Source organism: Papaver somniferum, chromosome 1 (assembly GCF_003573695.1).
Source record: "Papaver somniferum cultivar HN1 chromosome 1, ASM357369v1, whole genome shotgun sequence".
Lineage (NCBI taxonomy): Eukaryota > Viridiplantae > Streptophyta > Magnoliopsida > Ranunculales > Papaveraceae > Papaver > Papaver somniferum.
The window spans coordinates 102408521-102480609 of NC_039358.1; the positions used below are offsets into that span (position 1 = coordinate 102408521).

General features: G+C 37.3%; 5 protein-coding genes across 10 annotated transcripts in view; 2 read left to right on the plus strand and 3 right to left on the minus strand.

Moving 5' to 3' along the window:
- Nucleotides 1-1493: 1493 nt before the first annotated feature.
- Nucleotides 1494-7012, minus strand: LOC113295523 (katanin p60 ATPase-containing subunit A-like 2). 2 transcript variants are annotated; one of them, XM_026543853.1, is made up of 11 exons: nt 6717-7012; nt 6312-6488; nt 6158-6216; nt 5431-5496; nt 5198-5305; nt 3791-3857; nt 3420-3504; nt 3108-3268; nt 2829-2930; nt 2256-2478; nt 1494-1864 (listed from the first exon to the last, which is right to left on the minus strand). In XM_026543853.1, the coding sequence occupies exons 1-11, from the start codon at nt 6753-6755 to the stop codon at nt 1731-1733; spliced, it is 1221 nt and encodes a 406-aa protein (XP_026399638.1). In that variant the 5' UTR covers nt 6756-7012; the 3' UTR covers nt 1494-1730. The 2 variants fall into 2 exon arrangements, with proteins under 2 accessions (XP_026399638.1, XP_026399642.1); XM_026543857.1 differs by having other exon boundaries at nt 6312-6461; nt 6717-7005.
- A 14906-nt stretch (nt 7013-21918) lies between these two features.
- On the minus strand, nt 21919-35336 carry LOC113295534 (nuclear intron maturase 1, mitochondrial-like). Of its 5 annotated transcripts, none has more exons than XM_026543866.1 (5): nt 32945-35336; nt 31958-32056; nt 31751-31875; nt 29280-29476; nt 21919-22230 (listed from the first exon to the last, which is right to left on the minus strand). In XM_026543866.1, the coding sequence occupies exon 1, from the start codon at nt 35257-35259 to the stop codon at nt 33142-33144; it is 2118 nt and encodes a 705-aa protein (XP_026399651.1). In that variant the 5' UTR covers nt 35260-35336; the 3' UTR covers nt 21919-22230; nt 29280-29476; nt 31751-31875; nt 31958-32056; nt 32945-33141. The 5 variants fall into 5 exon arrangements, with proteins under 5 accessions (XP_026399651.1, XP_026399659.1, XP_026399666.1 ...); XM_026543874.1 differs by lacking the exon at nt 21919-22230 and adding an exon at nt 26619-26684; XM_026543881.1 differs by lacking the exon at nt 21919-22230 and having other exon boundaries at nt 29075-29476; nt 31751-31839.
- Nucleotides 35337-52193: 16857 nt separating this feature from the next.
- Nucleotides 52194-56401, plus strand: LOC113295557 (la-related protein 6A-like). Its single transcript, XM_026543889.1, has 11 exons — nt 52194-52552; nt 52819-52900; nt 54037-54131; nt 54278-54352; nt 54439-54518; nt 54605-54686; nt 54892-54939; nt 55060-55128; nt 55212-55343; nt 55703-55802; nt 55920-56401. Exons 1-11 carry the CDS (start codon nt 52295-52297, stop codon nt 56045-56047), a joined length of 1149 nt encoding a protein of 382 aa, XP_026399674.1. The 5' UTR covers nt 52194-52294; the 3' UTR covers nt 56048-56401.
- A 10102-nt stretch (nt 56402-66503) lies between these two features.
- Nucleotides 66504-66833, plus strand: LOC113348235 (ribosomal protein S14, mitochondrial-like). Its single transcript, XM_026591947.1, has one exon. The coding sequence runs from the start codon at nt 66504-66506 to the stop codon at nt 66831-66833; it is 330 nt and encodes a 109-aa protein (XP_026447732.1).
- Nucleotides 66834-67229: 396 nt separating this feature from the next.
- The window catches only part of LOC113295563 (C2 domain-containing protein At1g53590-like), a 6621-nt gene continuing 1761 nt past the window's right edge, over nt 67230-72089 (minus strand). Inside the window, exons 4-12 of the mRNA XM_026543896.1 lie at nt 72001-72089; nt 71766-71897; nt 71282-71434; nt 71155-71196; nt 70744-70792; nt 70031-70123; nt 69767-69950; nt 69267-69390; nt 67230-69190 (exon numbers count right to left, since the gene is read on the minus strand). The exon at nt 72001-72089 is cut by the window's right edge and continues 7 nt beyond it. Coding sequence (XP_026399681.1) covers nt 68117-69190; nt 69267-69390; nt 69767-69950; nt 70031-70123; nt 70744-70792; nt 71155-71196; nt 71282-71434; nt 71766-71897; nt 72001-72089 — 1940 coding nt within the window. The 3' untranslated portion in view covers nt 67230-68116. The remainder of the gene's footprint in view (nt 69191-69266; nt 69391-69766; nt 69951-70030; nt 70124-70743; nt 70793-71154; nt 71197-71281; nt 71435-71765; nt 71898-72000) is intronic.

The following is a 72089-nucleotide window of genomic DNA, read 5'->3' on the forward strand; positions in this document are numbered from 1 at the left end:
AACTTTAAACTCTAGCGACAGATACAACAAAATAAGGAAAACAACACTGTATTTTCCAATACACCTAGCTCTCTCCCTTTCCCTTTGATCTTCCAAATTTTCATCTTCTTGCTAGTTTTCTTCAATGACTTCCGTATGTTGCCTTCGCCTATCATTTCTTCGATTAGATTGGCTCTGTCGGGAAGAACTCCTACTGGATCTTGACCTTGAGCGTGTAGCACTTCTTGACCTTTATTCTTGTAATCTAAGATTCTCTTCTCGTAAATCATCATTTTGACGGATTAAATTCGCACGCTCCTCTTCTTCTCTCTTTCTTTCAATTATTAATTTTTGCCTAAGCTCTGCAATCGTCATATTTCCTTCACTCGTTGTAATTGGTTCTTCGTTCCCAATTCTCTGTCATTCGTCTGTAGAATTCGTCATCGCAATATGGACACTCACTCTATCATAATCTATATCGTTATTATGTCCTTGTTCATGCTGAGATCCAATTGGAATTTCTGTTCTTTGATGTTCTTCCATTCTTTCCTCTTGTTGCTCAAGATTTGTAATTCGTCTTCGTTCAGCAAGTCTGTTGCTTCTTCTAGTTGTCATTCCTTGTTCAACAACAGTCCTTACCATTTCTAAATTTTTAGATCTCACTTTTTTCCTTAAAATCTATGATATACTATCAGGAATTAGCATCCAGAATTGTTTCTAGCGCCAGAAATGTAGTTGTAAGAAATCTTACAACTACACTCCACCATAACTGATTCAATCTCTAGGTGATCATTATGAACTCTTATTTTATTAACTAAAGATTAAGAATGTTTACAAGAATGATTCGAGTATTACAACAATTCTACTTGAAACCTAAGCTCACTTTCTCTCTCTTCCTATTTCTTTTCCAAGACTTGTCCTAGAATCCTCCCAGAAACAATGACTCTCTCATTTATATAGGATTTTACATAGTGAATGACAGCTAAGAATCCCATTATTTTCGGGATCACTATGCGACATATTCGCTCATATACAATCGCTCATCTTCGCATAGCATACTTCTTCGCATGATTCTTCACACTTTTCTCGTGACTTTGCTGACATCATCTGGTGCGTCATCTCAACTTTGTTGTGTGCGACGCCCTTCGCTTAGGTTGTATTCTTTACTTCGCGTAATTATTAACGTGTGCAATATTTAACTCCTACAGTCCTACAAGTACTGCCTGGATTGTTGAACGGTGTTGTTTAACTATCAGAGATCCCCAGCTTTTACTATTGGGATACTCCCCCGCAATATTGGGATAGAAATGAATATTTCTACTCTGCCGTGTTAATTAACCCTACTCTATTTTCGTGGTTCAAACGAAGGTGCTTTGAAGTAGTATCTTAGCTTTCCTCTTCCTGATCTCATATGGAACTCAGTTGTTGAACCTTCTGATTGATGCGTGGTTCTTGTTAACCTCTTCTCCGACAAAATACAATGAAACTTTGCAAAATAATCAAAACTGGAGAAATAGTGATAAAAGATACGGCTCATTTCCTTTTCCTATATTGTGAAAACTATAGCTGACAATCTTACAAAAACCTCACTGACAACCAACCGTAGTCTTATGTACTTGAAGATAAACAATTACACACAACACCTAAGTTTGCACATTTGGTTCTCAAATTCAGACATAAATAGTGATGTATACACCCAATGAACATCTGAAGCCACGCCCAAAATTAAAATAAAAAATGCATTATGGCCTTCACTGGAGGATTTGGCTGCCATAGTCGGTGTTAAATTTGTCATATCGTGGAGCATGAAGGTGGGCCGATGGCCTTGTGTTTATCAATGCTGTCTCGATATCTTCGGGCCTGATTGGACCAATCACTGGCAACTCTGCACACAACCGGCAACAGTGACTCGGTAATTATTTTTTCTCCAAAGAAAAACATTTTGACAAAATACCAAATGATCATATGTAAAAAAGAAAATCCAGCTGTCATTGTGTGAAGGCGAGGTTAGCTCTCGCCCTTTGGTGATAATGATGTCAGTTACTTAGAATCATCCTCAACCCTGTGGTTCGGGAGAAAACATCGCTTCCCCCTAGAATTATGGCTGATGGCTCTGTATTAGCAGGGGAGGGAAGTGGCAAGGTTGAAAAGAAAGACAATTAAATTTTGGCTATATACTTATCAAACAACACCTAATTCCAATGACAGCTTCAAAATTACTTTATTCAGCATTCCTACTGTTAAAGGATGTAAAACAAAAGGTAGTTGGTACTCACCCTCCTCAGGTACCACCTCTTCCTTGTTCTCTAGCTCCTTCATTACCCGCCTCAGGGGTTGCATAGCTGCTTCTTTGCATACTAAGCGGATATCTGAACCGGAATAGCCTTCAGTCTTTTCAATCAACAGGTCATACGGAAGATCTTCTGCTTCACACACTGCTGGCAACAGCTCCTCGAACATAGCTTTTCTCGCCTCTGGTTCCGGAAGAGGTACGAGGATCTAGTTTAATGCAAGGTAAAGGAAGAATCTCGTGCCCCCTTATTTATCAGTATACTTTTATTTATTTGGCCAAAGAATACAAAACAATGAGATACCCGACCACATACCATGACACAGTACTAAAACCAGATTAGGTGCAATTGGTCATATTAGTATCTAGGTTGGTTGCTCTTGCAATGAATAAAACATAACTCCTTAGTGTGAGCTGTTGTTTAGTTTCAGATACCTAGCATCAACTTTGTGACGAAGTACATCATATTATGGTTTAAAAGCCACATAAAACCCGTGAACACACAGGTTGAGATACCATATAGAATACTGAATGTGCATATACACAACCAAAAGGATACACGTTTTTCCAAACGTCGAAGCATAGCTGCATCCAGCTCCCAAGGAAGATTTGTTGCCGCCAAAACAAAAACAAGTTCATCCGTCTTGGTCAAACCATCCATCTGCAGTCTAATTGAAGTGCTCAAATGAGAAAACAATATGTATCCCATTGGGTTCAACTTCCAAAAGCATTTTAACGAATAGAGTAGGAATCACTATTGAGATGAGAAGCAATGTGGTTGAAGTTTCTCAAATAGTCAAATGGCTGAACGTATAGCTCTAATGAAACTCAAATTCACCTGAACAAGTAACTCAGTTTTCAGGCGTCGACTTGCTTCGTGCTCACTGCGTCCCTCACCTCGCTGACTAATGATTGCATCAATTTCATCAAGAAATATGGTTGATGGAGCGTGGTGCCTTGCAAGTTCAAATAATACTTTTACTAATTTTTCCGAGTCACCTGCAATTTCACATAGATCAAAGGAATCAAACAAGAAATCCAGTTTCCAATATGAGAGCTTGTGCTAGAATATATTAGAGAATGTGAAAAGTGACATATGAGATATGAGAAAACATAATATTAAGAGAATAAGTAAACAAATGGGCCATACCACGCCATTTGCTGACAATGGATGAAGCTGAGATGTTAAAAAAAGTAGTCCCGCATTCAGTTGCAACAGCCTTGGCAAGCATAGTCTGTGGTACACAAGTAGATTGCTATCAGAAGTGGAAATAAGATTTAAATACAGCATACATTGTGTACATAAAACTTGAATCCTTTACCCTGCAACAAAGAAAAAAGCCTCTGTTGTTGAACTTAGGTAATGTTACATGATGTACAAATATCCAAAAGGAACATATAGCTCAAAATTTCCCTTTTGTAGTATTTACTCACCTTACAGAGATAGAAAATAAAATAGACAAAAAAATTTTTTAATTTTTTAACAGAATTTGGTAAAGAACATAAAGGTTTCTAGCTAACCTTCCCAGTTCCTGGAGGGCCAAAGAGCAGAATACCTTTCCACGGTGATAGAAGACCAGTGAAATACCTAAAATATGAGGAGAAGAGTTTACAAATGCAATTTAAAAATTTCAGTTATCTTAACTTCATCTGGACAGACTGTCTCCATAACCAAAAAATTAAGAAAATACAATTGAGAGGTACATAACTGAACTTCATAGAAGTTTGATGATAAAAGGATAAAAAGGGTAAAATGGGACGAGGAGAGGTTGTTTCCTCATACTTGCCATTTTAGCTTCTTCAAATATGGAACATATCTAGAGAAAAGTTACGGAGGAGTATCACTAGTAAACAAATTTTGAGTTTTAATTTTAAGGAAATCTAGCTCTCACTGCGTATTTCTATTGTTAGTACAGTCTACAGCGTAGTTCTCTACTAAATTCCATGAATCTCTCACGAAAAATTCAAAGTCCTTGGATAAAAAATGTTTATTCACGAGTATAATGAGACAGTTCACATAAATTCCATGATCCTGCAAAAGATTCAACCAACGTCCAACACCCAAGGGTGGTGTCATTGCAACAATAATATAATTTACCCACCCAGTGGAAATATACAACATTAATCTACGAGATGACTCAGGAGAAAGACCACAAGAACCCGTCATTACAAGGGTTGCTGTTTTCTGATCCCATCATCACAAGCCAATTCAAAACCATCAGATGGAGAAAAGATGTTGTCTTTTGTAATATATTTACTATCTTTTCACAACCACATGGAGGTCAGTCTAGAGATTGATTTACGCAACGATGTTAGCTATGCTCCTCGAGTTTGGAACACCTTACAGAATTCTAGTCATTCATCAAACTCACGATTTGAAGTGTCATCAAATGATGAACAAAAGTTATCAGTAATACTGACGCTCATAAATGCTTAAAAAATTAGTTTAGTAGAGTTAAAAGTATCAGCATTATCTAACATCTGGTGTAGCCGGTCTCAAAATAGAGGTTCTCCGCTATATCCATGCCGAGGAGGAACAAGCTAGTTGCCAAAGTTATCAAAGTCTTTCTATAGACCCTCTGTATTTCTAAAATACCCTTCCACCAACTGCTAATCCAATGTAAATTGATATTTTTCCATGTTTGCTATATATATGTCAATATAAGAGGTGCAGGTAGAATTTAGAACATCAGCACATCAAAGACAATTAGTGAAATCAAGGACTATCTATTTTGTGTCACTCTTTTGTTAGATGGGAATAGAAGAGAACACAAAAATGTACTCACACAGGACACCAGATATCAGCAATGCAATTTGCAATCAACCACATAATAAAGATTATACCTTTCTGGCTGCAGCTAACTAGTTAAGTCTTTACAAGATTAGGAGAACTTTATTTCTATATAGCATGATGCAGTAGATACTTACTTGGGATATTTAATTGGCATTACAACTGCTTCCTTAAGAAGACGTTTTGCATTCTCTAACCCCTTGATGCTTTCCCATTTCACATCTGGGTTTCCACGGATAATATCCCTGAAGAAAATGCAGAGAAAGTAAAGCACAAATAACACACTACCTTTACAGGTTTAGATTGAAATTGCAGTACATTAGGCCCTTGATAAGTAAGGATGAAAAAAGTAATGTAAGATTAACTTTACCTACTTAAACTCTCAGCCAAGTTTCGCATTTCTACAGACTCAAACGGCGGAAACAGTGATTTCTTCCTGCATAAACCATTTTGTTATAAGTTTTCAGATGGTGAACATATATTATCAGTCTAAATTACAGAATTCCGTATTCTTCTATACTGTAGAGCACCAAAAAGTAAATGCCACCGTAGAGTTCATAAATGAAGGAAATGTGTATGCAGCAAAGATGTTTCTGTTATATCCACAGAAATCACTGCAAACATGGTCCTAAATCCTAGCCATACAGGTGATGAAAAACCTTGAAACATAAGAGTGGCTGCATCTCCTCTCTAGTTGAAGCGAGACTTACCACATGCATTAAAAGCTACCAAATAAGAACAACTACACTAAGAATTGACACTCTTAAGGAACAGATGGGGGTATACATCAACTTTTGTGGCAGTTATCTTGGTTAATCAAGTGATTTACAATTTTACACAATTTATGATATCTTTCACTTGAGTAGGTGAAGTAGCCTGTATTCATACTATATGTCAGAGTAATTTTCGTTTTTGTTGAGAAGGAAATATGAACGCCTTTGCTGTAAGTATCGGATAAAACTATATAGATCTAAGTCTAACCCAGGTTCACTTGAACAATAAATCATAGTCAACCAATTGTAAAAGTTGATTCATTTTCCAGCACAAACCAAAATTAGCAGAGAATTAGTTATCTAGATAAGAGAGCATTTTCATACGGTTTATCACTGATTCCCCCATTAGCAATTCCATTAGTATTTGAAAGGTTCCTCTGCCCCTAAAACATAAAAAACAACAAAGTGTATCAAAACCACTTCATCTCTTGGATGGGATAACAAAAATCGTGACTTGGATTTGTGAAAAGCCACACACCTGAAGCCTATATTGCTCGTAGATAGCCAGGTCAGATGTATTCTGTGCATGTCCATTCCCATTCATTGAAGAATTTTCATAACCATTTGGTGCATTAGTAATTTGATTATGTTCATCATCTTTCTTGACAGGTTCCTTTTTTCTTCCAAACTTTGCATCATAAGACAGTTTAAAATCCTTCAGAATCAAGACATAATTCCCTTTAGAATACAGATTCATAGCAACTGAAATCTTGCTGACATAATATTCCCACAGAACTACATTAGCTAAGTCATGTTTCATGGAACATTAGAGCTAATTTTCACGAATTTAACATCAAGAAATCTGGAAGTATATATAAAAAAAGAAAATAGCACCGCGAGATCAAATTGAATTCTACTTTGAGAGAATTCACAGTAGTAGTACCTGAAATGACCATCGAGTAATAGAAGGTTCATCTGCCATTGCTAGAGAGAGAGAGAGAGAAAGAGAGATCTGAAAGTTTCTTTCTTTCTTTCTCTCTATCTCTCTGGTGTTGTAGAGACAGATAGGAAAGAAGAAGAAGAAGAAGAGTTATTGAAACTAAATAATTGAGAGAGATCTTAAAAATTTGTGGTTGACGGGGGAATCTCCATCACACTAAGAACATGTGCATTTGATCGACCAAATTACAATATTTTATTTATTTAATTCTTCTACAAACTCCAACAGTTCCGCTACTTCAAGGAAAAACATAAAAATCATTTCAACTAGAAAGTACACGAAGCAACTCTCTAGTACTGTATACACAACAACTGTGAGCATTTACACTCGCTTTACACCAGTTAAGTAGGTCGCGACATGTTATGATGGTGTCTTTTGCTCTTTCCATTGTCACCCCACCCTCAATTCATAGGGCTGTAAATGGATACCTGTCACACCTTCAAATGCCCCAGAAAAATTTTCCGCGAAGGCGTAACTCGTCAGCACAGTGGTTCTGTGAATAAAGCTTCACCCACCTGCACTTTAGCCTTATAAGTTTGCACCAATGTAAACAACCAACTCAACAGTTCTTCAGCGGAAGTCTTTTACCTTTTTTCTCTTCACTTATCTTCTCAAATGCACCCCATAATGCATTCAAACATCGCCATACTTTGTCAACAACAATCAGCCAAACAAGAACGCTTAGAACGTGATACAATCACTTCATCTAATTGCATCAAAGGGAAGAAATACAAAACTTGCCCACTTAGGGACTTACACAGACTTGTTCACCTTGAACCAGGCCTTAGCCTTACAAAAACTCTCCTATTTTGAGTCTCACACTACCTGAATATCCGCTATCTATTCCATTCGTACTGCAACTTTAGGATATTATCCGTCATATCGGATATCGGTATTGGTATCGGATATTTATAATGGATACTTACCTATTAACGAAACGGATAAGGTTTTGTTGATATCCGACTGATAATTATATGATATCCGATAGTAAAGATATATCTGTAATTTCACTAGTAAAGACTTTAGGAGTTACGGAGTTAGGTTTTCTAGCTTAAGAACAGACACCCCTCTCTAAATCAGACTGTAAACTCGTTTGTTACGAAGAGTATAGTTATGGCATTGAAGAATCAGATTACTCAAAGACAATTTCGGAGCTAGATTCTTGAATTCTCATATTTTATTAGATCATCACTTTTCGATTCTAAATCTCAAACTGATTTTTCTCAAGGAATAAATCTAAATCTGACTGCTTATTACTCATTTCTTACTGAATACTCAAAGGAATTCTTCAAGCTGTGTAGCATCTTTAGATGCATCTTCGAGGGCCTCGACGACATCTACTACTCTACTAAGGATTTATGGTCGCTAAGAACATATGCCGAGGATAATATATGTTATCCTTTACTAAGATAGTTCTTGTGACATTGTTATTGCCTTTACATGAGAGGCCAATATGGTCCAAGATGATCTTGCAATAATGTGTACGGGTCGTTAGAATTTTCCAATACAACAAGGTAGGCGAAGCTAGAGGTATAAAATGTGATGAAAAAGCACAGTTCAATTCACGAAGTCACATGCTTAATGTGTCGTGTGTTGTGTTGTGTTGTGATGTGTCAGAGATTCAGTCGTGTTGTGACGTGTTAAAAGGCGTGTAATGTTGTCCTGTGTTGTGTTGTGATAGAAAAATAATTATCATGTGTCGTGATGTGCTAGCACACCTATTACTTAGTAGTGAACCCAGACATTCAACTCTTGTTAGAGAAGGTTTTTCTTGGACATGGTTTAAAGTTTGTTTTGACTCGGGTTAAGTTTCTATTCAACTTGCGCTAAGTGGTCAACTTAACTCGTGAACTAATCAATTAAGAATAGTTTTCGGATACCTATCTTGAGGAATCATAAAGTCTGAGAAAAAGAGAACTTTGTATAACAGAAAAGCAAAATCAGGGACCATAACTATTGATGTGATTGTAGAAGTGGTAATTAGAGCATAGCTCGGTTGAACCCACCAAGCGTTGGTATGTCAATTTTGGTTGTGATATTTTAGTGAATCAAAACTCATTTAAAAAGTCGCTTGATTATATGTTAGAGTCAACTTCGTATAGGTTAGCTAGAAAGTTACTAGGATATGAGACTTACAAGTATTACGTGGAGACTTGAAGAATGTGAAGAATTAAAGAGCTACATCGACGGCATCATCCTTTCTCTTAAGGTTAGTAATATTTGAGTTGAATTGTTTTATTCCTAACGTATTTTTCAAGTCGTGCATATTAAAAATATAACTGTGAAGTTGTGGATGATTATACTCTAGCTAGACATAGTATTAAGGAATTACAATACGAAGTATAACGTCTATCTTTTGAACTTCGTATATAAGACATCGACATAATCGTATGAATGCTATTGTGATTATGTATAGGTATGGGTGAAGATTTCGTCATAGGAAACAATGTTTTACATTCGTTTAAAGGAAGTACAATTCATAAACTTGTTTTATGAATCGAAAGGGAAATCGCTAGGCTTATTGGTATTGTTATTCATTGCAAATCTTTGGATTACCAATATGTGTGTTTAGTATAACCGCTCATAACTTGTTTATGTATCTTGGTAAAACTATTCACAATGCCTGACTTTTGTATTGGTATAACTTTTATTAGTGAAACCGATCTTAAGTAATCACCTGAGATGGTATGATTGATATTTTGTAATTGGTATGACCAACTCTAGACATTAGGGAACCGATCCTAGTAAGAGGTACAATTGATCACAAGTATGTGGAATCTATCCATGTAAGAGGTACAACAAGTCTTAGTAATTGGTAATCGATCCTATGACTGGTGCAACCGATCACAAGTAAAATACCATAATTATGTGGTAACCGATCCTAGTACCTAGTCAATCAATTTTTGGAAATCTAGTGTGACCGATCCTAGTACCCACATGGAGGTAGAACCGAAGCTTTGTGTTTTGGTAGAACCGTGAAACCCATCAATGGTGATTTGGTAAGATAATCAATCACATCTTTCTTGGAAGTCAGATGAACCAATTCTAAACTCGTTTGGAAGTGTGGAAAACCGGTTCCAAGATTGTAAATATGAAAACGGATTTACAAAGTAAAGATGTCGATATACTTTGCACATGTGCAGTAACTCTCATCTTTTATTGTTCAAAGATATCCCTTAATAACTAAAGAAGAATCCCGGATCGAAATAAATTGAGAATCTTTTAATTAAGGTATTTAGTTTTTATATTCTTTTAATTTCCAGCAATTAAATGCATATCTTTAGAAAATAGAAATTGGTAATGTGCATTTACTAATTGGAGATTTTCTACTGAGATTTCGGTTCAATATTTGGACAATGCATTTCCAGGAATTATGAAAACCGATTTTGGCTTTATTGCATATCTTTGAGAATATTCGGTTTTGGAAATTCCTTGGTGTCCAAACTTATTTGCTGTATGAATATTGAAGTTTGCATTTCGAGCAAACTAATCCTCAGAGCCAGCAAAACTACCTAGTTGTGTTGTTACTGGTGGACCCGTCTATTCGGAGAGGAAAGTACCCTAATTAGGCGAAATCTCTTACGACTGCTCGTTTTAAAGACTTCTTTGGGATTAAGAAGCTCTACGAGTACCATTGGTGGGAAACTATATAATTGCAGTTTATTATTAGTTTTCGATTGATTTGATTGACTAACGGTTGTTGAACTTTGATTTCACCTAGTTTGTTTATGCTTGAGAATCTTCTCTTCTGATATAAGATTCACTCAAACTAGATCAAAGTTTCGACGGGGATCTTTAGACTGTTTGTAGATCTAAAGACATCTTGTGATAATCCATCGTTAACAGACTCCGTTCTGTGTGTGATTGATCACAAGAGATTCAAGTTGTTTGTGTGCAGGTGTTTATTGAAAATCTAAGAATATTTTAAGACAAAGAATATTTCTTATTTGAGTTCATAATCTTTGGTGTGCACAAAACTTGATCGGTTGGGGATCCAACTATAATCGGTTTATCTTTGTGATAACCTTGATTGATTAGTTGAGTAGATTGGTATGAATACAATTCTTTGTGATTAAGAGTATTGATTGCATAGTCTAAAAAATTACTTTGGAAGTTGTTGAATAGATTGATCTAAGAACCTGACAAAGGAGTTTATTGGGATAAACGGAAGAGACTTTTGTCAAACTCATATCACGTTGTTTGAAAAGAGTTGTTACCGAACAAATTTGTTGTTCCTTTACTGTTTGGAATACGAACCAAAGGAATTGTTCCAAGTGCGTGACTTATTACAAGTTGGAGGCGCATGGATACTGAGGGAACTAGGTGAACTATAGGTTTAGTTGTTTGGTCTCAACTATACGAATTTGGTTTAGATTTTGTATAACGGCTTAATTCTGAGAGTATTCAATTATGGACAAGGTCCCGGGGTTTTTCTGCATTTGCGGTTTCCTCGTTAACAAAATCTTGTTGTGTATTTTAATTTTCTATTTCCGCAATTATAATTGTTTTTTTATAATTAGAAGTAAAATACACAAATGTTAATTCATAATTACTTGATAGCAATCCTATAGTGTTTGGTTAACTCTGAACCTATTATCAAGTAATCATACTTCGTTGTTGTATTGTCTCGATCTTGCATCCATAGTCAATCACACAAGTTATCTTGTTGTCGTATTGTCTCGATCTCGTATCCATAGACGATTACACAAAGTGTGAACCGATTAGTTGTATTGTATCGACTCAGTCCATAGACAATCACTTTCGGAGAAAGGACTTATAGGTGGAAAAGTTTTATATTGAGGTATATTTGGGTATCCTCGTCTTTCCAGTGGTGCATAGTAATTCGTTACTCTGGCTTATTAAGATCCCTGATTTAGACCTAAATTTGATTTAAACTAGCAAATAAATAAAAGATGATAATAATATTAAGAGAAACTCGGACTCAAAATTCCACCATAAATCATATTTGAGTGATGCATGTATCGATTCTTAACAATCTTAACCCTTTTATTGACTCTATTTCTTTGACAAAAGTAGATTTCTAAAATACCAATTGTATTAGAAGCATGGTGCATCAAAAAATTATTAGTTTAAGTATACACCATCAAACAAAATCACAACTAATTAGTGAAAATCATAAATCAATTAAAATAAGTGCAAAAAGTCATAAAGAATCAATAATAGTTACCAAACAATTGTGAAATATTGGAAATAGTGATGGTATTTAGCTCCTCATAGTAAACACTCTCTCAAATTATAAAAACTCAGCTCAAAAGTGCTTACAAAGAATAAAAGATAATAAAAAGATAAATCGGCGAAACTGCAACTTATTTTTCTTCAAACCTCCCTCTCTTCTTCAAGTGGCTTTCCCCCAACTCCTATTTATACCCAGCATAAAAAGACGAGGGTACCAAAATACATCACAATCTTTTAATTTATCCACCTATAAGTCCTTTACCGAATGTGATTGTCTATGGACAGAGTCGAGAAAATACAACTAATTCGGTTCACACTTCGTGTGGTCGTCTATGGATACGAGATCAATACAATACAACAACAAGATCACTTGTGTGATTGACTATGGATACAAGATCGAGACGATACGACAACAAAGTGTGTACTTGATAATAGGTTCGGTAATAACCGAAACTCTATAGGATCAATATCAAGTATTACATAGTTAACGTACTTGTATATTTACTTATTTATAATAACAATTATAATGCAGAAAACAAAGTAAAAGACACCGCAAGATTTTGTTAACGAGGAAACCGCAAATGCAGAAAAACCCCGGGACCCAGGACAGTTTGAATATTCTCAGAATTAAGCCGTTATACAAAATCTAATACCAACTTCGTATAGTTGAAACCAAGCAGACTACCCCTCGCTACTTAGTTCCCTTAGTATCCCTGCACCTTCGACTTCTAGAGTCACACACGTGAATAACAAGTCCTTTGGATCGTATTCCAAACAACAAAGGAAGAATCTGTTTGGTAACCACTCTAATCAATCTTGCTAAATATATTTGATGAGTCGTTGACAAATGCTCTTATGTTTAATCTAATAAACTCCTTTGTCTGGTTAGATCAATCTAAATATTGATTACCGAAATAATCAATGGATACGGATGTCTTCCTTAAGCATCCAAATGAGCAACAAGTCGTATATACTTTAATCGAAGAACGGTGAAATTAGATGGAGATAATCCTAATGATTATAATACAGAGATACCAAATGTTTCATGCCAAGAAGCGTTAAACATGCTCGACGAGTTGTAAATGTTTTGGCTTCAACAAGAATGTGTTCACAGTGATGAGGTCTTACGCGTCCGCGGATCAAAGATGCGATAAGAATCCAAAAATTTACATCCTTTTCTCAAACAACTATAGATAAGCATTTTGCTTCATCTTAAATTTTGATGTAAAAAGATCTATAACGTTTCCAATAGTGACGATTATATTAATATATGGAGGTAAATTTCTTATGACGGGACTAGAAAAAACTATTAATATTAAAATGTGGAGGTTATTACTATTTACAACTGGCTCAAGTTGGTACTTTGATTTTTTATTAATATATAGAGTTTATTAATATATGGAGTATCAATATATGGAGTTCTTACTGCTTTTGTAACTTCTGTAGATAATCTCATGGATCTTGTTCTCGTCTCTTTCTTATGAGTCGGATAAGCAAGGAGAGTATCACATAAGTAAACAAGGCATGTTAATACCCACATCCAGTCATTGCATTTTTAGACTTAAACTTCGTGATTACACCAAGTCAAAATATGGCTTACTTAATTTTTCTTTTGTAAGTCCAAAATGTATTAATAAATAGCAAAATTACAAAGCAAAATAAGCAGCATGAAAAGAGGTCAGAAAAACCCCAAAAACTTGCTACTTATTTGAAACGAAAATAAGATACATTTGGATATTCAACTGAATTTAAAAAATCCGGTCTCCCTGTATAATGTCTTCCTTCCTCATTAGGCTTTGATAATCATATGGCTTACTTCATGGTGTAAGGAAAACTGCAATAATTATTTATAGGAGCATAGCTCAACTTTTTGAGAAATTAAGAGTTTTATATGAGATATTTTTCACTAGTTTTGTCTTATTCCTACAGAAGGTAAAATAAAGAGTTTGTTTAGAAAATTCTACCCTGTTTAGGTTGTAGTTCTCACCCAAGGTAATGATGAGAACCAAACAAAAGAATATTGCAAAGAGAAATTCCCCCCACTAGGTGGTGAGTTGCGAGGTTTCTCAAGAATAGAGAAGTTCGTTAAGAAATTCTAATTCAATTGGAGTTTTTCTATACGGACCGAAGGATCAAGAACAAGATCTGAATATTTACCTGAGGAATTTGAATGTCTCTTGTTCGCAACTTGTTCCTTAACACTTTGATAGATCTCTGAAGGTCAAGTATAATATTCTCAATCTCCTTTGAAAGATTTGTCTTTTTCAATGTATGAGCTCCCTACCTCTTCCAAGATTGAGGATTGTGAGAACAAGGATTTTTCAGTTTTTGAATCTCAAAACACATTGATCATAAGAAGAATAATCTCACTCTTTACATAACATTGAGACAAAGGTTTCATGTCTTTACAGATGGACTAGTATTCCTCTCGACAAGAGATGAAGGAGTTAGCCCAGTAAATGTGTTTATAAGAGGCGTACTTATCGAGAATTTTTTTGACAGGGGTAGAAACCGATTGGGGCATGGGGGACGAATAGGAATTCGACATTTGTTCCCCTATTCCTTGTCGTTTTTAGCTAATTAAGGTCTTCAGCTTTTAAACCCGATTTACCCTTCCACAAATTTTTTTTATTAACTGTTGGTGACTTCTCCTATATTAATGGTAGTTATGGACGGAATATTGCCACCGAAGGAAAAAAAAATACTTATCTTCTAACAGTGCAGCATGATCGTTGAATTATGTAAATATAGAAGGCATGAACATAGAAACATTCAAAACATATATGATCGAAGAAAGTTAATAGAAAAAGAAAATTATGACCATTTTCGAATAGTTTATGAGGTAAAATCGATTTTGAAGATCTATCATACGAATTGTTAAAACATCGGAAATAGCAACTTTAGTCCTCTTCCGATTCTTTTCTCTTGCCTCATCCTATGACTACAGTTTAACTAGGTCTCCCATTAGGGATTTAAAAGATTTAATGTTTATTAAATTAAAATGATCAATGATTTTTTATCCCACTAAGGAACTTCCCCCTCTATACAGATAGTAAAACCTCGAAATTAATTGGACTGATTCGGTTCTTACATCGTCCAATCAACCAAGGAACAAACAGAACAAGGTTGTAAATCGCTATTTCAAATTAAACATTAGTGTTTTTATTCCTTTGATCATATCAGTACTTTAATCTCTGTATTAGTCTTAGATCTACATCGAGGTATTGACGGTGATTCTCAAATATCGCATTATCAGGCTTCTTCTCACCTATATTACTTGGATGAATAATTGATCACTCCATAACCTTATTTGAAGCTTCTAATAATTACAAAATTAATATTGCTGATTACCTCAAGGAGGCTACGTCTCACTTATATTACTTGGATGAATGATTGATCACTCCATAACCTTATTTGAAGCTTCTAATAATTACAAAATTAATCTTGTTGATTACCCCAAGTTTTGGAATAATCATTCTCCTCCATCATTAGGTTAGACCTTAATTAAGGTTAGTTAATATTTATAGATACTAATAAGATTTGATCAGATTTGGGGAAAGGTTTAAAATGTCAAAATGTTAATTTGTTAAAAACGGTAAGGAAAAGAGGGACAAGTGTCAAATTTTGATTCATCCCCCATGCCCCCATCATTATTTGCCCCATCAAAAATTTTCTCGTACTTATCGTTCTTATTAGATTTCTCGACACATATTGATTTTTCTTTTATGAACTTTGAGATCATGAATAAGTTTGTCAGTCCTTAATTGTTCCTTCTTCATTTTATCAAGCTCATGTTTCATGCTATCAACTTTTTCATTTGGCAACTTGTATGGACGAACCTAACACAATTCCGACTAGACCAACTTAGTGATGTTTGACAATATGTATATAAAGTTTATGTCTTCATCTCTTCTCAATCAGAAAGTCTAGACAATGGAGTTTGTGAACCTTTTTTTTTGTGGGGGGAGGGGGTCAATTGGAGTCTGTGAACCTTATTGTTAATAAACGTACTTGGACGATCTCAAAAATAAATATCTGATATCAATCTATTCGTATCAAATATATTTAGATCTGAATCTGCCAAGTATGAACCTTGTTACCTATCTTTCAAGATATGAATTCCACAAGAAACAAGTCTCGTAATTGATCTTAATTATATGGATGTATCTACTAGGATTGAATACGCACTATTTGTGTAAATCATATTATAAATATAAACAATATAATGCGGAAAAGGAAGAACACAAGACACATGAAGTTATGTTAACGAGGAACCGCAATTGCAGAAAACCGCAACTGCAGAAAAATCCTCGGAGCTCGTCTAGATTTGAACACCAAACAGTATTAAGCCGCTACAGACACTAGCCACTACCACAATTTGGACTGGCATGTAGTTGAGACCGAATCGACCCTCCACGCGATTCAAATACACATGCACTCCTTACGTCTCGTGAACCTCACAAGGCTTTACACAATTGATTTTCTTAGCTGACGTCCTTTACATCCTAAGATTTTCTTCAACCTAAGTGAAGACTTTTGATACCAATCTGCCTCTAATAGGTAAGCATATTTGATTTCCCTTTAGATCAAAGATCAGGGCTTCGAAGTCTATTTTCAATAGACAAAACTAGCAAACCTCACAAATCTGTAACACTTACACTCAGTTAGCTGAGAAGCCTGGATTCTTAATCACTTCTCAAGAACAATCGTGAACTAATAAATTAAGAATAGTTTTTAGATATCCATCTTGAGGAATCACAAAGTCTGAGACGAGGAGAACTTTGTGATTTCTAGTTATCTTGCCTGAAAGAGATTACAGGAACCTCGATAACAGAAAAGCAAGATTGGGATACACGAACTATCAAGGTAAAGATAGTCCGACCTGACTTCACGAATCGCCAAGTGCAGTCTTCAAGTCACAGACCTAATTATATTTCCAAGAGGAAACCTAGGTCAATAGAGGACGACTCTAGCAATCAACTAGGACACAAACTGTCAGGGATTGAACTTCCCAGTTGAATGAGTGCCTCTATTTTTAAATGTTCAAGACTGGGAGTTTCTTAGAATTCAAGATAAGCTAACTTAATATTCAAGCAAACCCTTTCTTTGTTTACATGAAACTCTAATTAGAGTTTCAAGTAAGCATGTGAAAAGTTTGTCCTGAAATCACATAGAAGAATATACATAGTGGTCTAAGTATGTGAACCGTGTATAATGATAGTTCTTGGCAAATATTCCTATCGAATTAATAAGAAATATCATTTTCATTTAAACACTTAATATTTTAATCATTATCCACATACAGAAGGTGTTTTAATGATCATAGATATCTTGAGGTGTTTATGAGATTCATAAAAATGCTAAACATGTTTTAAAATATAAGTCTTTGAGCATCTGCTAATATTCACTAGGACCGTTGGTGAAACGGTTCGTAAAACTGTTAGGCAGTTCATGAATTACGGTTCATGAACCATTCGGCGACCGGTGAACTCAGATGTCCATGGTTCGTGAACTGAGTCCGCCATCCATTGCCTTTTCACCAATTTCTGATCACCACAGTTCGTGAACCAGGTAGGTGAAATATCCCTGGATTACTCTTACCCGAGCACGCTATTCAACCCATGTTGTGCAGCTGTCTTCTTTGTCCTATTATGTTGCCTAATTGAATCGGATTGACATCCTCTACCTCATCACCTTCTTCTTTCTCGTCACTATCTTCAGTGACTATGGTGAACAATTTCTCCATTTTAGGAAAATTACGAGCAAGGTGAGGACCCTTACATAAGAAACCCACATTGGCTTAGTTCTTCGAGGAGAAACTATCACGCTGATAGCTCTTCTTCTTTGCCTCATAACCTTTCATATTTCCATTATCTTGAACTTCTTGCTTTTTTTTCCTTGTTTTTCCTAGCATAAGTTGAGGTGTTAACCGATCTATAGTCAGCAAGGATGTCTATTATTGCAATGACGGAAGTAGATCTTTGGCACCCTGTCTTCTTACTTTGGCATGCGCCCACTCTTGCAGAACAAATGTGAAGTTAAATAAGTTACGGATGTCTAGAGAAATTCCCATGGTGTGCCGGTATACCAAAACTTATGCAAACTCTCTGGCTAACCAAGTTGCATTGCTTAGTAAGAATTGACCCTTCATTTCCTAATCATGACAACCCATGTCATGATTCCTGGACGACAAGCAGTAAAGTCGTCATCAGTTTGAGTCCTCCGCCATAGATTTGCATCACTTTGTAGGTACATGCTACCAAGAATGACTTCCTGTTTTTTCGGTGTGTCCCATATGAATTTCTCTGATGCCTTCGCATCCCTTGTGCCAGAAAATGCCTTAGGTTCTTTGACTTTTATCTTGGTAAAATCCCTGCCACTATCAGTAGCATCATTCGTACTTGGTGTACCCACCATTCTCCTTAGCACATCCAATTCCTCATTTAGTTCCTTTAATGAGTCTATGAAGATGGTTTTAACAGCATTAATTTGGCCTTCCAGATCAATATGCTTTTTAGTCACAGTTTGGATGGATTAGTGCATCTCAGCGTTACAATTATTCAAGGCATGAATATGATTCATCAGAGTGGCATTATAATTAATATCATTGGGATGGCGTACCTCTTCGCCAACTTTATCTTCCAAATCTGATAATCGATTCATTAAGGTTTCAATCTGACTTCTGAAAGTAGACATTGTGAACCAGTAGTTTCAGCGGCCAAAACTTGAGCAAAACAGAGAAAATCTTCACGAAAAACAGAGAAATATGTGGTCGGGTATCAGAGTTGTGTTTGGTATTTCGTTTGGGTGTATTTGTTGGATAGTACATAGATGTTTCTTTTTCACTTAAGATATCCTTCAGTGAGAAAGTAAACAGTGCATTGAATTCAGGAAAATTGCATTAGAAATGAGTTCTAAGGGTGAAAACAGAGCAATATGTGCTCTGATACCCGAATCGTCACACTTGCAAATGCACTTTGAAATTTTTGTCTTGAGTATGACTTGGCAGCACAATGGTTCAATGAAAACTATTCACATACTCGTACTTTAGCCTTTTAAGTTTGCACCAATTGAAATAACAACACTCCTACCAGGTAGGCAACAGAAGACTTACTTGAATTTCTTTTTACCTTATATTGTACCCCATACTACAATTAAGGGTTTTGCCATGACTGCGCTTCACAGAAAGAGGTGTACTTACGAATAAGAAAATACATAGACTAGCTTTAAGCCAACAAAATATTTTTCATTAACTTAGGGTAAGATTACAAAAATCCCGTCCAACCAAAGAAGTTACAAGCTTATTGCCTAGCACAACTTAAACTCACTTTACTGCGATATTGGTGCCTCTATTGTTCGAAGACTTACAGTCGCAGGGGTTCTACAGTCTGTTTATAGCGCCAAGAATATGGCCAAATCGTGTGCAACTGTTTGCACAGCCTATGGACAACCATGTGTTCATTGGCAGTTATCCTAACCGCCAAAGTGGTTTTTAACAACTAACTTTTATGTTTTCTTGCCAATTGATATCGCACCTATCCTTGGTGGTTAGGCATTGTCAAACAAGGTTACAAACCCCTTTTATAACTGTTCTAATCCAACTCTTTGCTATGGCATGCATGTGATGCGCATACAACTCGTAATCGTCAACTTAAGCCAATGTACCGCCATCATTGCGTTATAATTATCCTGGCCATGCAGTTAACTCATTTAAACACTATCATATGAGTGAAGTCACGGCATTCATGTCTTAATCTTATACTTGGCTCAGTTTTGTATGGTGTGTGCCTCACTTGCGGTCTTTTTGTCGATTAATAGACAATAATGTCATGTTTGGAAACGTTACTGTTGCACATGCACTGTCCAAGCATTTTCCCAATGCTTGGACTACTGCCTAAGTCATCCCATGACTTGTATGGCAACTATAATTCATTCCTTGAGTTGGGTTAATTCTGGATTATGGATATGCAAAACTATAGCGTAATGTTGTATGTGATTGGGGTCTTCGAACAATAGAGCCACCAATATCGCAATAGAGTGAGTTTAAGCTTAGATAGCAATGATCTTATAAAAGGATTTTGTAATCCTCTCTTAAGTTAATGAAAAGGATTTCATTGTCTTAAAATCTTGTCTATATACTCTTGTTATTCGTAAGTGCTCCGCTTTTTGTGAAGCGCAATCATGGCACCCACCCTTGTTTCTAGTGTGGGCTACAATCAAAGGTAAAGAGAAAATCAAGTAAGTCTTTTGTTGCCTACCTGGTATGAGTTTTGTTGTTTGCATTAGTGCAAATTTATAAGGCCGCCTGAAGTACGAGAAGGTTAATAGTTTTCATTGAACCATTGTGCTTTCGGGTTATACTCGAGATAAAAATTGAAAGATTTGTTTATGGGGGGTGACAATTTGGGTATTAGAGCATAGATTACTCTGTTTTGCTTCGTTTTCATGAAGATTTTCTCTGTTTTTGCTCAAGTTTTGGTCACTGAAACTATTGGTTCACAATGGCTACTATTAAGACTCGGATTGAAACCGATTATCATATTTGGAAGATAAAGTTGGCGAAAAGGTACGCTATCCTAATGATACTAATCATAATGCCATTTTGATGAATCGTATCAAGGCCTTTGATAATTATGATGTTGAGATGCATCAATTTGTCCAAACTGCGAATAGAAATCATAAAGATTTGGAAGGCCAAATTAATGTTGTTAATACCATGTTCAGAGACTCATTCTAGGAACTAACTGAGGAGTTGAGTGTCTTAAGGAGAACGGTGCGTACACTAAGTACAAATGATGCTACTGCTAGTGCTAGTGGTGGTGGTTGTGAGGATTTGACCAAGATAAAAGTCCCAGAACCTAAGATATTTCCGGCACAAGGGATGCGGATGCATTGGAGAACTTCATTTCGGACACGGAGTTTACTTCAAAGCTGCCAGAACACCGGAAGAACAGAAAGTCACTCTTGTTAGAATGTACCTAGAAAGTGATACAAATCTATAGTGGAGGACTCGAACTGATGACAACTTAACTGTTGGTTGTCCAAGAATCATGACATGGTCTGTCATGAAAGAAGAATTGAATGGTCACTCCCTACCAAGCAATGCAGCTTTTTTAGCCAGAGAGAGTTTGTGTAAGCTTAGCATACAGGTACACCACAGAAATACATGAAAGAATTTGCGTCTCTAATGTTAGACATTCATAACATGTCCGAGAAGGACAAGTTATTTAACTTTACATATGGTTTGCAGCGTGGGCGCGGGCCAAAGTAAAAAGGTATGGTGCTAAAAATTTATCTTCGGCAATTGCAATAGTAGACAACCTTGCTGACTACAGATCTGTTAATACCTCAACAAATGATAAGCAAGAAAAGGAAAAGAAAAGGCAGAAGTTTAAGGATTATGGAAATAGGAAAGCTTATGAGGCAAAGGAGAAGAGCTATCAGCGTAATGGTTGATTGGCCTCGGACTCATTTTGCTCGTAAGAAGGAAAAAATTGTCTGCAATAGTCACTGAAGGTAGTGACGAGAAAGAAGAAGGTGATGAGGTAGAACATGTAAATCACGTTCAATTACGCAACATAATAGGACAAAGAAAGCAGTTGCACAACATGGTCTTAATAACGTTGGCTTAGTATATGTAAAAAAATGGCATTCACAACCACCATTTCTGGGGTATGGCTGATACAGGCGTGTCACCTACTGTAATGATTATGGTAGAGTATTTGGATTTAAAAATATATTAAGTCGGACATTGTATGAAAACAATGGACGATATAGCTAAACCAATTTAAAAGGATGGTTGTGGTGAACGTTGAAGTTGGAGAGTGGCATGGCCGTATCAGTATAATAGTAACGTATCTCAATGACTTTGAGATGATTTTTTTTTTCTTTTTTTGAGAAAAGTAGAAAAAGCAATACAGACTGGAGAGGGAAGCAACTCTCCATGACCATATAACCGGATCATGAATAAGTCTTCCTCAATTTGCCAAGAGGGCCAAAATCACAGTGTTTTTTGGATTGTAAATCCTCACACAAAATATTACTGAAACTATAAAATAAGCTCAAAAGATTGTCCAGAGCTATGTTGCTCCTCCAATTAGTAGTTCTTCCAAAACCTTGCATTGTTTTTCTGATCTTGGGATTGTTCCCCAGTAAGTTGAGCTCTTTGTAGTTGAGAAAAGAAGCTCATTCAAGTGCTTGAGTTGCCGCTAAGCATTGCTAAGAGCTCTGATAGTGTTGCTTCTTGTACCAGTTGTTCTCCCTGTTTGATCATAAATTATTGAGTCAATACCAAGGTAGTCAATATCGGTTGTACAGACCGATATTACATGTTTTTATCGGATATCGGAAAATACCTATACGATATCAAAAATATCGGCGATACAAAGACGAAATGATATTATCGGTTGTACAGGCCGGTACAGACCGATATATCGGTTTTACTTGTACACCGATAATATCGGTTTCATGAATAAATTTTTCATCAACATGCATCTAATCTTTACAGACAAGTACAATGTCAATTGGAGAAGGTAAAAAGCCTTAATATATTTATAATATAAAATCAATGACTATATGGTAAGATATAAGATGGAAACCATATTTCGATTGCAAGGCAGAGAAATATAAAAAAATATGAAGGATAATTAAAAAGATTTACCGGCATATGGGACAACAATCACAACGTTGGCTAATAAACCACCTTGTATTTAGGAAAATCGAGATATGTGTATGATTCTTATTATTTTTTACTATGGTTTTATAATTATTTGAAATTCTATATTAAATGATGTATCGCCTGTAAAAACAGATATTATCACTTGTATAGGTGTATAGGACCCGACCGATACGATACCGATACGCGATATTAACTATCTTGGTAAATACTCGTGAGGGTTATTTTGTCGTAGTGGGTATTATAAGCAAACATAAACCAGTTTGGATTCAACAGTTGTTGGTTTTGGGAATTCCTGAGGCTATAGTTTTGAGGGATGCTATAGGGTTGCTAGAGTTAGCCTCAAGATGGTTCAGAATTTGGGAACCAGTTTGAGAGGGATTAAGAGTAATTTCTTGGAATATCCAGTCACATCTGGCTTTGCAGACAAACCAAGATATAGTATAGTAGATTTCAGGTCAGCCACCAAGGGTTTCCAGTTCGGTGTGTGGAGAATCATAATGCACGCCAACTAGAGCATGTCTAGTAAGAATTAGATATGGTATCAAGGTTTAGACTGCAGCTAGTCCAAACGAATCTAGTGAAAGGGCAATGCAAAAACACATGTTCTGCAGACTCAATAACATTGTTACACATAATGCAAGTAGGATCAATATGGGACGTGAACTTAGAAAGGTGACCACTAAATGGGAGAAAGTTGGAGTATAACTTCCAAGCAAAGTGTCGGATTCTGGGTATCGTTTTATCCAGATTTTAGTTGCAGTTTTATCAATAGGTTGAGAATCTTCGTTATCTAACACCTGATACATGGATTTAGGAGTGAAAATACCTTGTCCAGAGTGGTTCCATCTCAAGGTATCAGTCCGACTAGTGTTAGGCGAGATTCTAAGAACACTCCTAATTTGGATGGGATTTAAGAAGGTATTAAGAAGAGGAATGTTCCAGAATTCTCCAATCAGGAGATAAAAAACTCCATTAGTATCAGCATCCAGTTAGTTTGGATTAAGAGGCTCAAGTTCATCCTCAAACCATATATCTTTCCAAATGCTAATACTTTTATCATCCCCACTTCCCAAGTACAATGATTTTTGAGAATCATGGAACCCTTATGAACGCCTTTCCAATCCCAAGAGGCATTAGAGTTATAGGAGGAGTGAAACGGATTAGTGAAAAGTAAGAATGATTTTTTAGGGACCATGTTTTTTTGAGGGGACCATGGTTTTATTAGGCCACCTTCCCTATAGTTATAAGGGATGTCCTAAAGCTTTGAAATGACTAACCTACCCTTAACCTAATTTAATTTAAAACCAACCTAATAACCACCTATATATATATAACCACCACCTCATCACACCACCACCGCCGATTTCCACCACCACCACCTCTGATTATCACCACCACCAACCACCGATTACCACCACCACCTCCTCCCACCACCACCGCCCACCACCTCCGATTATCACCACCACCAACCACCGATTACCACCACCACCTCCGATTACCACCACCACCAACCACCACCACCTCTATATATATAGCTTAATTTAAAACATTAACAAAGATATTCACACAAACCCATTACTTGTCACTCGTTTTTGGTTGAATAAATGAGAAGTAATCATCAAAATGAGTTGAAAATGGAAGTTGCAGAGAGGTTTAATGGAGGGTTTTTTCAGAGAAAAGTTCGGTTACGTCGCAAAAAACAAGACTCAGCCGAACTTTTAGTTCGGTTACGTCGCAAAACGTTCGGTTTCGTCGAAAAAAGTTCGGTTATCACGAATTAATTTTTTCTTACCGAACTTAGAGTTCGGTTGATTCGCAAAAATACTTTTAACCGAACTCCTTGTATTAGAACAACACAAGTCCATAAGTTCAGTTCCTTCGCAAAATAATATCACCGAACTTTAGTTTACGAAAATAATGAGAAGTCCAAAAGTTCGGTTCGTTCGCAAAAATGTTAAGTTTTCTTTGTAACCGAACTCTACCTTTGAAACTTCGTAACCGAACTCTACCTAATTCGCCGAGAAATAAATTTCATAGTAACCGAACGTTTGCCTAATTGCATATATGCATATATAAGCCCAGTTCGGTTGATTCGCAAAATATGTTGAAGTTTGCGAACCAATCGAACTTCTAACACTAGGTTACTTTTAACCTGCAGTTCGGTTGGGAACTTGGTTGCGTTGAAGTTTGCGAACTAACCGAACATACCTCTGTAAATCTTATTACTAAAGTTCGGCTACCTGCGTGTTTGAAGAAAGAAACCGAACTCTGTGTTCGGTTATATGTTCTTGACATTTATTAACCGAACTCCGTGTTCGGTTACCTGTTCTTCACACTTGGTAACCGAACTACCTGAACCTAGCATGGATTTTTTTATAAAAATTTACAGTTTTATGAATATTTGGACCAATTCCAACACCATTATCTAAGTTTGAAGCATACTTGGGTACCCAAATACTCTTCCTTCGGTTGTGGTTGGTAAAATCCATCATTTTCATCTTGAGATTGAGTTTGTGGAAGAATACATTCACCATCTAAGAAATAACTCATATCTAGATTATTGTGACGATTAACAAATACTCTAGGAGAGGATGGAGATGAAGAATCAGATGAGCTATCATCACTTGAATACTCAAGCTTAGTGAATTGGAAAAAAAATTGTTTCCCATGTTTTTCATCTTCATCTTCTCTAACTTTACTCTCTCAAATAATTCTACTTCTTTAGCTTAATCATTTCACTAATGATTTCACTAATCATTACCCAAAATTAATCAGGAGGGTAGTTTAGGTATTAATATAAATATCTAGATAAGGGGTGACCTAGATTTACTTCTAAATGTCTTACTAAAAATAGAACCATGGTCCCAAAAAAAACCCTGGTCCCCAAAAAATCGTTCAAAAGTAAATACCTAAGTTTCGTACTTCTAGCCCGTAGGAGTTTGGCTGCGAAAAGAGTCTCCAACCACTTTTGGTTATAAGAGACATGTTCATTTTATCCAAATTATTTATGTTGTTGCCGCTATATTCCTTGTCCTTGCATAGACCATTACAATCCTTAATGTAAACATCTTTCCAGCCAGGCACTGCCCGCCAAAAATCCCATATAACGCCGGCAACTTTCTTGAAAATAGCTTTTGGAAGAATGAAAATGGACATAACTTATATCGGGATGGATTCAAGAGTGGTTTTCACTAGTATGTTTCTGCCAGCATATGAGAGATTTCTTTTCCAGCCTTTAAGTCTCCCATCCATTTTGTCTAAAACACTATCAAAGCAAGCAATTTTTGATTTGTGGGTAAAAAATCGTGCTTCTATGTACTTATCACTAGAAATAACCCGTGCCATAACGGCACGGCATGAGACGGAATAATAGTTGATCATAAAGATTTAATTAAATACTACAAACTACAATAAGTCTTATTTTGATCTATGAGAACTTGTTTAGATATTTGTCATCCAGATAATTATAAATTCGTTACATTTATAATTGATTAAAATAATAATTTTTGATAAAAACCGCAGGTACATTGTTATAATTTGCCTAAAATACCTTTATTCGATCCTCAGAGATTACACTTACAATCTTTAGTCGATCCCTAAAGATTGGTGGTCTGTGATACTGTTGTGTTGTATTCAGAATATTATGATGAAACTTCTCAGAATATGGTGTTGAAACTTCATCGGTATTTGCAACCATTTCCGGATGAAATATAACACCACTATGCACGTTTTTCATATTCGATATTTCCAACACCAAATCAGGAGTTGAGAAGCTAGAAGTGAATCATGATAATAAAGAAAGGCTTGGTGACAGTGATAGGTCAATAATTTAAGGTTTAGATAACGATGCTCAATCGTGTTGTTATGGAGGAAAAGCAAATCAGGACCAAGAAGATAAAAATAAATAAACTTAGCAGATGCAGAGAAAAAAGGAAATCACCATAAAAGCCAGGGAGGTTTATGAAAAAATAAGGGTTTCAGTGTCATCTTTGAAAATGAATGTTATTCCGAGCTAGATTGTTGTCCCACTTGCAAGGCTGCAAAGAATGCAAACTTGTGAGTCTACATGTCCTAGCTAGGCCAATTATAAGCTTTAAAATAACATTTCCTTTTTCTCTAAAATTAAAATTCGGCGATGACTGAAGTGAAAAGTTTTGGTGATTCATTACTATTTGGGTAGATCTTAATTGTATATTTTTATTTTTCGGTTATTTCCAAGAAAAACAAAATGAGTCAAATTGAAATGAATTTTTTATTTTTTAACATAATGTTCTTTGTTCTTCGTTTTTTGCAGGTTGGGGAAGGACAAATGATTTATTTCAAGGCAGATATAAGGGTTTTACATGTTGTAACTGCAAATGTTTTAGTATTATTTGTTCTTTGTAGGTTGATAAAGGTGGGTAATTCGTTTTAAAAAAATATGAGCCGTTTTTTTTTTGAATAAATAATATGAGTTCATATAGTTGTAGCATTTAGTTGGTAAGCCTTTTGTTGGCACATTAATTTTTGCTATTGGCGAGGAACTAATTATAAGAATTATATGCATATATCCATAATTAAAGGAGGTTACAAATCTAATTTAGAAATAACTCATGCCGTAACGACATTGTTTTAGTCTGATCTAAGACTGATGTAAATTCTTTTCTAGACTTTTAATCGTTCAATTCCGAGAAAGTTTTTTATATTGTTTCTAGAAATAACTCGTGCCATAACGGCACGGGATGAGCCTGAATAATTATTAGTCATTATATTATTATTAATGACGACCGGAATTTTGATGAATCGTGTTCGTGAATCTAATGGTGCTGTGAACTTATGTTAGTTCAGCCATACCAATTTTATTTTTTCAATGCACCTGATATGGTGCTTTATCGCTAAATCAATAAGAACACCCATGTAATTCTAAAATGTGGTGTTTCTTCAAATAATATTTCTAAGAAATAACCCGTATCGTAACGACAATGTTTATGGCTGATGTAAGTTTTTTTACAGCCTTTTAATCGTTCAATTCTGAGAGAATTCTCTATTTTGTTTCGAGACAAAATAACGTCCTTGTGAACCTATTAAAATTAGCCATATACATCACCAAAAATCCAATAACCAAATGTAATAGTATAAATATATATATATATATATATATATATATATATATATATATATATATATATATATATATATATATATCACTTCTCATTTTATTCACCTTGCCACCATTAAATCCAACTAATATATTGTGTTGGTCTAGGAACTGACTAAATATTGTAAATTGTACTTTAAACCATTAACCTCTTTAGAATTTAATATGTCAATTAATTTTTTGAGTTATGAGGTGATCAATTAATTAGATGTCAATAAATTTAGGTTCATAATGAAAGGAGGTTACAAACATCATGACCGCTAGATGTCTTTAGGATAAGACTGGGATGGTCGGCTCTCAAAATGTTATTTGTTCGTCCAAGCTCAAAAACCTATTTTGTTTTGTATTAATGATCTATGGATATTTTCTTGACATGGAAATGATTTTTTTTACCAGAAAGCTATTACGAACTTTAAGGGAGAAAAAAATCCCAGATTTGAAAAAGTTTATCATTTAGCCCGAGGTTTTGCCATAGGTTTCTAATGTTTCTAGTAGACCTTTGCTATACTTAATAGAAGCTTTGCAAAAAAATGAAACAGTCATCCGCAAAATGAAGGACTGATAAAGGGGCTTTCAAGGAATATTTTGAAACCAGCAATGATGCCTTTGTTTTCGGCATTGGACAAAGATCTGGAGAAAGACTCCATGATGATTGGTAACAACTTTTTCAAGATAGCAGAAGCAACGATAATGCCTCACAAGATCCAAGACCCCCTTGTTTTGCAGAGGGTGTGAGGAATGTTAGTCCCATGATATGATGTGCGACAGAAGGAAAGCAAGTGAGTTTTCCCCTGTCCGCTCATTTGAAGAAAGTTTGGCTGAGATCCATGAGGAGTTTACTCTATGGACCTCAGTGTCCCACGTTCGTCGTGATTGACTAAAGTGTGGAGTAAGAGTATGGTATTACTAGATTGCAAGTGCATGAACCTGCTAGATAGCTGAAGTAGTGTGGCTTCAGTCTTTTCAGTTTGCATTTTCTGTTTAAGTTCGTGTTGGGTGAAGCTGATCTTATGATCTTTAAAGATAGCACACGGTGTGTAAGGGTAATTTGCTTTGGTTGTTTACTTTCATTAAAGGTCGTGTGTTGACCTTTGATGCATGGGAAGGAGTCCGGAGTCTCTCACGTAAGGTTAGTGTAATGAATGAAGGTGGGGTTTAAACAAAAGTCTTGTCTCTTTTAGCTTAATGTAAACCTAGTCCATTGGAAAAACACTACATAGTACACCAAGCCAAAATACTCCCTCCGTCCCATTATTAAGTGACCTAGTGTACAATAAGAGACGCCGAAAGTAAAAGCAAAGCAAATCAATTGGTGGCATATGCAACGACCTTTACTGAGATGATGCCACGTGTAAATCAGATTATTTGCACTTACAAAATATAAATTACTAACGATCTCAGATTTGCGTTAAGGAGTAGGTAGGTCTAAATCATTTTTGAACTATCAAATTATCATATCACGACAAGAAACAAATGACTGAAGAAACAAACTCACCTTAGAGGACGATCTGTAGGCGGAAAAACAGCACAAAGAGTTGTCTTGTTGGCAGCCTCTTTACTATTCAGTTTCGGTGAAGGTTCCTCCACACCTGCTTGTTGGAATTGCTGAAACCTCTGCCATTTTCCATCCACCATTTGGTGATTGTGACACCACAAAACCTTGGGAAGATTTTCAGTGTTCTTGTCTGCACTCTGATACATCAAAAAACATATCATGAAAAATAAATGTGAACTTGCAAATGTAAGTGGCGTGATTCTTCAAGAGAATCTTGATTATAATTTGAACTTACGAATATGAAAAAGACACTTATAAAAGCATAAAACAACAAATAAGAAAAAAAAAATCCTATAGCAGCAACATGACATTCACGGTCACTTTCTTCAAATTTTAAAGCATTCTTGCCAGGATAAAGGAGGAGGGTGGTGATAGGCTTGGCAAGCCAGTGATAGACCAAAAGAGGGAGAGAGCAGTACTAAATTGGGTGACCGCTTGGGAAGTCCTCGTGTTTACTTTGTTTTTTTGGTTGAAAACTAAGCCATTCCTTTTGAAAGGGCGAAAATAGTACCAAGCTGGGTGACCGCTTGGGAAATTCCTGTGTTTCCTTTATAGCCTACCCCAACTTGTTTGGGACTTGTGGCTTAAAAGAAGTAAGTACAACCAAAATCATCAGCTAATCCTCATAAGTGGAGCTTTTTTCATATTTCATGACTAACTTTTGAGATGCCAAACATGTCCAAATAAAACTTGTCACACGAGAACAATATTACTATTATTCCCTCTGGCGGACGACATAACATTGGTTTTTTCAAAGGTCGGTAAACTACATATAAAAGAAAGCATCAAACTGATATCCAAAAAAAGAAATGAAAATTAAAATCAGTTAGGGCATTTCCTGTAAAGAAATCAGTTTGGGGATGCCTAATCAAACATGAATTTGGGACATTTTTGGTTTTGCTAAGTATTTGGGGTTGGTGGTGAAATGAACTGACCTAAAATGGATTTCCTACCTTTCAAATCTACTAATCCATACCACTGCAGTAAGATGTTCATTCCTAACTTCGACCATTGACACACTAAGGTAAACATGAAATTGTAAGAAGTGCATGCCATGCTAATTAGATATTAATATTATGCTTTGGGTATTCAGCGAGATGCTAACAAAAGGCACCTTTCTATTTAGTCCAGTGGGAGAAACATGAACTGTTTGATCCAAAACTCAGAGATAAGTTGCATTCAGTCCAGCAATATGTTTCAAATAAAATATGATCAATAATTGTTGAATTCAAACCTAAAACTACTTTAGGAGGAATGTTATCAACTTTCAAACAAATCAAGCATCCATAGATGCACCAACTAAAAATCAAGAGACACATTTTAAGTCAGAAGTGTATGAGGAATTTACTGGTTGAAATAATTACTCTAGTGAGAGATTTATATATCCTTGGTAGAACGGATCTTTGAGTCGATGAATCAATGTATGCACATGGAGTGAAGCTCTTAGCAGCTAGCTAGATGAAATCCCCAAAGCCCATCAACAACAAAAGAATGAACTCAATTATCGTGGCAAACTAAACTAAATAATGATGTATAAATCTAAACAACATGAAATCAGGATAGAAATTCCTGACAACACAATGGAGAAAACAATAGAAACATTCCTAATTTTTACTGGTAGTGAACTCAGCCCGTCACTATCTTAAACTTACCAACTAAAGCTCGATTTTGTTGTTGTTGTTTCCACTGTCTCGAGCTAACTATCGGCTGAAATTCTAATCCGAAGGTATTTCAGCTTCAACTGAAACCCTAGATTTTGAGTGGAGGGCGAGCAACTTCTTACCTTTCCACTATTGAAGTTTGAAATCAGTGAGGAATTAGATTTGACTTTTATGATTCTTCTAGTTTAGTGTGGGAGTAGAAGTTGGTTCAGAAGGCAGGAAAAACTAGAGAGATAGACTGAGAGTAATGTCCTGAATCATATATTTCATTACAACAACCATTGTACTGATAATAATCCTCACAATTTTTAAAAAAATTGTTAATAAATCGATATAAGCTATTACTTTCATGGATTGAATATCTCTTATTTAAACAACTTATCCTGTCTGAGATTTCCCATTGCTGAGGCATAAAAAACTCTACATAAAGCATGGCTTCAATCACTGGTGATATAGTCAAAAACAGTTTCAGCTTTCATTAACTGCTTAATGATTCCGACCTAAACCTCATCAAATACGAAATAACATCAAAGATCAATCTAAAATAACATGATTTCGTGCTTATTGAGGGCAACCTCCTGATTGATTTTTTATCTAATTGCTTTCAGACAAGTCATCTAATACACTAAAATAAGAAATATAGCCAAATGAAATCCAAATTAGGGCATATGGCTGGAACTGTCTTAGGAATGCCTAAACATAACGACATTATGTCCTGTAGAATTTAAAACAAAATGAAAGTAACAGTACCGGAGTTGATGGTTCCTCTTCCTAGTACATTAATTCTGTATCTGTTGATAAGCCTCTTCCGGAAACTTGTCCCAACCTCCCATACAATTCTGCAACATAATATGAAGCAGACTTCTTGTAAAAACCTGAAAAATGAAGATTATTACTGTCAATGGGATAATGCTGAAGATTGTTTATTGGTCATGTCTGAGAGTTTGAACCCTTTACCCTACAACTCTTGACTCCATGGCATCTCTCTGCAACATGCAGCCATCTTCCGGAAATGCATGGTGTAAAAGAAAGGTTTTTGCCATGATTGTTAATGTTCTGCAAAAGGTGAAACCAAAGGTTAGGGATATAAGATGCATCTATTAAATTGCTACAAAATATCTAACAACAACTTCCAAAGATTTAATGATAATGAAAGCACGCTACATGTCTAGATGAAAGAAGAGTTCAAGAAAGTTGTGTAGTGAATCTAAAACAGAAAAGTAAAAACCTATGACAAATGCAGATTTCCATATCTACTCTTTTTTTTTTTGTAATGAGGGGTGCTTTTAGAGAGATGCCTAAAAGACAATTCCATGATTTTGCAAAGAATCACAAAACATTATTTTTTTTCTTTCTTGACCATCTACACCACGTCACCACCAGAAAAAGGGAGTAGGGCGAAAGCTAATGACTGTTAAGTTGTTGACAATAGATTATAGAAGAAAGTTTGCCACAAGCTCCCTTATCAATTACACTTGAATAGAAAACATGCAGACAGCAAACTTTAGAACGGCACCCAGAATAAGATGGTTACTACTTTTGGACGGCAGAACATGACAAAACTTGATATCCACATTATCAAGTTTAACAAAATTCACTCAAGCTAGTGTGCTTAACTGCTCAATAATTTCCTATCACTGTTGGAGTAGTCAATTATAATTTCCACGTGACAGAAGTTACAATATGAAAGAAAATTATCTCATATTTAGAATTTACTTCACTATCAGGTAGAGGAATCCCACAAAAATTATGGATATTTTCGAGAAGAATAAATAATAGCAACATGATGCTACAAACAAAATTGCTTAAACAAAGAACTAGCCAAATTGATTGACATAAAAAGAAATGAGTTCAAGCAATGAATGGTAAAGAATGAAACTCAATTTTGGCAGCATGTTCTAGAACAATTATGATAGTAATGACAAGGGGGTATATTAGTCTGACCTCTGTAAATGAATCTGTAGGCATTTTCTGCATCTTCAATGAAACTGCCATCCATTAGCAAGCACAACGCAGCGGGTTCTTCTAAGATGCTTAGCAGATGATGGCAACATACCTGACGAAAAGATGGAATTTCTTGCAGAGAAATTCATTTGAGATCAGAAAAGTGTTAGCTTGGTAGCTGCTTGATCCAATTCCTTCTAACAGCTCCCACCCCCTCGAGCTCCACAAGTCTTAAAGTCCCAGACAATCTTGGATATCTCCTCCTGAGGTAAATCTAAACCTTCTTGTTTCACTGATCTATGCAACTTACAGAAGAACTTCGGGTCTTGCAATCTTGTATACTCATGCAACACTCGCTCATGACCAGGAACCCAATCCTTGGGGAATGGGGTGTAATCACAAGAAGGAATCGATGACATGTGTGAGAACTGAATACCACTTATTGCATCAACAAGTCCCATCCTAAAAAGATCTGAAGATTCAGGCGCCCCATTGTTATGGTTCTCTCTCAGTGGACGACTAAGATCACGTGTGGCAATCTTGTAAACCTTCGCCCGCGATTTTAATCTATATCTTGCTGCATAAAGCTTAGCTAGGGAACTGCGTATCACATAAGAACAGAAACCCACCACTTTCTTACGGTTATCTGCGTACCTATACCAATCTGCCATCGTTTCGAGAAACTTATTCATTTGGGAGTTAGTATGTGCTTGGCTTGAATAGAGCATTGCGGTACAAGGTAGTGGCTTGGGATCCCTGTCACCCTTAACAAATTTAAGCCGCCTAAACTGGTAAATACATTGTGGCAAGCTAGCAGTAACCGAAAGCAAGGTTCCAACTTTTTTTTGGCTTACAATTTTTCCTCCACTTGAAGTGTAACGAAGTGTTGGGTGAATCACTCGGCGGCATATTATATGATCTAGAAACTGAATTCCCCTAGTGATATGTTCTATTTCAAATTTTGAACTGTCTAATCTTAACCCATATTTTGTCTCACAAAATTCAATCAGCTCCTTCATGAGATCTACTGAGTCCTCTCTAGGGCCTCGAATTCCAACCAAGAAATGCCCCCCGTATCGAATAAAATCCATTTTCCTTGTTTTCTCCTTCCCACTCGACGGGACAAACTCTGGCCATGCAGGATTATGACTACCATCGTCAATCGTATCTTTCCAAATTGAATCAAACTTAGAAGGGCAGAAAAAATTAACTAGCTTGCCTTCCATCCACGTATCCAATTCATGAAGACATACATTAGAAAGCAATGGGCTCAAAATTCCACAGTGACCATACCAGGGGACTCTGATAGCTTCTTCAGGGGCAAAATCGAAGAAGGTTCTTAACCAATATGGATCAGGTTTTGGCTCATCTTCGTTCAAAATTTTCCTCCTAGTCCCCTTCTTCTTGTTCTTCTTCTCCTTATTTGTTCTTTCCACCTCTTGATTCAATTTAGGTCGCGTCCTAGTTCTGTCCACCTCTTTATTAAGTTTAGTTCTCGTCCTAATTGGTGCCGTAACTGCCGATTTTATCAAACTCAATACCTTTTTATCCTTAACACCCTTCTCTAAACAATTCATTAACACATCTTTACCCACATGTTCATAAATCTCACTCAAATCCCCTTTCAAAAACCAAAGGTATCCAGCAAAATTACTACGAATACTCCTAATTACGGTGTGCGCATTCCTACCAGGTCGAAAAGCATGAGACTTAAATGAAAACCGAGGCTCAAAAACAGGTTCTAAAATCAACAACAAAACCTCTTGAACTATACGATCTTGAAAACAAGGTTTATCAGACTGTAACATGGCTAGAAGTTTACGTCTTGAAAACAATCTAGTAATAGGTTTATCATTTGGAGAACGAATAAAGGGATGTGTTTTCATTCCCCATACAAAATGACCATGTAAAACTGCATTTTGTAAAGAGAGAAGGCTGCTTAAGACGTTCGAATGAATAGCATTCCTCTGTGGAAAAGAACCAGTTTCTTCTGCACAAGAACGTTGATAAGCCAAAACCCATAGATCAAATTTCTTCAAAAACCCAGTAAGATTAGTAAAGGGTTTGTTAATTCGGCTCGAAAATGTCCGAAACCATAATTCGCTACATACCTGAATTGGGTCTTCTTTCATTAATGAATAAGGATCTTGCTGCTGCTGCTGCTGCTGCTGCTGTCGTGGCGGTGGTTCATTTTGTTGATGGGTTTGGTCTCTTAAGTTAGGGTTCTGTGAGATTGTCGTAATGGCTCTGAATATGAATGTGCAGGGAAGGTGTTTGATGGTTTTAGTCAAAGACATATTTATTTCCGCAATCATGAAAGTTGGGTTTTGCAGGGAGAAGTTCTAGTTCTCGTGGGGAGTGAGGTTTATTAAGCATCCGGAGAGAGAAATATTCAGAAGGAAAAAAAATTGGAATTTGGAAATATAATAAAAGAAGTAACTTACGAAGTTTTTTTTTTTTTTTTTTTTCTAAGAAACACCACCCTTCATCATTAAGAAATAAGAGAGTTACAAATTACACTAAGTTTTATCTTCCTGAACAAACCATCAAGAAAACCTGGAAGAGAAAACCATAAACCCTTAAGATTGTTTTTCCTACCCTGTCGTGCAAGACGGTCCGCTAAGGGGTTATTCAACCGCTTTATATACATAACTTTAAAGGAAACAAAACTAGAAATTGAACTCCGACATTGTTCAAAGAGGTCTAGGCTTCTCCAGTCCACAGAGGTGTTGCGGCCATTAACAAAATGCACCAGTTGGAGACAATCACTAACAAACACCACTTTGGGAAGATTCATCTCTTCTGCCCAAGAGATGGTTAAACAAAGTGCAGCAGCTTCAGCTCCCACTGCATCTTGAATCAACCCAAAGTCCGAGCGCACCTTTCTTACATTCCCTGCAGCATCACACCAAATAACACCAATTCCTAAATTAAAATCCTTGAAAGAGTCATCTACAAACATAAAGTTCTCCACTTTAGACTGAGGAATTTTGACATTGTGATCAAGATTCATCACAGTAATCCTTGGAGCAATGTAAGAATTTAACATTCTCTTGATATCAACAATGATCATGTTCATATCCAGAGAAGCATTCTTGAAAACTACATCACACCGCAGTTTCCAGATAGACCACATAACAATAGCACTTACACTAGGCCAGCCAATTTTAAAAGGAGACAAACCCAGGCTTGATTCATGCCAATATAAGAAAATATCATCAACCCATTCCAAATCAGTAGATATCAAATGTTGAATGGAAAGACTGAACCAAATACACGATACTACAAGGCAGTTAACAAAAAGATGCATCACAGTTTCTTCATGAGCATTACAGAAGGAGCGGAGAACATTCACATTAGGATTGTAAAGCTGCATAATGGCGTTAACTGGGAGCATATGAGCAAAAAATTTCCACATAAAAAACTTAACTTTCGGCAGACAATCAATATCCCAGACTTTCCTCCAGAAAGTGAAGTCTTCAGGCGAAGGAATATCATTCATATAAATTCTATAAGAAGATTTGATGGTGAACTTACCATTCCTAGTATGAGCCCACATTAGCGAGTCCGACTGCGACAAATTCAATCTAATAGACTTAATTTTAATAACCTCATCAGGGGAGAATAAGAGGTTCAGAAGAGGTACATTCCAACAGTTATGGTGATAGTCAATAAGTTCAGACACATAAACAAAATCATTACAAGCAGGATTCGAGGGAGAGGGAGGAAGAGCAATCCCTGGAATCCAAGAAGCATTCCAAATGGGTGTGAGTAGCCCATTATTTATTTTAACCACTGAGTTAGCCTTTATAAAACTCAACCCCTTAATAATGCCTTTCCACATCCACGAAGCAGAATCAGCAGCCTTATCAATCTCTAGAAGATTCTGGTTAGGGAAGTATTTATCCTTGAGAAATTTAGTAAGTAAACTACCCTGATTCTTCAAAATTCTCCAGCCCAGTTTGCAAATGAAAACCCTATTAGTAACAAAGGAATTCCTAATACCCAGACCTCCATTAAGTTTAGATTTCCCTATATCACCCCAAGAGCGAAAGTATGCAGCATGCTTAGGATTCTTTTTAGCCCACCAAAAAGTGCGTTGAATCGAATCAATTTTACTAGTAACAGTTTTAGGAAGAGGAAAACATGTCATATGATAAACAGGCAAGCTAGAAAGTACATGCTTTGTAACCACAGTTCTACCAGCTATGTTCAAATTGGATTTTTTCGAAGAATTTAGTCTGACATAGAAATTATCAACGAGAAAACAAAACGACTTAGTTTTATCCTTACCAATAAATAAAGGCGTGCCTAAGTATTTTTCAGAACTACTAAGAAACTTCATGTTAAGGGCCTTAGATAAAATCTTGATGTGTCTATGATGCATATTCCCACTAGTAATAAACCCAGATTTATCAAAGTTAATTGCCTGACCTGAATCCTTTGCAAACACATTAATAACCTTTATGATATTCTTCGCATAAGTGACAGAAGCTTTACAAAACAGCATGCAATCATCTGCAAAAAAAAAAGGTGAGAAATAGAGGGACTATTTTGCCTAAATCTAAAACCCTGAATCAGTTTGTCATCCTCAGCTTTAGAGAGAAGCTGAGATAAAACCTCCATACAAAGAATGAAAATATACGGAGAAAGACAGTCTCCTTGCCGAATTCCCCGAGAAGGCAAAAAAGACTCACTTGGCGAACCATTGACCAAAACAGAATAAGATACTGTGATGATACACTGATAGACTAACTTGCACCAATCATCAGAGAATCCCAACTTTTTAAAAACAACAATGATAAAAGACCACTCAAGCCTATCAAAGTCTTTTGAGAGATCAAGTTTAATAGCCATATAATTATTCTTCGATTTATTCTTTTTTGTTTTAAATGAATGCAGAATTTCATGAGTGATTACAATATTGTCATGGATCTGCCTATTAGCAACAAATGCATATTGGAAGGGAGAGATCAGAGAATCTAGAAGAGGTTTCAACCTATAGTTAAAATCTTAGAGATAATTTTATACACACAATTTGCTAGACTAATCGGTTTAAAATCATGTGGAGAGACAGGGTTTTTTTATCTTAGGGATCAAAGTAATGTAGGAAAAATTCACTTGTTTAAGAAGGAATTTGTTCCTAAAAAACTCTGCACACGAGAGAAAACATCCTCTTTAACAGTATCCCAGTTATCCTTGAAGAACCTAGGAGGGAAACCATCCGGTCCCGGAGAACTCCAAGGAGACATCATGTTAACAGTGTCCCAAATTTCTTGAACATAAGGAATGGCAGTCAAAGATTCATTCATATCCTCTTTAATTAATGGAATGACAACCCTTAAGGAATCATGAATGTCCTGAACACAAGGGTTGGAAGAAGTATAAATCTTCTTAAAGTGTCTAGAAAGCAAGTCTGCTACCTGATCTTTATTATCAATCAAGTTCCCTTGGTCATCTATAATTGTATGAATGGTATTGTACATGTTCCTCAGTCTAACAGTGTTATGAAAGAAGCTAGTATTCTTATCATAATGCATGAAGTAACTAATTATAGACTTTTTTTTATAAAAGCAATGTTCAATTTCATACCAGTAATCAAGCTGATTTGAATAGTTCAAGATAAAACCACCAATCTGAGGAGAATATGGCAAAGCTTGCAATTTTTCTGCTTCAGCATTTAACTTTCCTATTGTAGTTTTGATGTGACCAAAAGAATTAACATTTCATTTGATTAGAACATTTTTCACATGATTAAGCTTATTGGCAACAACAAAGGAAGGAGAGCCATTGACACCATGAGACCAAGAATCAGCCAGAACTTCTTTAAAATCAGGGTTAAGTTGCCAACATTTAAAAAAATTGTATGGGATATTAACATTCCTCTCATGGTGGAAGCATTTCACCAAAATGGGGTTGTGATCAGAATAAATCCTACCTAGATTTGTGACTCTAGTTTGAGGAAGAACCGAAAGCCATTTATCATTCATAAAACTACGATCCAACTTTTCAAAAATTAATTCAGTTGGGTTCTTAAATCTTCTATTACACCAAGTAAACGGGTTTCCAAATGAAAAAACTTCATTCATATTCATCTTAAGTAAGCTTTCTCTAACAAAATTCGGAGGAAATGAAGCATCATCATTACCACCTTGTTTTTCAGAACTATGCAATATGAAATTAAAGTCGTCAACTAGCAACCAGGGATTATTGTTATTTGCTAGCATGTCATTTAAAAATTTCGATTGATGTCTTTTGCCACACACTGATAAAGACCCATAAATAAAGGAAACAACACAATTTTTGATTGCAGGAGTGATGTCACACATAATATGAATCATATTAAGGGAGGAACCTAGAACTTCAATATTCAAAGTAACCTAAAGCAAGACCACCCGATTTACCAACCGACGGAAGGAAAGACCAAGCATCAAACGACAGGTGGTGAGTGTATTTTTTAACAGTGTCTGTATCGACCATTGTTTCAAGCAGGCAAACAACATCTAGTTTATACTTTCTAATAAACTAAATAAGTGTCTCCATTTTTTGTCAGAGCAGCAGCCATTCATATTTCAACATAAAAACTTCATCTTTGATCACAAAAATAACTTAACCAGAGTCGAAGCAAGATAAAAAAATAAAGCAAGTAGCAGCAGCTAGAAAGACGGAAAGCAAACAATATAGGAAAATAACAGACAACTAAAAAGTAGAGAAAGTTAAAGAAAAGCAAGAGTGACTTACAAGGTCATGAGCCAAGGAGGTATCATCAGCCAAAGAATCATCATCCATCATCATGAGATCAACTTCTTTTTCAAACTCTTCATCAGTGATTACCGGTTCCGGTGGCAGAGTGGCAAGTGGATATGGTTCTAAAATAATACATTCTTTGGATTCATCAAAACAAGGAGGAGCACTCAGTTCTTGCTCAAATGGATGAGGCAGAGCAACACCAGCAGAGAAGTTCACTTCAGCAACAGAGCTACAGGAGAAGCTTGAAGTCGTTACTACAGAATGCGAGATTGATGAGGAAGACGTGGCCCAGAAAACATTGCTCACAGAGGAACTTAGACTAGCAGATAAACCAAAACTCCATAAGTTGAAAGCAACAGAATCAGGTGGCGAGAATGGAGGATCTGAAGAGAGCGAGGGACAAAAAGGCGACTGCAAGCCATCTGAAGGAGGAGAGTGTTTACTAGCCTCTAAGTATACTGATTCAAAAACAGTCCTAGGTATTTTCCCCTTCCTGTCATGCACATTCTCATTGATTTCGAGGGTAAAGTTATCAAAAGGGTACACAAAAGCTGAAGGAGACTTAGCAAACACGGAAGGAGTTGAAGTAGCCAAACGGGTCACAGGTCGAGGCTGAGAGCTCGACGGCTCTCTAATAGTCAAAGCAGATATAGCAGGCAATGTAATAGAGAGAGCAAGAGGGGAGAAAGTTGAAGCTTTGTTACCAATACTCCAAGATGGCTGAAGACAAGCCGAGAATCCAGAAGGCTTCGAGTGGTCCATGAAGGCCAAGCCATTTGACAAACCACCAGACTTGGAGCATTCACCATTCACAGTCTGTGACATCACTTTGGTGACAGCAACATGATAAGCACGACGAGAAGGCGAAGGCAGAGCTCTAACAAAGATCCTAGACTGGGATTCCCTACATCTTTCCTCATTATGGTACAATACAAAGCATTTTTTACAAGCTCTAAACGACAACTTAGGGTAAAAGTTTGTCATGTAGTAGGTTCTCTTTTTGGTGTTAAAGACCACTTTCCTAGTGAGAGGTGTTCTCAAAGGGACCATCATCTTGGCTTCAAACCAGATACCAGCTGGAGAAACTGCTGCCACGAAATTTCCAAGCTGATTAAAAACTTCACGAACCTTACCAGCATTGACAAGATCGGAGTGAATAGGAATCTGCACAGGCATAAGAGTGACTTCCCAAACAAGATCGAAAATCGAAAACATTACGAAGTTAGTAGCCCCGATTACGGATGAACTAGAGCCATTTAATGTGGTACAACCTGCCGAGCATTAGATTTCTCTAATGCAAGAGCATTGTTAATGCAAGATGGTGGGGAAAGATTTTAATTTAAATTATAACCGAAAATGTTTAGCTTCCTTTGTTGTCCGCTACGCTATATTTGTCTATTTAGGTATAAAAAAAGCCTCGAAAATTTGGACAGTCACCAATTTTCTGTCGAACTTCATCCATGATAGCTTGACTTTGCCAAGAGATGGGTGATAGTTTCCCATTGAGATAGTCAAAAAGATTTTTGCAGTCTCCTTTTATGCTGAAGTTGGTGAGTTGTAACTCTCTTGCCTATTGCGCTACCTGAAGCATCCCTACTGCCTTCGCTTCTTCTGCTATGGTTGGTCCTACTCTACCCTGTTCAAATTCACCTGCATCATCTCTAAGGATTAAAGAAAACCCTGAGGTTTATAATGAGAAATCCAAGCTGCATCCACATTTATTTTATGTTGTTGGTTTTCAGAAAATTTTCGGACTTCTTTATGGTTCTGTGTAAGGCTTTTCTTTGTCAACTTTTGTGCTCTATCCTTAGGACCATTCTGCCAAAATTAAATATGTATCAAAATGTCTAAAGCTAGTTGATTAGATGATCTATGTTTATCTTGGAAGGCTATATTGCATCTTTCTTTCTATAAGAACCATATTTTAGTCAGAATGGCTTCTATGATTATAAAGCTACTTGGTTTTCTGCTTGATTACAAATGTATATGAAGGTGACATCATTATTAAAAGAGAATTACACTAGACTAGGTGCTAAAATCCCAGACGGATTTTGCAAAATTACAATGAAAGAAGAGATGTTTAAAAGTCTCATCTTCGTCACAACCAAATGTACATTTTGGTGAGACATCTTTAAGTATCTTAGCCAGTTTAAAGTTAGTAAAAACTGCATTACGTAAACATTTCCAAGTGGAGATTTTGATTCTTCGGGAGACATTTAGATTCCATAGATCTTTCCAAAACTTATCAGGCATATTAAGATTGTCGGAGTTGACACTTCTCTCAGTCAGTTTTCCGTACATAGAGTTCACAGTAAATTCCTCGGAATTAGTCAGAAGTCATCTTAGTCTATCTGTTTTGGGTGTATTTACCTTGCTCGGTGAGATCCTAACTTTACGTATCTTTTCAGCAATACTGGTGTCAAACATAGAGGTAATCAAATAAATATTCCACTTTTTGGTACTTGGATCTATGAGATCAATCACAAGTGTTAAATGGTTGTTGGTATTGTATTTGTATTGAACCAAAGAGCTGCCTAGGTTTGGTATCCAATAACCCTCCCACATACTTATGTTGTTGCCATCTCCTACATCCTAGATATTATTTTGTTCTATAAGGGTTATTCCTTTGTTAATACCTTTCCACATCCATGAGCTGGTTGGAGAAGTTTTAACCCTAAAAGTGGATATTTTTTTCTGAAATATTTAGGTTTTAATTGAAAATCCCAGGGTGAGTCTGGTTCAGTTAAAAGACGCAAAGATAATTTATCTATCATAGCTAAATTAGTGTCATGTGCACTTCTAAAACCCAGTCCACCTTTATGTATTGGCATTCATAGACAAGTATAGGCCTTTGGGTGGTATCCTCTGGAGTTGGTTTATTTTCCCCACCAGAAGTCCCTTTGTGTAGCATCAATTTTATTGGTTATCTTTTTTGGTAAGACAAAGTAACCCATTTGGAAATTAGCCATACTTGTTAGGACTGATTTATTTAAAACCATTTTACTAGTTTGAGTTAAAACCTTTCCTTTTCATCCTTAAGACCTATGTTCTATTTTCTCCACAATTCTATCAAAAGTTTTAATCTTAGCTTTGTTTATAAAGAGTAGGACACCTAGATAAGAGTCCTTTAGTATAATCTTTTTTATTTTAAGAAGCTTGGACATCATCCTTTGATGTTTTCGGTGGACTTTCTTACTGAAATAGACACTTGATTTATCTAAGTTCATAAACTTACCTGAAGCTTTACTAAAGATTTCAATAGTGTTTAAGATGTTCTTACATTCGTTTAGATTTGCTTTATGAAAAGAAAATGGTTGTCTACAAAAAAAAAATGGATGTGAAATAGGGTTGTTTTTACGTGTTAATTTGACTCCATGAATTAGTTTTTCAGATTCATGAGAAATGACAAGTCTGGATAAAATCTCCATACAAACGATGAAAAGACAGGGAGATAATGGATCTTCCTATCTCAGGCCCCTTTGTAGGTTTAAGAAAATCCCCAAGAGATCCATTTAACAGGACTGTAATGGAAGAGGTTGAGATGCATTGGTTAATGAGATTACAGAAGGAAGAGTTAAAACCAAAAGCCTTTAGGGCTGCTAGCAAATCCCGGTTGACCATGTCAAAAGCTTTTGACATGTCAATTTTAATACCTAAATCTATTGTTCTTGCTTTTTTTTTTTTTTGAAAGAATGGATAAATTCATGTGTTATCACTATGTTATCAGAGATTTGTCTTTTAGAAATGAAGGCAGCCCGGAAAGGGGAATTTATATTTTCTAGGAGATTTTCATTTTGTTAGCTATAACTTTTGTTATTAATTTATAAGTGGTATTACAAATACCAATATGTCTGAATTGACTTGGTTTTTAGGATGTCTAGTTTTTGGTATGAGAAATAGGAAAGTTTTATTTATATTAGGATGCGTAGCTCCATATTCAAAAAATTGTCGGATAATGAGGGTAACTTGGTCTCTCACAGTGTCCCAATTCTGCTTGAAAAAACTTGCTGGAAATCCATCTGGTCCTGGGGATTTTTTCATAGATTAGGAGTTGCTATTCAAAGAGGTGTTGGAGCCCAGCTTGTTGATAGGTTACCAACCAATAGCTTTGTTTAATCTGTACTTAAAACACTTCTTTTATCGGGCTTCATTTTTTTTAATGAATAATAAGTTTAGCATTTTCAGTATCCGTAACACTAAATTGAATGGAATTAAAAAGGGGATCATGATGAGAGTTATTAATTGGGTTGGCAGTAAATAAGTTTTGGAAATAACCATCTAATATGACATGAATTTCTTTTCAGTTGAAAGTTATCATCATTGCTATCTTTTAGGCATTTTATAGCATTCCACTTGCTTCTCCAAAGAGTTACAATATGAAAATATTTTGTATTTTTTCTTCTAAAGCTACGACGTTGTCTTTAGATTGTTTCTTAGCTATAGCTTCTTGTGTATCATGTTGTTTTTAAAGTTGAGTTAGTTTCTCTTAGATCAGTTCCTTCTTTTTTTTGTAAAGGTGGTGCGAAGCATTTAAATTTTTAAGTCTTAGAAATTTTTTTATCTTCTTTAATGGAAGTCCAGATATGTTTCTCAAGAAATTTATGCGGGGTAAATATTCTGAATAACATTTTCATATGACTTAGTCGTACAATTTCTAGGACTCCTCTTCTTTCTGACGGGACGGGTGTTGAGATAGCATATCGACCGACGGCTTTGAATCTTAGGATAAGCATGAGCTTTGGCCGAGCAATGTCTTGGAATCTAGTATCATCTTATACTTTGTCGCGTTCTGGTCATGATCCTATGAAATATGAAAACGACAAGATGCATATAGGCTGGCGATTTATGACCTTATATAGTTCTACAACGCTTTTTTCTAGGTCACGAGTTCTTTGGAGCCTTTCCAAGTTTCCACTAAGTTTATCATGTAAACGACGAAAAGACTAATCCGACGAGAAAAAACTAGGTCAACCGGATACATAATGAAAAATTTATAAGTAAAATAGTAAAGTAAAGTAAACTTCCTGAGTGTCCTGTGACCAGGTTGAGGGCCCTTGACCTAAATGAATTTTGGAGCAAATATTCGTCAGAATCTCCAAGTTTAGAGCGTCATCTGGTCCTTGAGAGTGATAAGGTCGACTGGATGGTTCCTCTTTGCTCTGTCGCGTTCATAACGAGCTTCATCTTCTCTAGTGAGGTGGATTGCAGACAGATTGGATCTTGCATGTGTTATTTTCATCAGTTTTAGTACCCCTTCTTTATGAAACGTGTGCGCGATCTGACTTGTTGGATCTATCCCTACTGATAACTCTAAAGGCGTTTTCAGATAAGTCTGGATGTTGATCTGAGATTTTGCAAGATTCTATTGAGTCCCCATGAGCTCGCCTCGGTCCTTACCCAACGTTATGCAGGAAGAGATTCAGACCTTCATTAACCTATTCACTAAGGTCAAAAATTAGTCTGGGAGGGAAAATTACTGGTAAGGATAACTCTCTCGACTAAGTATGTAATGGATTTACAGAGACTGAATCAATGGAACGTTTTTATGTTTGGATAGGTGGAATCGACTTCTTTCCTAATAGTGGCCATGATTGAGACCTGTAACTGAGTGAACAACCTCCCACCGTGGTCGCCAAAATGTAGTTACCTAAAATCTAAGAGAGGTTAGAAGTGAGATTCTCAGGGTTTCTGAAAGTGATTTACGGGAAGTTGAGCACGAACAACCTTCGGCTAAACCACACATAGTGGACGTTCAAAGGCTTCTTCAGTCACATGAGAGGTTTAGGGCTGGTCTTAGGGAGGGAAGCAGACAAATAGAGAAATCAGAGAATTTTAGGGTTTGAAGAAGAATTGCTCTGAGAGGTTATGAGAAAGATCGTGATAGCGTGTAGAGATAGAGGACCTATTTATAGCTGAATTCTCAAATCTCAGGTCGGTGAAGATAAGGATTGCTTTTCGTGTCGTGCGGAGCAATTCTCACGTCTCTTCAGGAATAGATAAAGATAAACTAGGTTGAGTTTATCTCATTATTCCACCGCCTTCACTCTTTTCTGCGGTGAGAAATAAGCGTGGTATTTCTCACACGTGTCGTAGACCGCCAGACCAAAACCCTAATTGTTATCACCCCATTTGTTTGAAGCTGAGTCAACCTTTGTGATGATGCGTTGAGAGAGAGAAATATTCTCTTTAGCTGAGTTGGCCAAGATAGAGAGATATTCTCTCATTGTGAGAATGACTAGGATAAGTCACGTGAAAAGGCATGAAATACCTCGGGAATCGTGTGCAGAATGTGAGAGGATCTGAGATTGAGCTCCCTCTCTCCATGGACGATCACATATGTCATGTAGAGACCGTATTATTGCTTTTGGGTCCCTTTGTTGAGCATGCGGATCTCAAGAGAGCTTATCCATGTTTTGGGATAGACATGTAGAGTTCAGGCTCAATTTACTAGCCGTGAGTGTGTTTGAGAGGCTGAGAAATAGTATTGATCCCTAGGTAAGACGTGTGCCTATTATGGTGAATATTCGGCCATGTCTGAGATTTCCCGGGAGATTTGAATCTCACTGAGATTTTGTGGAGATATGTAAATCTATCATGGATTGTGAAAAGAGATGTGAATCTCTTTGAGATTTTGTGGAGAGATGTGAATCTCTCCAGGATTTTGAGAAGAGATGTGAATCTCTTTGAGATTTTGCAGATAGATGTGAATCTTTTCGAGATTTTGCGGAGAGATGTGAATCTCTCCGGGATTTTGCAGAGAGATTTGAATCTCTCTGAGATAGATTTTGTAGAGAGATGTGAATCTCTCCGAGATTTTGCAGACGGATCAAAATCTCTACGAAGATTTTCTTAACAGATCCAAATCTCTTTGTGGTCAGCTGGAACTCGTCCTGAAGAGAGAGAAAAGGCTTTGCACGCCCGATTAGTGTCACCGCGCGACTTTTGCTCACTTGTCTTTGAACAACGTATCTTGCAGAGATGTGCTAGGAATAAATTGTGTATTTATTTATGGGTCCGACAAGACCAATGTATCTCGAAAGGATATTCTATGAGCCTGACGAAAGGGCTCGGAGGCAGAATAACCAGTGTATCTCGCGGGGATGTACTAGGAATTATTCGGAAGCCTCGGTAAGTCGAGTCAGAGCCTAGAGTAGACATGACCAGTGTATCTCGCGATGATGTACTAGGAATCAGTCCTTGATCTCAAATAGGTTGAGTCGTGCTTACAGGAGACATGTATGTATCATAAGTCCGTTTGGGACGTTTTTACGCATCTACAGAGCCTACATGACCAGCAGTATCTCGTCGAGGATATATACTAGGAATCATGGCATCACAATCAGCTACGTCTGGCGAAGACATGCTGGAATTGTGGTTGTTCTGGTTCATAGGTCTACTAGGGACGTTTTACGCTCTACAGAACCTACGTAACAAGCAGTATCTCGTAAAGGATGTGCACTAGGAGTCACGACATCACGACCAGCAGTGTCTCACGAGGACGTATATTAGAAATCGTGGCTATGAGTACCTTGAGGACCAAGGGATTAATCTCTCCCGTGAGAGTTGAATTCTATCCATGGTCTTGAAATAACACTTTTTTCCCTTGTCCAAATTTCACCATCTACAACAGTCATAAACAACCATACCTCTCATAGTCTACCACTCTGATCTCAACATTTTTTTTTACTTCCCTCCCTAATACCAACCCTTCTCCTTCCTTTGTGATAAAAACAAGACTGGAACAACCATTTCTTGTTTCAGGCCAGAATTGTACATAATGATCTCTCGAATCTAAAGTACTCATGTGTAGTACATTTGTTTAGAGCTTAGACACGTTTCTCATCAAGCTACCCCATTTTACCATTTTCGACATAATCAGTTTTTCCCTACTACAAAGAGATACCAATTTACTTAGGGGGTATACCAATCCACATGAAATGGATGTTTCGTTTAAATAAATTTTGGTACACCCCAAGAAAATTGATACTTCCCATTAGCAACCGCCCATCAAGTGAAACATAAATCCTAATACTTACTCTAATGGAGACCCATGATTCAACTTTCAAGGGGAAAAGCGTGTCCTTTTCCCATTGAATCAAAAAACGCCCTTCAATTTCGTAGGTTGTGATATGAAATCAACATAGGGACGCCTAATGGTTTGGCGTCCTAAAAATTCCAAAAACGCCAAATGGTTAGGCGTCTGGAAGAATATTCTCTCGAAAATGCGGGGGGACGTCTAACCAACGGCCTTTCATTCGTCAATTTCCTAATTTTTATGTAATGAACCAGGTGAAAGATACGCATGGTACATTCCTTTGATTCATAACCCATATATTTCAAGTAATTTGCCTTTCTGTAATCCAAATGATTTAGCACACTCCGGAAATTCATGTCATCCAGAGCTTCATATTCTGCAGGCGCGAATATGTCATTGGGAGTTTGTGGAATTTCCTTACCTCCTCTAATTGGAATACCCGTCAATCGAAAGAAATGTAAATTGGGTCAAACCTATCTCAAACTGCTGAAAATGAAAAGTTTTGGTCTACTTCCACCACCTCTCATCGATAGCTTCACGTAATCCTTGATCAACATCATTGCTTGAGGGTTATCTTTACCACTATATTGTATAACTAATTCACCTTGACCAACTGCTCCTAAATTTAAACTTTCGTAAACCCAAACTACGGTGTGGCTACGATGTGGTCCGACCACATACTTCAATTATGTGGCCCCTCTTTAAATGGTGACACGTCATATAAAGTAGGAGAAAATCTAAAAACCAATTTTACTACATAACTGTTTGTTTTTTTTTATCTTTTTTAACTTACTACTTTTTCTCAAAAAGTAGAGCGGTTGAGGGGAATTTGGAGGGGCAGATATTTTAGTTAGGTATGTGTCAAAAAATAAAGAGGGGTCACGGCCCGACCACATCGTAGCTGGGGCGCCCAAACTATCACATTTATGCTGGATTGACCCGTTTCTTTTGGATAACGTCTTAAATAAACACAAATCGATTTCCTCCATATTCTATTCAAGAAAACATTAACGGATGAACAATCAACAATATGAAAAACTCCAAACAAAATCATATTACAACATCAATTTCACTACCTTAAGTAATAACAAAACAACACCAATAGAATTATTCCTCGAACTCATGAGAAAAACACCAAAAAATACCCAAATGAATCATGTTGACGTATATATCAAATCACAACTATTAATCATATTAAATTACATACATATGAATCATACCAATTTCCTAAATCAAGTATCATAGCATAACTATCACTCAAGTTCCATAAAAAATTTATTCCCTAATTAAACCCTAACTACATATCACAAAGTTTCAACTCAATCAACACCTCCAATTGAAACCTTATGCAACTCCTATATAACATCATATTCAACCCAACAAATTTATTCAAAACCTAAAACGAAATCATAAAATCAATAAAAGGTTTACATCTCATACCTTGAGTTAGTTAATTGATGAAAATCGACCAAAACACCACCGGTAGAACCTCCACAATAACTAGATCAAACACTTTAAGACTATGCACCAAAAACGGCCTAAGACCTCATCAATTTCGCCATGCAAAATTGTATTTGCATCTAGAGGAAGAAGAAGAGGAAAGAAAAAAGAAAATGGAGAAATTATTTATGTTCGTGTTTTGGAACAAATCTGCGACGACCAATGGTTTAGTGTCTGACACCAATCTATTGGTCGTTTTGACCGTGTTGACAAGGTCAAGCGCCCAACGGTTTGGCGTCTGCGGAAATTTGTTGGGACGCCTAACCTGTTGGCGTCTGACGCCAAATGGCTTGGCGTTTTCACTATCAATCTTGGATCCCCGCTAAGCTTCAACGTTGAATTTCGATGACGTGTCATGGGTTAAAAGTTGAATCTTGGAGGACAACTAGACTAAGGGAAAAAAAATTGTTTCCTTAGTGCGGGAGCCTTTTTGAACTAGCAGTTTCTTGGACGTAGTATTTAGGAAGATATGACGTCAATTAACAACGAGATAACCCCAGTTTTCCCATTGACTAATAATTGTCAAATGAGAACTCTTCAGATCTTAACAGATAGTTTTGTTAGTTAATCATATTATTTGCACAGAATCAACTATCCTTAATCATAACAAAAAAGTTTTTTCTCATCATCGACAAAGCAACCAACAAAAATCCTTTGATTTGCACCCATAATTTTATCCGTGCAAAGCATATTAATGTTTACATACCATAGTAGAATTTGTTTCGTCATTACCTACATCTTGATGATCTAGCTTATTTTATGAAATACGGATTTATGTAGTTTTCTGAATAGGATATTAGGTTAATCAATAAAGACTTATAGATCACGATCAACAATGATAATCAACAACAATTAATGATTCATTATTTTTTGAATGTATAAAAATACGGATTTATTGATTTTTATCATCATGTCCAGTGCTATTCAACTCGAATTTATCACGAGTGAGGTAGTCAAGGTATTCATAGTCAATTTGATATTTACTTATGGACCTTACGGTTATTATCGATCATCAACATCAAAAAACATGCATCATCATCATTAACAACAACATTCATCTTTTCTATCTCCACTTTTACTAGCGATTTTCACAGAGAAATTCTCTAGGTTCCAAAAAAACTATACATTATTTTGGAAAAGAAGAAAACAAAATTTTCGTTTTAAATACTCTGATTGGTCAAACATCCGTTGAATAACTGGGGTTATCTCGTTGTTAGGTGACGTCCTATCTTCCTAAATCCTACGTCTACGAACCGAGAGAAAAATTTTCCTAGACTAAGAGCATCGCCAATGGTAACTTGGTGTGCATCTTTTGTGGAAGTTGTTTTGTCTGATTTCCTCTAAGAGAACTTCTAAGATTAGAAGATAGCTTTGAGGATGTCTACATAACTACCAACCACATCATCTTTGCTTTCTCCCTTCACGCTCCCATTGGAGGCGATTTATTTAGTTAAATCATTGAAAATCTGTGTGGCCTTATATTTACATGTACTTGGCTAGTTTGGGCTTAGTGTGGTTAATTGGGGCCTGATACTAAAAAACAAAAAGGGTCATTAATCTGTATAAACCCCTTATTCAACTATTGTAGTTAATGGCTAATTTTCCCCTGATTGATTAGCGTTAATTTAGTTGATTAGTAGTAAAAATATTGTGTTAGATGTGAAATTAACTTGTGTTAATGAATCATCAAGACATGAAAAGAATTTAAATTTTTTTTAAGAACACCAACCAAAAATCGGTTTATGTTAACATTGGTATCAACCGATTGTAACTCCAAAAACATACATAATTTTTTTGAAATTTGCTTTTACCCAAAATCGGTTTATATGGACATAAAAATCAACCGATTATCCATAATCGGTTTATACGGACATGAACATAAACCGATTCTGGGTAAATTTTTTCTTTTTGATCGTATTATGTGTTATTAAACATCAGATAAAACTAACATTATACTCGAGTATAAAATTATACTCGTTTTCAATTTTTAATTCGAGTATAAATTATACTCGTTTTCAAATTGGGTGCCAAATTCATACGCATTTTCAATTCGGGTATAAATTATTTTTACCTGCACTCGAACTGAAATCGAGTATGATTTCATACTCATTATGTGATCGAGTATTAACTGGAAAAAAATGGGTTAACCAGAATCAGTTTATGTGATGTTTCAATAATCCGATTCTAGCAAAAAAAATACAGAAAAGTTGGTATTTCTCATAATCGGTTTATATGTGAGGCACATAAAGACCGATTCTTGATTTCTATACAAATCCAAACTTGGACCCAGAATCGTTTTATGTGTGAATTAGCATAAACCGATTGTAGTTGATGTTCATCACATCAACCCAGAATCGGTTTATGTATGCGTACAACAAAAATCAATTCCTGGTAACATCAACTACAATCGGTTTACGCTAATGCACACATAAACCGATTTTGGGTTTATTTTCAGAAAATTTGATGAAGAAATTTCGGAGATTCATGATTAAATCATTTTCTTAAAAGGAACAGATTAAAGAGATTTAACTCAATTACTTGAATTGTTTGTTTTCGAATTTTCTTTCAAAACCCCAAAAAAAATGAGAATTCAATTGTTGTTTGTGATTGATTAGGTTATAGTTTTTGATTTTGATGGAAATTGAAAAAAAATTGAGTTTGATTAAAGATTTTTGTATTTGTTATTGAGTGAGTATGATTTTGTATTTGGTTTAGAATGATTGAGGTTTTTTTAGAGGGTAATTTCGTATTTTCCCATATTTTAGACACCCCATATCCCTTTTTCTTGGTTGGTTGAAGAAATTCATAGGCATCAAATAAACACACTAGGCCCCAAACTAGCCATGTATATTTAGGACATTTCATATCTTATCGGAGATGGTCCAAGCCTAACGCCATCGATCGTCGTAGAAAGGAGAAAGTGCCTCGGGCGCCAAGTCCGCTTATAAAATAGTTTCCAAAAGCAACTTGTAAGAGCAGGAGAGAGAGAAGAGGTGCTTAACTCGAGTGTGTTGAAGAAAGGAAGGAGGAGTCTTCTCTGGCCGCTTCTTCTTTTCTTCACTGTGATGGAAGGCGGCCTAGGCGAAGAGATCACCACCACCACCTACATCATCGGTTCTTCTCCTCATCCTCTTTCTGATCCCCATCTTGATGGAGTAGAAGAAGAAGAAATCTTAACCGCCGGATCCCCAACTGAGTATCTAGGGATTCATGAAGAAGTAGCAGAAGAAGCAGCGGCGCCTACTGTACTCGATAACCCATCCTCCTCATCATCAGAGAACATCGCCCTTACTGATGAACTCCGAGATAAGATCATTAGACAGGCATGGCATCTTATATGACCTAAAATCAATTTGTTTTGCTTTTTTTTTTTCCTTCTAGTTCAATAGATGATGTCAAGATCAATTACACTTAATTCACTTCTAGAGTATATTTGAATGCTTAAAACACATGCTATTGTTAACAATTAACGGATTTGATAGAATCTTGATAGTGACTTGAGAAGATAAAAAGTACATCCACCTTCTGATTACAGATTTCCCTTTTTATTTTAAGTAATTAATGTGTTCAATTTTTGGTGTTACTGCAGGTAGAATATTATTTTAGTGATGAGAATCTGCCTACTGATAAGTTTCTGATGAAATTCTTGAAGAAAAACAAACAAGGGTTCAGTAAGTGCAAAACATCCTGCCTTTTGAATTTACATCAGATTCTGTTTAGTACACTACAAACATTTTTGTGTAGATCTTCATTGCATATCCAGAAAGTTGAATTGACTGTCATATCCAGAAAATTTGTATTACAGTAGTTGTTCAGTAAGGGGTTTACCTGTATTTTTACTTCTTCTGGATGTTATGAGTTGAAGACCATGAAGAAATAAACTATATATCTGACACTGGTCCGTTTAGTTGCTCAGCTTATTGCCGCTGGTGGCTTCACTTGTGGCAGGTTTTGATGTTTTTCTTACTCATCTGAGTGTCTTCCTTTATCTCTTTGTTTCCTTTATTTTCAAAACTTAAATTTCATGTTTTCTGGATCTAAGATTACTTCACAGTGATAAGTATTTATCTATTTGATGCTGTACAAATGAACAGTTCTTAATAAAGTAATAGAGTGATGAAGGTGATGAATTAAGCAGGTACTTAAGACAGGTTGTCCTGTCTAGTTGTTTCTCCTGGTGCAGCTTAAATGTAGCTGTGCTGAGCTTCTGGACAGGTCTGAATGACTTCTCAACAAACCGCTTTCTGATTCGCTCTCTATTCTCGTTTTGATTCACCACCTTTTCTTTTTCTATACTTCTATGCCTTCAGTATGCCACATGCTTTATAAATTCTTGCAGTCCCTTCTATGTTTGAAACTTAGCTCCAGCAGTAGTTTTCTATACTTCTGGATATGTCTGAATGACTTCTCAACAAACCGCTTTCTGATTTGCTATCTATTCTCGTTTTGATTCACCACTTTTTTCTTTTTCTATACTTCTATACCTTCAGTATGCCATGTGCTTTATAAATTCTTGCAGTCCCTTTCATGCGTAAAACCTAGTTGCAGCAGTAGTTTTCATCTGCTGGAATTTTGGCAGTGTCCAGGCATATAAAATTTGCATGTATTATTGTTTTTGCAACATTTAATTTGTATCAATGAGGTTCTGAAGAGATATTTGGTAATGCATTTTAATTTCTGCCAATGACATCTTGGTATTTTGCTAATTTCTATTGTGGTTTTCTGCTTAATGGATCTTCTATTGTGGTTTTCTGCTTGATGGATCTATATTGTGCTGATGATACATATGGCCTTATGACTCTTGCAGTCCCTGTTGGAGTTATTGCGTCGTTTAGGAAAATGAAAAAGCTTACACAAAACAATGAATTGGTGGTGGCTGCTCTCCGGGAGTCATCTCTGCTTGTGAGTTTGTTTCCATCTTATAAAAGAACTTAATGGCCTCCTTTTGCTTCTCTCTGTGAGAAGTTGTATTCGTCTTTTGATTAAAAGTTGTTTACAGATTTGACCCCCTGTATAATTTGTTTGCGAACTGTTGTCCTGCCATTCAGGTTGTAAGCTCAGATGGGAAGAAAGTAAAACGGGCTCGTCCTTTGCCTGTTATAGATGATGTCAAGGAGGCACAGGTATCTTTTGTTATTTTAGAAATCAGCCCTTTTCACTCGCCTTATAAATTAAAAGATTGTCTCTGATATTTAATTTGCAACTCTAGTCACGCACTGTTGTAGTAGAGAATTTGCCAGCGAATCAATCAACAGATAATCTTCAGAAAATTTTTGGCGATGCCGGAAAGTATGCCCTTTCAACGATTTTGATTCCTTTATTAGCGATTTGTACTGACAAACATTAACAACTGCTGTGCCTTACTGAATTATCAGTATAAAGAGTATCTGCATCCGGGATCCTCATGACATTGAATCAACAAAGAGCACCAAAGCAGAAACAACTGTCAGCGGAAAGGTATGGATATAACCGATTCATTTTCAATTTGTTGTTATTGTGATCTTTTACAGTTCAAAATACTGGAGTGTTTGCATTCTTTCATTGCCTTATTGAGGAAACTTTGTCAATCTAGTTTTGTATACTTAAGATTATAACATCGTGTTATATTGTGATACTGTGTATTAATAATATTAAATCTTGTTGGTTTTGGTTACTTATGCAGATGCATGCTCTTGTAGAGTATGAGACAGTGGAGGCAGCTGAGAAAGCTGTGAGTATCAAGTTTTTTGCTCCTTCAGTCCTGGAATGTAAAATATATGAATAAGTTGAGGGGAGAGTTTGGGGGAGGAACCCAATCATTATTCTTTTAAGCTTTTATAATTGTTTCCAGGTATCAACATTAAATGATGAAAAGAATTGGAGAAGTGGTATGAGGGTTGAAATTTTACTGAGTCGAATGGTAAGTATTTGTCCTCATTTCTTCTTTTTTCTGTTGCTCACTGGTTAGCGTGTAGTTTAGCTTACTAACTACTTTCTATACAGAGCAAGTATGGGTTACCAAAAAGAAGTGGGAAAGGCCCTGAACACCCTGAGAAGAACAATGACGCCCAAGTGGCTGAGCAGAACCGTAGTTCTCATGATCACCATAATGAGCAGCAACCTGGTGGTCAAGAGGTCAGTAGTTTTCTGTTCCCAAATTGTTGCTAATTATCGGTCCTTGCTGATGCTTATTTGACGCACAAAACATTTTCCTACCTCTCTATTTCAGTCAGAAGTCCTTTGAGTTCAAATTGGTAACCACTTACTGGTGGACTGCAGTAGAGTTGCCCTTCAGTAAGGGATTCTGCTTCTTAAAACAGAGTCTGCTATGATATGCGAGTAAACGAGAGAGATATTGTTGGTGTAATATATTAGATGAACTAGTAACTGCGAGAAGTCTTACAATTTGTTTTGACAGAATACAATATTTCTCTCAGGAGTACAATATGTGGTTCTCTACTTTACTTTTCTTCTGATGCTCATGATGACTACAGGAAGAAGAGCACTTACCAAGTGAGAAGCAGGGGCGAAAAAATCGCAATCGAGGCCGACCTAAGGCTCACAAACAGCACAATGGGAGTGGTTATGGTCATGGTACTTACAAAACCAGCCATCGACTTTCAATCATATTAGCTAATTGTAGTAATTAAAAGCTTAATATTTAGTATAAAATTTGTTGATTATATTTTGAATTCCTCTTCTACTTTCCAGGACATGGATATGCCCACTCTGCAACCGGAACTCAAGGTTTGAGTGTGAACAAGCCACCTCCTGGCCCGAAAATGCCGGATGGAACCAAGGGATTCACCATGGGCCGTGGTCGGCCTATAGTAGGGTAATATCATGCTATGTTTGAAATATGCAAGTTTATATGAAAAAGGAGAGAAGTATACAGGGAGGACAAAAAACTCGCACAAAGGAGAAGAAAAGAAAGGGATTATTTTTTTAAGATTAACATGTGTTAAGTATTTATCCATCTGTTAAGTATTGCAGCGTAAAGTGCATTTGTGGTTTTCGTTTTTTTGGATAGAGAACATGACACATTTGTCTTTTAGATTTACCAGTGTGTGCTAGTTTTTGTCCTCTCAAGTTCATGGAGTTCATAGAATTATGGTCTTGAATTCCGTCAGAGATGAAGTTTCTGATTCTCTAGGTACCAGTATTCTGGGTTAATCCATCCTCATTTGCAGAAATTGGCTTTACCGAGTACAACTGCATTTTCAGAAGGAAAAAATGAAATAATACAAGTCTCTTATTTTGGCCTTCCTTAACTAGATTTTCCCCAGACCCAGAGTACATTAATAATCTCATCATACTCTGGGATAATCTCATACTGCATGCATAGTCTTTTTCTTTTATTTTTTGTTTACCCGGTTTATACGGAAGAAAAAAGAAAAGAAAAAAACACTCGGATATTAATTGGTAAAGCCGGTCACTATTTTTCTAAAAATCAATATAAAATTTGTTAATAAGGACTCTGAGCTTTCACCAAAAATCTTTCGGAGATAAAACTGTCATTGTGAATACCCTTAATTTGGTATCACAACCAAATGAAAGAAACGATATATCAACAGATAGAATGAGATATAAACATAAAATCATTGCAAAATTAAGTGCAGTAAAGTAAAATAGAACACAATAATATACGTGGTTCGACAGAATGTCTACATCCACGGGTAAAAGAGAGTTAAGGTTTTCATTAATCCTTGCTCAGTTCCAACGGGACTTCATTACAAAAGAGGGAAGTGCAGAGAGTTTTTAGGTCGAGAGAGAAGACCAGAACTCCTCCTCTTTCAGACCTAATCGTCAGGCTTTTAAGGGGAAAATATCTTCCGCCAAATGACATGTTTATCCTTAACTTAATAATGAAGCAGGCTTGCAAATGATTCGGTGTGTGCTGTTGTACAATTATATCCAGCTGCGGCTTCTGATTGTCCTCCACGTGTCAATACAGATTATAGTGTATACAATTTGCCCCTTTTCTTGAGGGTTGTTGGTGAACAATCCTTGAGAAAAATCACTTCCACCTTGTTTGTCATTGCATCGGTTGTTGTTTCCTTTAGATGCCCCCTTGTCGAAAGGTTTTTGCGCTCTTCGTGGAAGAACTTCGGTAAAGAATATATTACGACAAAGTATTAATACTTGCCCCTATTCTTTACCGGAATTCAGAAACATCTCTTGCTTATCCTTGCTCCCCATTGAGGATTTCATGCCCCATTCTGAGTTATTTATCCTTCATCGTTCAATGCTTGTTTTCCTATTGGCAACGTGGAATCCATCTGTACGAATGGTCTTCGTTGGAGCACTTGGAAATTTTACGTTTCTTGGCTTGTTCTTTGTTGGCATCGAGTTGATAACACTCCATAACGTTAGCTTAGCTGTAGCAGCATTCAACAACCGTAATACAGGCAGTGGCATCGTCTCTTCCGTATAGCAATGTCGGCGGTATGTATACCATAGTGAAAACACGTCAACAGTAATGCCGCGTTCAGACCAACAGCTCGCACGTCCACCTTTCCATGAGAATTTTTACAACGAGGACCTCAGCGGATACAAGGCAATGGTGATGCTTCGTTCATGAAGAAGCACGAATAATGGATATAGGTAATCGAAGTGACAATGATTAATAAAAGTATGATAGGAATAAAGAATTCCGCCGTAGGTACTCTTCGGCAAGAAGCATGAAGTCTAGAAAGTAATATTTATCGATTCTTGTGGTATACAAGTATGAAGCTTGACCACTAATGAGCATAAAATATGCTCAATAAGGAATATGAAGTATAAGAGAGAGATACCACTCTCTTCCGTTAACAAGAAGTAATAAGAAGTAACTCCTGGTGGAGCAGCAACGGTAGCGTGTACAGCAGCATCATGAGTTATTCGCAACCGGTCCTCGGTTCGACCGTCTTCGGTATCAAAGTAGGCGAAAGTTCTTGGCCGACCTGAGTGATCTTCGTTACCCAACTCGAAAGTACTTCATAGCATCAGTTGCGCAGCAGCAAGGCACATCGTCAGTAATACGTGTAACAACAACAAGTGTCATATTCGTTCTTCGGACCATCTTCGCGATATCAATCTTGTATATGGCTTTGGGTAGGAAGCATAGTCACCATGAGCTTTTCCGCAACACTCCAGCGTTGCTTTATGAACCGCAAGAGGTTCTTTGCTCCCCCAGCTTTACTGCCTATGTCGTCGTCATATGACTTGGTGTCGTTGTCTTCGCTTTGTACCATTGTTGGTTTTTTGTTGTGATGACATTGTCTCGCCGTAGGTACGTAGCGGCATCATTAGTCGTGTGGTAGCATGTATGCCTCAGCATCAACGAATCTTCGTGGATTTATTGGAGGTTGCCCCAGTCGTTGAAGTGGAATTAATTCTTCCTTTTATGTGTATCTTAATTAATATAAGAGTCATCAATGTATGAACTAACTGACATTTTTAAATACACAACACAATGTTTTCATATATAAGTAAATCCATTAGCATAGAGGCAAGGTGAGTATTTGAACCTGTCACCCCGTTGGCTAATTTCGGGCCAGGAAATTACCGAACGGTGGGGGTTTGAAAATCTCCCGGAGACTTGGTGTAAAACTGAATGTATTGCAAACACCCGTTCCGCTGAGCTGCCAAAGGCATGTCATGTTGGGTATCTCTTTCTTATGGAAATCTTCCCCCTGGTCATAGACGCTTACGGGGGAGTCCAGAGAGATTGCGTGCAAGCGCTTTCCCCAGTATGATGGTTTGAGACCGGTGGTGCTTGCCCCGGTTCTCCATTGTGTGCATTAATATCAAAAAATATATGCAATTTGTGAGAGTGCGTCATTCAGAATGTAAGAAATGAATTGTCTTTGCAAAATATATGAAGTGTTATCATAGAAATGTATGCATATTTTAAAAATGTATCAAATGTATCAAATGCATATAAAAATGCAAGGAGTATAAGTGTTTGCAAACTCTTTAGTTAGGTGTGATGTATGTGTGCCCCCTTTTGGTTTTGGAAGCTGATGCCGAAGCTTGTGAAAGAAAAAGTAATTGCCCTGCTGCTGCCAATGGTTGCAAAGCTTATGTATTAGTGATACCTATGCTGATTTCACCAGCAATCAGCATAGGTAGCTCCGGCATCGGTCATGTGACATCTCTTCCGTTGGTGCGTACCAGCAGTTGTCCGTAGATTCTTGGTTTTGTTTACATCCAGCTCTATCGGTTTGCTTGCCTTCATCCTTACGCGCCCACAATCTACTTATGTTCGTCTTCATGCTCATGTGGTTCTTTGCTTGAGCTAAGGATCATATGTGGACCTTGTCGGGTTACTTGAATTCATTGACTTGTTGTGTAGTTTTACTGGCACAAATGTAAGTGCCCGATATTTCATGTATTATAATCAATAAGGTAAATTCATGGTATCAGTAATAACATCAGTGAATAAATGTCAACTTCTTTATGCAGTAGTAAACTTATTAAGAAATTTGTATGGCTTCTCGTGCCCCAGCCTTGCGTAGATTTATGAATTCATTGTCTCTGAGCATGAGTGTTTGGGACCATAGTGTCACTAAGGGATTACCTTGTGCTATGTTTGGGACATGTCACCCCGTTAGCCAATCCCGGGCCAGGGGACTACTGAACGGTGGGGGTCGAAAATCTCCCGGAGACGTGGTGTAAAACTGAATGTTTTGCAAACACCCGTTCCGCTGAGCTGCCAAAGGCATGTCATGTTGGGCATCTCTTTCTTATGGAAGCCTTCCCCCTGGTCGTACACTCATAGACGCTTATGGGGGAGTCCGGAGAGATTGCGTGTGAACGCTTTACCCAGTATGAAGATATGAGACCGGTGGTGCTTGCCCCGGTTCTCCATTTTATGCATTAGTATCCAAAAACGTATCCAATTTATGGAAATGTATGCATTATTCCGAATTGAAATGTATCAAATGCATATAACAATGTATGCTAATATAAACAAGATGCAAGGAGTCTGAATATTTGCAAACTCTTTAGTTGTGTGTATGCCCCCTTTTGGTTTCGGAAGGTGGTTCTTGAAGCTTGCGAAAGAAAAAGTATCTGCTCTAACGTAGGATGCTTAGGCTGTCGAATTTGAGCTGCCCCTTGAACTGTGCTTTTGAAATGATTGCCCCGACGAAGAATTTATTAACTTCTCCGTTGCTGTCACTTTTTCTCTATTGCAGTTGCCAAAAATCATGATTTGCTGGAGATCTGTAACAACCAGCACATGCTTCTGTGTGTATTGCCGTCGGGCATCTTTGAGTGAAAAAAGTTTCGAGGTTACAGTAGAAGGCTTGTTTACTTGGTATCCACGTGAGATATTTAATCTCATTGTATCACCCGCTCGTTTTAGGATCGGTCCAGGACAAGAAATTATTTTATTTCTTGTGCTTCAAGATACTTGTTAGTAATACCAACATTATGAAATTATTTAATTTCAATTAGCAACTTGAAAACCGCCAAAAAGACCTCGAGATTGAATTTTGTTTATTGATTGGGTTAAAATTATTAAACCCCAAGGACACTTTAGGAGTTTTAGGGAATCGAATTGTCATCATCATGTATCATCGGAATTTCACCGAAGCTATATTTTCGGAGTGGGGCCGACACCATATTGGCCAAGCTTTTTATGCTTCTCAGTAGTTAACTAGTGCGGTGTCTGGAGCAATAATCGTCTTCTTCAGCAAGCATCATGTCTGCGCTACTTCTCATTTATTGTACAGACGCCTTCGTCTTTGAATCGTCCTTGCAAAGCTTTGCACTCTCCATTGGATTATGCATCGTTGATGTCTTTGGAGCATCCCCACCGGATTTTGGATCATCGTCGTGAATGCGAGAGAGATATCTTCCTCTTTCTGTGGTAAGGGATATCTTCATTCACGAAGATCATATCTCTTTTTTAAGGGATATCTTCATTCATGAAGATATGAAGTTCAGGGAGATTGCTCCGTAAACATTGACCGTCCTGCTCGACCATCATATTCTGGATCATAGTTATGAACAGCAGAACCTTCGTTGGAGCCTTTGTCAACAGAGCCTTCGTTGTTGGAGCCTTCGTCAACAGAGCCTTCGTTGTTGGAGCCTTCGTCAACAGAGCCTTCGTTGTTGGAGCCCTCGTCAACAGGGCCTTCGTTGTTGGAGCAAAGCCTTTGTTGTTGGGACTTTCGTCAACAGAGCCTTCGTTGTTGGAGTCCTCGTCAACAGGGCCTTCGTTGCTGGAGCAAAGCCTTTGTTGTTTCGACCTTCCTCACCTGAGTCTTTGATGAATAGCAGAAGCTTCGTTGTTGGAGCCTTCGTCAACAGAGCCTTCATTGTTGGAGCCTTCGTCAACAGAGCCTTCGTTGTTGGAGCCTTCGTCAACAGATCCTTCGTTGTTGGAGCCTTCGTCAACATAGCCTTCGTTGTTGGAGCCTTCGTCAACAGAGCCTTCGTTGTTGGAGCCCTCGTCAACAGGGCCTTCGTTGTTGGAGCAAAGCCTTTGTTGTTGGGACTTTCGTCAACAGAGCCTTCGTTGTTGGAGTCCTCGTCAACAGGGCCTTCGTTGCTGGAGCAAAGCCTTTGTTGTTTCGACCTTCCTCACCTGAGTCTTTGATGAATAGCAGAAGCTTCGTTGTTGGAGCCTTCGTCAACAGAGCCTTCGTTGTTGGATCCTTCGTCAACAGAGCCTTCGTTGTTGGAGCCTTCGTCAACAGAGCCTTCGTTGTTGGAGCCTTCGTCAACAGAGCCTTCGTTGTTGGAGCCTTCGTCAACAGAGCCTTCGTTGTTGGAGCCCTCGTCAACAGGGCCTTCGTTGTTGGAGCAAAGCCTTTGTTGTTGGGACTTTCGTCAACAGAGCCTTCGTTGTTGGAGTCCTCGTCAACAGGGCCTTCGTTGCTGGAGCAAAGCCTTTGTTGTTTCGACCTTCCTCACCTGAGTCTTTGATGAATAGCAGAAGCTTCGTTGTTGGAGCCTTCGTCAACAGAGCCTTCGTTGTTGGATCCTTCGTCAACAGAGCCTTCGTTGTTGGAGCCTTCGTCAACAGAGCCTTCGTTGTTGGAGCTCTCGTCAACAGGGCCTTCGTTGTTGGAGCAAAGCCTTTGTTGTTGGGACTTTCGTCAACAGAGCCTTCGTTGTTGGAGTCCTCGTCAACAGGGCCTTCGTTGCTGGAGCAAAGCCTTTGTTGTTTGGACCTTCCTCACCTGAGTCTTCGATGAATAGCAGAAGCTTCGTTGTTGGAGATCAGCATTGTTATTAGGAATTTTGTGACAGCCTTGGGAGATCATCATCACTGGGATTTGTATCGTCGTACCAAGACTTTGGGTCATCATCTTTGGGCCTTAGATCATCGCCCTTGGATTTATACTGTTGCGGCCCTCGGGTTTGCACTATCGTTGTATTTCTGATGCTGCCAAAATTGATACTTGGGAGTCTTCGTATAACATCATTGCTTGAACTCTAGTTTAAATTATAGGACCGAAGATATATTATCGATTAGGCATCCTCTTTGGGTTACTGGTATCATCGTTGTCAGAATTTGGATCGTCGTCACCAAGAAATACACGACGTAAAAAAACAAAAATGGTCACTAAAGAGCAGAAGTATAAGAAAAAATTCCGAAGTATTCTTCGAATAAGAAGTATCGGTTCTCGAGTGAATCAATTCATAAGAAGTATGAAGGTTCGTTGAAGAATTATACTTGCTAAAAAGTATGCAGTACAATAAGAAGTATGAACTATATACCCAATTTGAAGTATGTACGTAATCATAACCAATTAGAAATATGAAACAATGAAAAATGCGGCTCTCCACTGCTGATAAGAGGCACTGCCTATCATCGTCGTTGGTCCTTGGATCGTTGTCCTTAAAGATTATCGTTGTTGATTGTTGTAGCAAGATTTGGGCTCATTGTCTTCGGAGAGCATCGTCATGGACTATGGCTTGTCATCTTCGCTCGTCGAACTGCGAGATTCTTCGTACGCCGGGTGAATATTGGATCATCGAATTATGAGATGCTTCGCACGTCGGGTTAATCTTGGATCATCAGTATCGAGCATCATATCATCGGTGTTGGGGAGTGGAACCAACTTCGTTGCTCCTTTGGTGTGTTGCTAGTGCTGTTCTACACTCGAGCTGGGCTCTCCTCTTCATGGCAGCAACATTGCGTTAATTTTCACGACGTAAATTTAATCTCTACGTCGGCAGCAACTTGGTGGATATGCAGCAGTTTTATACTTCAGGTTACTTGCATCGACATCGGATATTGAATCATCATTGGACTTGCACTTGGGTGAACTTTGTACTTCATCGTGGACTTTGAATTATCGTCCTCTGGGGGAATTTTGGCACTGTCATCATCAGGGGTGAACCATCTTTATCAGGTTTATGCTTCGGACTTTGGGCTTTGCTCTGGCAGAATTTATAGCATCACCGAACGAACTACACTTCCAGGTACTATCAGCATCGTTGCTTGAGCTTCATCCTCGTGCTTGGCACCATCGTCGTGTTCCACTTCTCACCATTGTTCGTCGTCGGCCTTGCACCGTCATCCCAGGGATTTGCATCGTCATCGTAAGACTTGAGCCTGGTTACGTTGGACTTGAGATGCTCTTCGTTATTGGAGTGTTGCTTAGAACTGTGAACGTTAAAAAGTGCGGAGATGGCTTCGAGTCCTTGGTCAGTTGGATCATAATCAGGCTTTGTATCATCGTTGGAGTCCATATTCTCACACTTGGGCTGCTGCCTCTACTCAATAGGAGGTCTTCGGAGGGAGACCCTTCGTCATAAAAAGCCTAATTCTTCGTAGGGAGACCCGGAGGGAGACCCTTCGTCATAATAACCTTCGTCTTCGGAGGGAGACCCTTCGTCATAAAAAGCCATCGTCTTAGGAGGGAGACCCTTCGTCATAAAAAGCCTTCGTCTTCGGAGGGAGACCCTTCGTCATAAAAAGCCTTCGTCTTTGGAGGGAGACCCTTCGTCATGGACCTTGAATCATCGTTGCGAGACTTTGGCTCTTCATCTTCGGAATTGGGTCATCTCAGCAAGACTTGGTCTCGTCGTTGACACCCTTTGGATTGTCTTCATCAAAGATCAACGTTGTGGAATTTGGATCGTCCTTTGTTTTGCTTTTAGTGCAACCTCCAACTCGAACTGCTGTTATCCTCTTTAAATGGAGTCCGCATTCGTCGGTTGGTCTCCTCACATCGCAGCAACAACAGCGTGGTCAATTGCTCCTATTAGCCTCTACTTGACATGTTCATCGTTGTTGACTTTGCATCTTCGGGATACTTTGATCACCAGCATCGGAATTTGTACCATCGGGATCCTCTTCTTTGCATCGGGACGCCATCTGCTTCGTGTTAGCTTGGTTTAAGAGCCTTCGTTGGCGGGCTTGGAATGGTCATCACGGGACCTTGCATCATCGTCGTGCATACAATCATCTCCATACGGACTAGAGCTTTCATCGGGTTTGCACGCCAGTTTAGTGTCATCGTCTTTGGACTTTGGACGTCGGATTTTGGATTGAAACCTTATCTTCTTAGATCCTTCGTTGCGATGCTGGCACTGTTACTTGAGCTGCTGCATTCTTGAAGGTCAGTTGGTCCGTAATTTGAACTGAGCCTTATGGTCTTAATCCTGAGTTGAGCCATTTACTGGTGAGCTTTTAATTGATGGACGATCCATTCACGTGTGTATCATCACATTAGGGGACTGGAGCGATCATCGTTGCTTCTTTGCTTTGCCTCTTCGGTGGTTATGAAGCAGCGGTTTCTTAGTGACTTTGAGCCAGCGACGTTGATTGGGTCAGGACTGCATCGTCATAATTAGTCCTTCATCGTTCACTTGGGTGAACTTTGTACTTCATCGTCATTGGCATGAGGACGTGATCAGTGGGTTAAAAGAAACAAGTCCATATCTTAGATAGAAATATCATCTAAACATAATAGTTCATAGAACCATTTTCTCAAACAGTTATAAGGCAAGCAACATTCAAACATTATAAGTAGCTTAAAATGTAATAGCTGACAGAGAACTTGATGGATTTTTGCGAACTTAGATACCAATCACGACACATAGATAGTCAAATATATGCGTATTTTAAAGAAATCAAAACAACATTCCATTTAACCGAACTACAGATCCGCATAAATGGTTGAGAAAAGTTTTGAATTAAAAGAAGCATCAGTTGAAAACTTAGGAAATCAACATAAAAAAGGGGAGAAAATCCTCTCCTGATCTTAACAAAGATGGGAAAGGGAAACCCAAGGTCAGAGAACGTTTTTAATTGAAAAAGTTTTAGAAGGTAATGAAAAACTGCATCTAAGTAAACATCAGCTAAAAACTGTTTAGGATGAAATTGAAAAGGTGAAATCTTGTGCTGGTCTTAGAGACGCATGGAAGAATGAAAGATTTTATGAAATTGGAACCAATTTTCAGAAAATTGAAAAATACTTTTAAGAGATAAAAAGTGAAACAGGTAGAATAAATTCTTTACCCATAGCCTGGATCTAGCGCCAAATTGTGAATACCCTTAATTTGGTATCACAACCAAATGAAAGAAACGATATATCAACAGATAGAATGAGATATAAACATAAAATCATTGCAAAATTAAGTGCAGTAAAGTAAAATAGAACACAATAATATACGTGGTTCGACAGAATGTCTACATCCACGGGTAAAAGAGAGTTAAGGTTTTCATTAATCCTTGCTCAGTTCCAACGGGACTTCATTACAAAAGAGGGAAGTGCAGAGAGTTTTTAGGTCGAGAGAGAAGACCAGAACTCCTCCTCTTTCAGACCTAATCGTCAGGCTTTTAAGGGGAAAATATCTTCCACCAAATGACATGTTTATCCTTAGCTTAATAATGAAGCAGGCTTGCAAATGATTCGGTGTGTGCTGTTGTACAATTATATCCAGCTGCGGCTTCTGATTGTCCTCCACGTGTCAATACAGATTATAGTGTATACAGTCATGGTTGTATATTCCCGTCCCGTGATATTCTTCCAGAGTGTCTCGGCTAAATTTCTGCCGTCTCGAAAAAAAATTGACCGTCTCGACGGGTTTTTCCATCCAATAACGGAAACCGTGAATTCTGGCGAGACCTCGGCTGTCTAGGCCGAGGTTGACTCCATGGGATGGGATTGTCCCAACAATTAAGTAGTGGACCAGAATGGTATTTATAACATTCCCACAAATGGGATACTCTACTTTTTCCGATAGACAGTGATCGAAAAGATTTAGGTGTTGGTATAAATTCCCATCAAATCTCTGCGTTTTCACACATTTGTCAAGCAGATAATTCTTCCGATCAGATACAAAATGTCAACTAAAAACGGCGGTGAGAATCGATTCCCATTGGAAACCCGAAACATTCGAGATCACAAATGCAGATTACTGGCAGAGAAATATGAAATGAAACGAATTTTCCATAAAGCAATGAGTAAAGATAACAGTTTACCAAGTGAATTGAGAGACGAACATCGTATTAAGTTATCGAAGTTGCCAAGAAACAGTTCATTTACAAGAATTGTTAATCGATGTGTTTTTACTGGTCGTGCTGTTTATAACATGTTTCGCATGTCGAGAATTGTGTTTCGTGATTTAGCTGATAAAGGGGCTCTGACTGGTGTCAAGAAATCTTCTTGGTAGAAGGCTTCAGAGATTCAGTTTTCAGTGTGGCGGTGAAGATCGTAAACTACTTGTTCAATCAACCCAAACAACTCATTAAGGATTTATATGTAATGGGTTAGGTTTACATTTTCCCACTGCTACTTTTGTGTTCATGTTAGTATGTCGTTGAAGTTTCAATACGATTCAATTTCAAACAATCTACACACAAATTTGCTTCGATTATGTTTAAAATTGTTTATCAGCTCCGTGTTTGATAAATTGCCTAATAAGTGAGTAGCTTTTTCAATTGTGTTTAAAATAGTTTGCGGGTTAAGTGTTTCATAATTTGGCGGAGTTTTTTTTTATCATAGGTAAAGTATTTATGAATTGCCTAACTGGATGTGTGAGAAGAAGAGAAGATGACAATAGAACAAGTTGAAAACGGGTAATGTTTTCTTATCTTCTTTTGATGCATTTAATAATATCTAACCGAGTTTGCAAATTGGTAACTCTAGGGTAAATATTTACACATGGTTGTTCTAATGTACAAAATTATATACAAAAAACTGGTATGATCTTCAAGAAAAGAAAAAACAGCAACACAAACAACTTTAAACTGATGTAAGTCTTACTTACTTAACCCACTTTTTGCGTTCCTGAATCTAGCTTTCAGATCAAGTGTCCCCCTTTGCATCAATCCCCTTTATGCTTCTAAGTCGCCAATAAGGGAACCTTTTAATCAAGCTTTCCTGGCCCATTCGTGCTGAAGTTTGTCTGACTATGTTACTTATAATTCTTGGAAATACTACGAAGAAATCTGCATCATCAGACTTTGAGTTCTGATAAATCTACATACTGCAGTTGAAAACAACTTTCCATATAAACGCATCTCCATACACCTTGTGTTCAAGCGCTGGTGGCATTTATATTGCACTATGCATTATCTTCCGAAACAATGAACTCCTGCAGATAGTGCCAAGATGAAGGAATAAGAAACTAGCATTGAGTGAACTCTTCCACCAACCCTTTTTACCCTTCTCCTTTTCCAAGTCAGTTTTGTCTTCTCCCTGGTCCACCTCCAGGCATTTTGTTCTCAGGAAACTATATGCTTATATACACATGGCCCAGTCGGACAGCCTGTACACACTGTTTGTCATTTTGAGATTGCTGTCCCAGACACCCAATCGGTGCCAATCCCGTTCAGTACCCATATCATCATTAAGCAGGTTCAAAACTGGACCCAGAATCAGTTTTTCAAACCTAACTTGATGAATAATACTTGGCGAGGTTTGAAATCCATTCTGTAAGAATCATCTTTTCAACTATGGGCTATCTAAAACTGCTGCTGATCCTGAATCATTGTTACGTTTCTTAGACCATTTTCGAGATAGGACATTCTTTATCATGCCTTTTGCTTTAATGGCTTTCAACTTTCCCTTACTTAAACTCACTCCTCCATTTTTCCCAGGGCTTAGACATTCTTTCTCTGATTTAAAACCTTCAGCAGCCTCACAATCTAGTGGTTTATCCGTATTGCGGTTCCCGTTTACTTCTGTCATGCCAATCACATTTCCCCGAGGGCTTGAAAGCTCCTTTTCTGCTTTGAAATCCTTCACAGTACTACCAATTTTCCGAGGACTCAACTCATCATCTGCTTTAAAACCCTTGACACCCTCATGATTTTTCACATTCATTGGTTGAGGACTCGAGCATTTCTTGTCTGCTTTCAACTCCTTGACAGTATTGAAATTTAGCACATCTGAGGCAACCTCTTTCATGATTCCCTTGTCTGTACTAACAACCATTTTCATCTCAGGGCTACTTGAGCATGGCTTGCTCGTACCAAAACCTTCGATAGCCTCACACATTTCGTCATCTACAATAACTTTCAGCTTTGTTGTCCTCTCATTGACAGCTCGTATGTTCGGACGTGGCGTGGGTGATGGACTTGGAGATATGATTCTGGAATCTTTCCTTGTATGGATCTTATTGAACGCTAAACTCAACTTCCGTAAACCCCTCCTAACTGTAAGAAGTGACTTAGAGTTGCTCATTTCTTCATTTTCATTACTATTGTTACCACTCTTTTGGTTCCATCCAGTTTCTGCTGAGGTGTTAGTGGAAGTGTTCTCCACTCTATGAATTTTTATATCGGCTAGCCTATTCTTCCTTTTTCTAGGCTCCCATATCTGGGGAACATCACTTCCTGGATGATGAACCCATATCCCTGTCTGTTGCCGACCTTCAATTTTTATTGGTTCGTATTTATCCACCATTTTTTCCGCTTTTACTGGAAAAATAGTTGGATCCGAGAGAGTCTGACCAGTTACAGTTGTCGTGGAGTCTGTGCTTGCTGCTGTATTTGATGTTTCCACGAAATATGGATCACCTCCATCCTGTCCAAATTATATTCAAGTTATATTCAGGTCATATCACGCTGAGTAAGTCTGAGTTATAAATTACACTGAGTACCTTCCTGTAAGCATCAAGAACAGTTACTGCAAGATGAAGCCTTCCCATTTTAATGTTTTGAAGAGGCAACCACATGTCATGTCTCTGCATGCTCCTATAGTCGGTGATATTTACAGAGCAATCCCTGTTAATAATAAAGACACATGCATATTTAGAAAGTGGCGCAACAAGTGCAAAAAGGTGCTTTGCCAACCATACACACAACCCCAAATGTGCCCTGATGGGCGTGGAACTTAACTCGACCAAATCCCAGGCTGATATTTAAGATTGTTAAAACCATTGATGTAAATTCAAATTCAACTCTGTTGGTTCTAATAATCAGAATCTTCTGGATGTTTTGAAAATCAATATAAACCAACATCAAAGACTTTTTTGAAAATCTTCTGGATGTTTTGAAAATCAATATAAACCAACATCAAAGAGTGAGTTGTGAGGGTCATGAGATTCAAAGTTAAATAAGTTCGGCCTAACTTCAATATGTAAGAGTCAGAAATGCTGACCCAAGGGTGTCATCACGAAAGTGGTCTTTGTCACAAACTTCAAGAGTTAAGACATTAGGTGATTCCCATGTGCAGATAGGGATCCTAAATTCCTCGATCCATTTTGGAGATAGTGTTTTCTTTTGGGTCTTTGTCCGAAATCTGTAAGGCCCCAGTTGTCCTTTTACGTAAGGATCAGCCAATCCTGCAAGATAGCATTCATCAGTACGCAGCAATTCTCAGTGAAATCAGGTAACAGTCTAAAATTTCAAAAGCCAAGCTAACCATTGGGATCTGAGGGTTTCATGTCAGCTCCTTCAACAATTTCCACCTTCACATAAGCAACAGGGTCTTTTTCGTTCACAGAGAACCAATTTTCTAGAAGAAAAATGAAGACATTTTCATGAGGTGTATTGGCTTCTTTACAGAGTGTATCAATCAACTATATATATATATATATAAAATAAAAATATTGCAGCATCAAATGAACCCTGCATCCTTTAGTTAAGATAAACTCAGAGAAATGCGTAGTTAATTACACCGTGCAGTAAAACATATTCAAGGATAATATATGCTCAACTAGTCAAACAATCGAATATGAATTGTATTCGACAATATAATATAACATTAAATTGTATTCGACAAAAATGTGACAGTAACCGCGAACATGAGCCTGTCCTAAGATGATGTACAAAGAAAGCGCAGAAGATCTAGAATAACTAGGAAATAAGACGGCATTTAAAATAAGAACACCATCTATGAAGGGTATTGGCTTGGATATTGAAAGTCAACAAAATAATCACTGCTTCGGTATTGATGTACTAGATCCAGCCTACTTCTTGGCCATCAGCTCACGAAGCTAAACAGCTAATAAAATATATCAATAAAGGTTAATTCTGCTGAGCAGTAGGTAGGACAGTCCAGAACACAAGTGGCAAATTGTACAAATTTCCCCACCCCCTTCATTATTTTATTTTTTTAAAAAATTCATTATATACCTGTTGTTGCTGAAGCAAATTTCTCCACGTCAACAACCAGCATATTGGGCTGCAACATAGTGAAATTAAGTCAGGTAAAATTAGCTAGCAATTATTGCCGATATTTTGAATCCCTTTGACCATGATTTATAAAGGGGATACCAGTATTACTTGGGGGTGATACCATTTCATATAGGACAAATAAATATCAACAGATCCTGGCCGTTGGATCGCTCAATTGGTATCACCCCCGCCAATAGTGGTATCCCCCTTTATCAGTCGTGCCCTTTGACCTCTGGATTATGGAACATAATTCCATGGAAGAAGAGACAAATGGTCAGCCAAGACTTCTTGATTACCATAGGAAAATTTAGATCAAATTAAGTTGGGTTTAAGGGTGATCCATGAACAAGTTTACTACTTAGAACTAACCTCAACAAGTGTCTGCTCAAACACAATCCCCAGAAGCTTATCCTGCCCAGAGTAGGGGAGAGAAAACATAACATGATCAATCCCAAAAAAGGTCCATGTACAAGCCGATTTTTGACTAATAACTTACCATCCATCCAGCGATTCCGGGAAATTCAGTAACATCAATCCCGTGATTAAAAATAGGTTTTACTGTCATTTGAAAATATGGTGGTTCAGCAAAGCATAGACGCAAACGTCCAAGGTAAGGATATTGACGAATAAACTTCAAACCAACCAAAATCTACAATAGAAAGGATTAACCTCAGTTAATACTTAACTTCTCTAAAAGAACATTATTTATTGTAAATGAGCTACTCTAACATCAGACTACCAGCGTATAGCATGTTGTCCATATCAATCGCCTCTAGAAGTGTTCCAAGAACAAAAATGTTCTTCTAAGAATATTGAGATTGTGCTAGTGCAAAAAAAAAAAAAAAAAAAAGAATAACTGGGAAGGTATTATTTGTTAAACTGCGGGAAGGTGTGCTTTCAAAGCTTCTTCCATAAGAAGCAGAAACTCGGAAGTACTTAGTTATTGGACATAATAGTAACAGGTTAACCAGTAATCATACCTTCCCTTCAACATGCATGCTCGTCATATGCAGCTTCGTCCACATGCCGAATCCCAGTCTTCTTCTTAGCTTCACAGCAATTAATGCACTCATATCCTCAGCTGTAAGAAAATTGATTCCCAACTCCAAAACCTACAGTATTCATAATGACCAATGAATAGAACTATATAAGTCGCGCTCCATTAATATCACAACAAATGATCCCAAGGGCATAAAAAAAGTTAGATAGACATACCAAGTGGTCATCATCCGAAGACTGGCGAACAACCCTCATTTCTGTTATCATTGGTGGATTTCTACCCAAATACAGTTCTTGAACCTCTG

Excerpts from the sequence above, each read along its gene's own strand:
- LOC113295523 (XM_026543853.1), bottom strand. The coding sequence starts at position 6,755 with ATGGCAGATGAACCTTCTATTACTCGATGGTCATTTCAG. Across the intron at positions 3,505-3,790 it reads GCCCTCCAGGAACTGGGAAG|ACTATGCTTGCCAAGGCTGT; the intron begins GTTAGCTAGAAA and ends TGTGTACCACAG. Across the intron at positions 2,931-3,107 it reads AAACTGAGTTACTTGTTCAG|ATGGATGGTTTGACCAAGAC; the intron begins GTGAATTTGAGT and ends ATTAGACTGCAG.
- LOC113295534 (XM_026543866.1), bottom strand. The coding sequence starts at position 35,259 with ATGATTGCGGAAATAAATATGTCTTTGACTAAAACCATCAAACACCTT.
- LOC113295557 (XM_026543889.1), top strand. The coding sequence starts at position 52,295 with ATGGAAGGCGGCCTAGGCGAAGAGATCACCACCACCACCTACATCATC. Across the intron at positions 54,132-54,277 it reads TCCGGGAGTCATCTCTGCTT|GTTGTAAGCTCAGATGGGAA; the intron begins GTGAGTTTGTTT and ends CCTGCCATTCAG. Across the intron at positions 55,344-55,702 it reads AGCAACCTGGTGGTCAAGAG|GAAGAAGAGCACTTACCAAG; the intron begins GTCAGTAGTTTT and ends TGATGACTACAG.
- LOC113348235 (XM_026591947.1), top strand. The coding sequence starts at position 66,504 with ATGTCAACTAAAAACGGCGGTGAGAATCGATTCCCATTGGAAACCCGA.